A 72,089-nucleotide genomic window follows, 5' to 3' on the forward strand; every position below is an offset into this window, starting at 1 on the left:
ATAAACATAAATTTGATAATGCTATGGGTGACATGCGTAAAACATGGAATGTTTTACAAAACATACTTGGTACAAAAAAGAAAGATAGGAAGAATATAGTAGAAATTTCTCATGATAATAATTTGATTCAAAATGAAGCTGCAATTTCTAACATATTTAATGAATATTTTGTTAACATTGGTTACAACCTAAGGGGAAATGTGCAATATTCTGATGTAAATTATCAATCATTCTTAAAGAACAATGTGAAAACTGCATCTTTTCCGCCTGTCACTTGTAAAGAAATAATTGAAATAGTTTTAAGAATTCCAGTCCTGGCTTTGATAATGTACATATATATATATGTTGTTAAACGTGTCATTCATGTCATCTGTGTTCCTCTTTGTAAAATCTTCAATATGTCTATAGCTAAAAGTGTATTTCCTGATAAAATGAAAATATCTAAAGTAATTCCAGTTTTCAAAGGTGGTGCTGATAATGATGTAAGTAATTACAGACCCATATCTGTTCTCCCTGTCTTTTCTAAAATTCTTGAAAAATGTTTTTACTCCAGGTTATATGACTTTCTTGAAAAATGTAATATCATTTCAGAACATCAGTATGGCTTTAGACCGGGGCATTCCACGTCTTCTGCAATTCTTGAGTTTATCCATAAAGTTAGCAATTGTTTTGACAAGAAAAAAATTATGTTGGGTTTATTTCTTGATTTGTCAAAAGCCTTTGATACTCTTGATCATTTTATTTTGTTACACAAACTCAGTAATTATTGTATAAGGGGTGTGTTATTAGATTGGTGTCAAAGCTATTTAATTGATCGTAAACGGTTTGTATATGTTAACAATATTACTTCCGAACGCAGATGTGGAGTGCCCCAGGGTTCCATTTTAGGCCCGTTGTTATTTCTTATTAATATGAATGATATATACAATGTATCGTGTCATCTTGATGTTATTCAGTTTGCAGATGATACCAGTGTTTTCATGTCACATACAAACCCACAGTTACTAAACGATAAGTTCAATTGTGAATTGGTACTTTTAGATAAATGGTTGTCTGTAAATAAACTAGTACTGCATATCAACAAAACAAATCACATGATATTTACGAATAAGCATCTACAAACACAATTTAATGTAAATATGGGGAATAAAAAAAATTCATTAGTATCTTCATTAACCTTTTTAGGGGTGATAATAGACAACAAATTAACATGGCATGAACACATTGGTATCATTTTTAACAAAGTTTCCAAAGGAGTTGGTATTATTAAAATTCATATTGATGACTATATATAGTGCAATTATTTTACCTTATTTAAACTATTGTAATATAGCCTGGTGTAATTCAAATAGCTCTTATATAAACAGACTCTTCTTATTGCAGAAAAAGGTTGTCCGTATCATTACAAAGTCCTCTTATCTTGCCCACTCGAAGCCACTTTTTTCTCAATTACAGATTTTGAATATTTATGATTTAAATCTCTATAGTATTGGAATTGTTATGTTTCTTTGTTGCAGAAATAAAATTCCCATTCAAATTTCAAAATATTTTCAATTCAATTCTGATTTTCACAATTATAATACAAGATCATCCAGCAAATATCATTTTCCCCAAATAAGAACAAACAGCTCAAAATTTTCTATTTTTCTTTAAAGGTCCAGAAATATGGAACAATATTGAAGTAATTATAAGAGAAAAACCAACTTTGAACTCATTCAAAAGGAGATATAGGCACTTTTTGTTACAGCACGATAAAAGATAGGATTTTCCTGCATGCGTATAAAGTGTGTGTGCGAGGGTGTGTAAGGGTGTTTGTGTGAGTGTATACATGATCATGTAATTGTAAATTATTTACTTAGTGAAATTTTTTGTCGTATTACATTGAAATGTATAATGTTGTATATTTTATGTGTACTTGTTGTTTGTAAGGGGATAACCTAGATAAGTAATTTTACTTTTGTAACCCCCTCCACTGCATTATAATATGCTTACTTTGTACACTTTTATTTTGATTGTCGAAATTCAATAAATTCATTCATTCATTCATAATGGTGACACCATCGCCTCTTGAATGAGAAGGAGTTCAGACACTTCCCCTCACCAATAATGTCGAATAGAATCATAAAGTAGTACTACAGGCTGAAAATAATGTGATTCGAACAGATAAAGAAAAATCAGACAAACAAAACACTGAAAATAACAGAAATAAAAAGGTTATGACATTTTAAAGATTTTCATTGTTTCGGTGCAACAGTTCAACGCAGGTCTTTGTGAATATTAACTTTTTAAAATTGTATCAGTTAAGTTCGGCAGGAAATGTGGTTGGTTATTGAATTCATGATTTAACTCGACCACAATATGATTTTAGTACTTGAACACTTCAAAGGATATAAATAAACAATGATAGTATTTTCACGCCTCGTTTAAGTTTAAGGTCGCGTTATTTCATCTTCTTTTTTTTTTTACTTTTTCCAATTTTTTACTAAGGCTGCGTTTATCCGACCTCAAGCCAGAATCGTGATTTGAATCATGATTGGAATCATGATTCAAATCACAAACATGAATCACAATTACTACAGAATCAGGGTTTAGACGACCTTCGTTCCAACGCTGTTTCTCCTCGGATTCGGACCGATCCAGTGCGCATCACAGTGCGCAGTTTGACCCAGGAAGTATAGGTCAACGTTGGACACTTAATTGGAGGTCGGCGACGTACATGTGATGTGACAACGTGGGGCGCGCGCCTTGGCAAGAACCGGAAATAGCTCGACACAATGACGTCATATAATCATGATTCAAATCACGATATCGTTTATCCGAACATTTTCGTACGTGATTCTGCAGAAACGTCTTTCCAAACGCCCTTTTTTTCGTAGTTCATGTTTGTGATTCTAATCATGATTATATTCAATTTCGACTAAACGCAATCGTGATTCTGCAGAATCGTGATTTGAATCATGATTGGAATCATGATTATAGGGTAAAAAAGTGGCGGATAAACGCACCCTAATAACATTCAAAGGAAAAACGACATTTCAGGTTAGGGCAATGACTTCAGTCATGACCTACCCACCGAATATGGGTCAGTTTACATTTCTTTTTCTACTGTTTTTTTTTTTTTTTTCTTCTTCACTGTAAAAACGCTGTTTAAAATTTTAAGCAAGTTGTTTAAGCCAGTCACTCTAACAACTATTGTTTAAACTTTTTAAACAATAAAATCGTTTAATTTTGTTTAACTAGTTGTTTAAAAAGTTTAAATAATTACAAAAAAATTTAAACAACTTGTTGTTAGAGTGACAGGCTTAAACAATATGTTATTATTTTTTTTACTGTGTTCTTCTTTTTTCTGTTTCTCCTCCTGTCTTCTTCTTCCTCCTCTTCTTCATTTTCTTTTTCTTCTTCTTTTTCTTCTTCTTCTCCTCCTCCTTCTTTTTTTTTCTTCTTCACTGTAAAAACGCTGTTTAAAATTTTAAGCACGTTGTTTAAGGCGTCACTCTAACAACTATTGTTTAAACTTTTCAAACAATTGTTTAAAATTTTTAAACAAGTTGTTTAAAAAGTTTAAACAACTTGTTGTTAGAGTGACAGGCTCAACAATATGTTATTATTTTTTTACTGTGTTCTTCTTTTTATGTTTCTCCTCCTGTCTTCTTCTTCTTCCTCTTCTTCATCTTCTTTTTCTTCTTCTTTTTCTTCTTCTTCTTCTTATTCTTCTTCTTCTCCTTCTTTTTCTTCTCTTCTTCTTCTTCTCTTTTTTCTTATTCTTGTTCTTCTTCTTCCTCTCCTCCTCCTTCTTTTTTTTCTTCTTCACTGTAAAAACGCTGTTTAAAATTTTAAGCACGTTGTTTAAGCCCGTCACCCTAACAACTATTGTTTAAACTTAAATAAATAAACAATGGTATTATTTTCACGCCTCATTTAAGTTTAAGGTCGCGTTGTTTCATTTTTCTTAATTTACTTTTTCCACTTTTTACTAAAACTATTCAAAGGAAAAAACGACATTTCAGGTTAGGGCAATGACTTCAGTCATGACCGACCCACCGAATATAGTTCAGTTCACATTTCTTTTTCTACTGCTTTTTCTTCTTCTTCTTTTTCTTCTTCTTCTTCTTCCTCTTCTTCTTCATCTTCTTCTTCTTTATCTTCTTCTTCTTTTTCTTATTCTTCTTCTTCTTCTTCTCCTTCTTCTCTAATGTTAGAAGTATAGGAATAGTTCTAGTAACATTTCTCTTAAGTGACGTAATCAGGGGGATAATCAGTGGATCTACGTTATATATCGTTATTAATTTGCGATAGAACTGGGATATCCGGAGCCCTTGGCAGAAACAATTCCATTTCAACGCAACTTTTTAAAAAAATTCTAGCGCGTCACGAATGGGCGATTTTGATTGGTTGTAAAGCAAGTTGTGAATGATTGTTAGAGTTACGATTGATTGCATCTCTTTCTTTAACAGGTGTTACTGCTGCTGTTTAGGCAAACCTGCGACAGGTTTTCTCAACTCGGGCTATCTAAATTTGACCATATAGTGGCCTTTCAAAGTGCAGATTATTGGAGTAGTTTTGGGAAAATACCATAATAAAACATTTTTCATTACCCTTTTTTCCCCTTTTTCCATTTTCCCTTTTTTTATCCTTAGGGCTTTCTAAATTTGACCATAGTGGCCCTTCAAAGTGGAGATTATTGGAGTAGTTTTGGGAAAATACCATAATAAAACATTTTTCATTACCCTTTTTTCCCCTTTTTCCCTTTTCCCTTTTTTTATCCTCAGGGCTTTCTAAATTTGACCATAGCGGCCTTTCAAAGTGCAGATTATTGGAGTAGTTTTAGGAAAACACCATAATGATAAAACAATTTATTACCCCCCCCCCTTTCCTTTTTTTTTTGCTTTTTCCCCTTTTTTATGCTTCCCCTTTTCCTTTTTTCCCTTTTCCCCTTTTTATGCTTAGGGCTTTCTAAATTTTACCATCAGTATTCATGCAAACTGCAGGTTATTGGAGTAGTTTTAAGGAAAACACCATAATGATAAAACATTTTTCATGACCCCCCCCCTTTTCTCTCTTTTTTAAAGCTTATATAGGGCTTTCTAAATTTTACCATTATAGTGGTCATGCAAACTGCAGATTATTGGAGTAGTTTTAGGTAAACGCCATAATGATCAAACATTTTTCATTACCTCCCCCCCCCCCTTCCTCCCCTTTCCTCCTTTTTTTTTCATGCATAGGAATTTATTTGTCTCTTGACCCCAAGGGACCAGTTTCAGAGAAAATTGCAACCAAATGTAATTCTCAAAATTAAAACTTTATTTCCAACGAATCAGAGGCGTGGTGTATGTTAGACTTGCCCTATTATAACCCTGATCATTGGTGTACAGATGGTGGTGGGGGCGCTCTCCCCCCAAAAAAAAATCACCACCGTGAAAAAAAAAGACAAAAGGAAAGAAAAAGAAAGAGAGAAGGGTGAAATATGATATTGTTTTCTAAATATTGCGTCAAAAGCTATCACAAAAATTTGATTTTTTTAATGACAAGGTCGAAATCTTTGCTCGCTCGCAACTTTTTTTTTTTTTTATAAATGTCACCCGATACGCCACATCAAGCCCCCTCAAAATTGTTGGTTCATTATGGCACTGCTTTCTAGAACCAGGCAATGGGGGTCACAGGAAAGAGTTTTTGCCCGCTTCCTTGTCCGATAATAACCCTGATAGATAATTCAAGATACCATACGGTCATTACTAAGCAACAGACGAATGATTATGTTCCGAGATTACAGTTTCAAACACTGTTACATCTCAAAATCAATTATTTTCTTTATATTATCTGCACATCTTGTCTTGTATTTACCCCCTTATGCTTTAAGTGTTATAAATCACAAGTGATAATTCGCGGCTTGTCTGTTGAAGGCCTTGTGTTGAATCCCATCAATATTTTTTTAGATTTGTTTTAGCTCATGGCAACAACGATGGCGACTCTAAATTTAAAAGAATTGTTCACCTATCCCAGTTCAAATGTTATCTTTTTTTCCTCCTTTCTCTCTTTTCGTTGAGGGGGGAGAGGCACAATTACCTGTCGAGGACTTTGACACGCACTGTCGGCAAACATGACTGAACACATTGTTGGTTTTCTTTGAATGGGTAAACTTTTTCCCCTTTATGAAATTTGATTAATCATCATTGGTCATAAACCGAGATAATGCTTTTAAAATTATGCGCAAGCAGTGATTTTAAGAGCACTATCTCGGTTTACAACCAATGATTCATACTTGCGCACCTTGTAATTGCGGTTACACTTAATTCGTAATTCCGAATTCCGAAAGTTCGTTATTCCGAAGGTTCTTTATTCCGAAGGTTCGTAATTCCGAAACACGTAAATTGCCTATACCTCGATGTTCGTTAATCCGAAAACGAAAAAGGGTTCGTTAATCCGAACATTTGTGGCGTTATTCCGAAAACGAAATAAGGTTCGTTGTTCCGAAGGTTCGTTAATCCGAAAACGAAATAAGGTTCGTTGTTCCCAAGGTTCGTTAATCCGAAAACGAAATAAGGTTCGTTGTTCCAAAGGTTCGTAATCCGAAAACGAAATAAGATTCGTTATTCCGAAGGTTCGTTAATCCGAAAACAAAATAAGGTTCTTTATTCCGAAGGTTCGTTAATCCGAAAAATGAAAACTGGGAAAGCAGAAGGAGGGCAAGTGTGATGGTGGTGGGGGGGGGGGGCACCGTTGCTGTTCAATTGTTATGAGGATGGGAAGGCAAGGGCGGCCGAATGAATTTTCGTTTTTGGGGTCAATTACTGTTAAAATGTCATTATTGCGAGATGTTGCGAGCGTGAATCACAAGCTCAAATTTTAGGGCATTTCAATAAGAAATGAAAATAAAAAAATTCGAGCAGGTTTCTGCTATCATTAAACCATTTAGGTCCATGAATTAACTAAAGAGTTAACACGAGCGCAAAGCGCGAGCTTAAATATACTGACAAGAAAATGAACCTGTTAAGGACTGCATTTAGTGACCTCTTTAGGATACATAATTATTTTACCAATCGAATAATGCGAGTGCGAAGCGCGAGCTGAAAAATTGTAATATTCCAGCCTGAAAATTAATCTTAAATGTATACTTTAAAATGAGTATTTATTTTGAAAAAAGGGAATTTCCCATTTTGGAAAAATAGCAAATAGCATTTCCCTGTTATTTATTTTGGGGGTGCAAGTGTCCCCTGCCCCCCGGCGGATCCGACTTTCGCCAATAGGGGGGGGGATTTTTTAACCCATAATTTCCCCGACCGGCAGCTCAAATTTTTTTGTTGAAAATTATGATGGGCAATATGTTTGTGATCTTCAAAACAAGATGCCTATATTTACATTTGTATCCCTTATTCAAGATTGTTGTATTGAGAGTGTACACAAGGAGAAAAAGACTCAATCAAATTATTTAATGTTTATCTATTTAATAGATCACAACGTGTTTATATAAATGGGGTACTTTCTGAAACTAAAGAGATGCGGAAAGGAGTTCCGCAGGGATCCATATTGGGCCCAAAATTATTTACCATATTTATAAATGATATGCCTAATGTATTGAAACACTCTAAAATAGTTATGTACGCAGACGATATACATCTATTTATGCTTAAGGTGACAGTTTAGCTGAAATACAAATAAATTACAATTGGATTTAGAAAGTGTAGCCTGCTGGTTAGAAGAAAACCGTATGATGATGAATTATGAAAAAAATGTATGATTATTGGTACACGAGTTCGACTTTACATACTCTATTCATTCCAATGAATCTCATTTAAAGATAATTTGTAATGGTCATGAGATTAGGTATGTTTAGGTATAATTGTTGATAATGAATTATTATGGAAAGAAGATGTATCTAAAGTAGCCAATAACGTTAGCAGGAAGTTAGGTATCCTACGAAGGTTAAATGGTTGTGTCAATGAAAATACTTTACTCACTTTATAATTATAATGCTATGGTTTTGCCAATTCTAGATTATTGCGGTATTGTCTGAGGGATATATTCAAAGAAGATACCGAAGGATTGAATAAGTTACCGAAAAGAGCCGCAAGAATAATTTTAATGCCCATTTCTTGACCCCTTCGGAAAATGTATTTGCCCTCTTAGACTGGAAAAGATTTGAAGATAGAGTTCGCATTTTTAGATTTATTTTAATGTTCAAATGTATGAAATGTATTGCTCCGAAATTTTTGTCCAAGTTATTTACTTTTAGGAAAGAAATTCATTCATACTGCACAAGAAATTCCTCTAAAAAATAAGTTACACTTCCCAAAATGTCATATTGAATCATTCAAACACTCATTTCATTATCAAGCCGTCTCATTATGGAATAGTCTTCAACCTGAACCTCAAAACATAAACTCCCTCTAAATTTTTAAGAAATATTTAAAAGATAACCTTTAAGTCGAATTGCAGCTTAAGTTTCCAATATTAAATATATCCGATGTCAATTTCAATTATTATGTTATATGTATGTATATTCCCTTCTTTCTAATGATGTGCGTAGTTAATTATAGTTCTGTTTATATCTGATTTCAACTGTTATGTTCTATCATAATATGTATGTATATTTTCTCATGTTAATTTTATTATGTATAATAAGATATATTTTGATTGTTTTTTAATATGGAGGACCCCTAAGGGAGAGCAATTTTTGTGTTGATTGGGCATCCTGTTGAAATATTGTTAATAAATAAATAAATAAATGCTAACCATATAATGTTAAACAATGGTAATTCTACATGTCCAGGGAGAAATAAAACTTTGTTTCACAGGACAATGAAGAGAAACTTAGAATATTTCATATAATAAAATACAAAAGGAAAAGTGAGTGATGTCGTCTGTTCTCTCATTTGCATACCGACCGGGATGTGCATACAAAAAATATTACGTGCAATTAAGCGAAGTGCCGGGGCGAAGTGTCATTAGTTCTTATTTTACTTCCGATTTTGATGAAACTTTCAGTGTTATGCTCGTTGGATTTTCTTCTTTATTCAAATCAACTTTTTGTTGGGATGGACTTGTCCTTTAATATCGAAAACAATGATGGACACTCTAAATTTTAAATAACAATTCACCTACCCCATTTATTGATTTTGTTCATCTTTTTTTTTTAAGGGGAGAGGCTTACCTGTCGTGGACTTTGAAACACACTGTAAATGGGTAAACTTTTTCCCCTTTATGAAAAATGATTAATCATCATTGGTCGTAAACTGATATATTGCTTTTAAAATCATGCAGATGCGGTGATTTTAAAAGCACTATTTCGATTTACGATCAATGATCCATTCATGCGCACATTGTAATTACAAACATCGCTTCTTATCACGAGCACACATGCTTTCGAAAGAACTGAACAAAATACAACTGATTGTGTATTGTTAAAAATATAACCAGAAGCGGATCTAGAGGGGGGGTTGGGGGGGTTGCAACCCCCCCCAAAAAAAAAAAAAAAAATCCGGGGACCATTTTTTTAAATCTTATCTTTTTTTTTATGCAAGAAAACGCCATTTTCACACACAGATTTTCAAAAATTTTCCCTACTGTGGGAGGGGGGGACACCCCCCTCCCACACCCTCCCCCCTCGCTCGCTCCGCTCGCTTGGACTCGGTCGCTACGCTCCCTCGCATACCACCCCAACCCCCCCCCTTTATAAAAAGCTGGATCCGCCCCTGATAACGGACAATAATTGTTATATACTTGACATTAAATTGTCGGATCCATAAAGACCACGCCTTTCATTGCACAGATAATTCATCAAATTCCTCGTGCATCCATATGATCCAAATGTACACCACATAAATAAATCTCTCTATGACGTTCGTGACACGTCTCCTCTTGGCGTAATTTGATCTATATGATATTGAATTGAATTGAATTTATTGGCATCCGCAATGCAGAAATTTGTCTTTCATCGGATGAAACATTTCCAAACGTGAAAAATATATATACATAAAATGGAATTTAAGCACATAACAAAGCAGATTCAGCCATGGAATAGAAAAAACACACACACACAAATTAAAAATAAATTGTGAGATGTAATAGCTTAAAAAGCACCCCCAATCCTCTTCTTCCTTGTTGTGTAACTATTTTCTTGTACAGATGGCATGTAAAGGAATAAAGACGGAAAAAGACAATCTGAACCTTAAAAAATTCATGTTCGTCCTCTCAATACATTTTTTGTTAATCTTAAAAATCATGAGTTCAGTTTATCGTTATTGATAAAAAGAAATTAGATAGAATAACCTGGGGCCCGTAACACAAAGCTTAGCAGTCAATTGCAGAACATTTTGATTTTATTGATTATAATGTACAATTAATCGTTAAAATCAATTAACCGCTAACCTTTGTGCTAACACGGGACACACATGGCCCTGAGAAGCGGAGGTGCTGGGGGAGCTGAAGCACCCCTAAGTTTTTCCCAGGGGGTGCTGCGTGTATTATTTTCCATATGCAGCACCCCTGGAATTCTGGTAGGTATGTCAAATGAAAGAAATGCATTGATAATGACCAACATTTTGTGTTGAAACCATAGGTTTATTTTGTTATGTGTTTTTTTGCGTGCTTGCTTGTCAACTTATTTCTTGGGACCAAAACGACCTTCATTTTTGAGTGAAACCCTTTATTTTATTTATTTTATTTTTATGTTGCTTGTCAAATTTCTTGGAACCCAAACGACCTTAATTTTGTCGTGGAAACTCTTTTTTTTTTTCTTTTTTTTTTCTTTTGCTTGTCATATTCATTTCAGCACCCCCAGCAAAAAAAATTGTTTCCAGGGCCCTGGGGAATTATCATCATGAACGATATCACGATGAAGACCGGACACCTCGCTCTAATTTCCAATTTACATACACCACCCCCCCCCCCCCCACGACCAAAATTTTCACTAAATCGCTGCGCGTGTCTTATAAATTATGTCCACCACCCCAATCTCAAATTCGATAATGTAGGCCCGAATTCACAAAGGTCGACTAAAGTTATACCCGGGGTATAAAACGCGTCATTTGACGTCATTTTAATCCATGGACTAAAGTTAGCACCGGGGAATAACTCATACCCGGGTATTAGTTAACCCCGGGCTAAACTTAACCCCGGTATAACTTTAGTAGACCTTTGTGAATTCGGGCCATAATGTCTAAAAACAGAAGTAGCAGATGATGGTGATGATAATCTAGCAACTCATGAAGATCTGAAACGTTGAAAGTAAACCCTGATTAATGCTTAAAGAGGCACTCCAGGCTGAAAATCATTATCATTTGAACAGAAAAAGAAAAATCAGACAAACGAAACACGGAAAATTTGATCAAAATCGGACGAGGAATGACAAATTTATGGCATTTTAAAGATGTGCATTATTTCGGTGAAACTGTTCTAGGCATGTCTTCATGAATATTCAATGTGCAAACTGATGATTTTTTTTTCACATGAAATTTTGTTTATTCTTTTTTTTTCATCCAATAGCTTAGAAAATGGATTGGCAACTGACTCAACGCATTAGAGACTCACAGCTGCAACTTATTTTATCAAAAGGGAGACATATCATTCACACATTTACGAAAAAATTGAATAATTGTGTTTTCATGTAATTCAATAAGAAAAAGGAAAATGGGGATGTGACATAATCGACCCACTTAATGAATATATACACTTAATGAATATGTCGACGTGCATATAATTGTTTTCACAAAATATTGCTTAACTAAAAAAAAAAATCGACTTTGTTTTTTGTTATAAGATTTTGATGAATTTTTTAGCCTTTTGCTCAGCGAATTTTACTCTATTTAATTATAATATAATTATTTTCAGCCCGCAGTACCCCTTTAATTATATAGTATTAGGATCATGATAAAAACATAGAGGGCTTCAAACCCACCCTCCTTTTTCAATAAACCTGTACAAAAAAACGTAAAAAAAAGACCACCTGATTTTTATTTTATTTTTTTTGCCTGGTAGATCCCATTTTTGTCTCAGCACCCCCCCCCCCTCCCCCATTACCAATAATGCGTATAGCATTTCCATTTATTTGAATGCAGGATAAAAGAGCAGTGTCGATTAAATGCCTTGCTCACGGGCATAGGTACCGCGGTGATCGAACCCCGGACTTTCCATATATCGTCAGGCGCCTTGGACCACCCGGCCACTGCCACGGCTAATGAGGTTTATTGACGATTAAAAGATACGATGAACAGTAGGCCTAGTGTCCTACGAAACGATGACGAAAATGTCGAAATGCAATTTGGGGGGTGTATTTTTATCATGATTAATTTTGTTGAATTTGGTTAATAGAGTATAATTCCCGTACAGTCCATTTCGCAGGGAATATTGTAGTAGAAGTCATTTGCGAAATAATGCGTTGACCTAAAAATATCGACCACTGTCTTTATGGCCTGGGGGCATCCACGCGTAGTGCCCTAATAATTATTTTCATTTCTGGCTGACGAACTTCGTAGCATGTGTCCTGGGTCCCGTCTGACAAAGAGTTGAGTTTGATCCGATCAACCACAAGTCCACAACTATGGAAAACCAGCAACGTCATCACCTGAAATACACGTCTGTTAAGAATATTTTCTATTTAGATATACGATGTATATTCGATTCATACCATTCGAATAGTGCAATGGGTCCTTAACGTGCAAAGGTGGTGACTCTCCTCTACACAGGGCCTCCATTTAACATCATATCCGAGGGACGGAGTGTTTTCCACTGTAACATAGCCTGCATCTATGAAACAGGGGAGAGACGTTTACACCCGGGGTTTACTCACAACGAACTGGCTTCAGTCATCCGCCCGGGTTGGACTCGAACCCACGATCTTTGGTTCGACAGGCAGACACTTTACCGACTGAGCCAACTTCGCTCTCACAAGGTTAAATCATGCCCAACATCCCATACCAGGTCAGTCTTTCAACAAACAAAGACTGATAGGGTTTTCATAATAATAGAAATTATACTTATTTTGGCACTTAACGGGCAATTAGCTTAGCCTATATACGGAGTTATAACAAAATAGTGTTTTTGTGTGTGTTTTGGTGTGGTTGTTGTATTTTCTATTGTTTAACGGAAACTGGTAACGTTTAATGAGTTTCCTGTCGGCGTGTGTTTGTGTTTATCATTCTTTTCCAAAGCAAATTTTAGACTTCGTTAGAGAGCCATGTTTTCATTGGAATCAAAGTTACCTTAAAGTGTGAATTTTTTTACCTAGGGTGCAATCACAACTAACAACATAATATCGATCATTTTACCTTCGTAGAACTATTATGTTTGTCATTGTTTTTTTTATCACTATAGTATCATTATAGTCATAAAACCAATGTAGTTCAGTCATATTTTACGCGGAACAACACATGTTGACAATGCGAATGTTCCCTTTTATGATGATTTTTCTTATATTTTATAAGTCATTTTTAATATCGACGTCCCTGCAATCACCAGTGTCATTATCCGGTTCATCACCATCGTCATCACTGTCAAAATCATCTAGAAACGTGCAGGCATGTTCATCATCACTACTGTTATCATCAGCGCCGCCCTCATCATCGTCATCATTGTCATCATCATCATCATTACCACCGTCACCACCACCATCATCAGGAACGTCATCATCATCATCATCATCATCATCATCATAGTCGTCATCCTCATAATCATCTACCTCATCCTTATCTTCATCATCACCACTATCATCATGAACATCATCATCATCATCATCACCACCACTACCACCATCATAATCGTCATCATCATCTTCCCTATCGTTATCTTCATCATCAACCATCATCATCATCATCATCATCATCTTCATCATCTTCACCATCATCAACACCATCATCATCATCATCATCATCACCATCATCACCATCATCAGCAGCATCAGCATCGCCACCAATGACAGCCACAATCGACGCTTATCACTAACAAACTTACTTTTGGGGCAGGTGTTGTTTGTATTTGACATTTAATATAAGTCATGCACGTGTATCCCCCCCCCCCCCCAAAAAAAAAAAAAATCACCAAAAGATGTATAAATTCTGCTGCATGTATTCTCTGTGTATTTTAATTCGTCAGAGCATCATTGATCAAAATAATATTATTCATGTATTACTTTAAATTGTATCGGTAATTATTTTTTAATAATCTCTTTCTATAATTTATGAATCTATATATTGAAAATTTATTTCTTAAAAGTACAAATTAATTGTTGATTTGAAATATTTACTTGGTTATATTTTGTATTCGTTATTAGACTAGTATTTATTTTTATTTATGTAATTTGATCCAGTCATTTCGCTTCATTATATGTCCGGGTTCGTAGTTGTTATGGTTCTTGTAAACATTTATATTTCATCTCCTGCCTGCGAATTGGCTGGATTTTCAATCAGTTAGCTTTAACTCTGCTGTTCAATACTATTCCCTGTGCAATATGAATTTGAGATAAATGTCTAAAAAGTTCTGAATTCAGAATCTGATGACGCCATGTGGGAATCAGTTTTATCAATGAATGTTGGTGATGCCGCTGTGGCACGAATAGTGATGCCCACCTTTTCGCTGCTTCCTTTGTCCTGCAGAAGATTACTCAAAGCCATGATATAACTTTGAGCCAGGAGCAGCGTTTCCATCTTGCTCAGACGTTGTTTCGACGGATAATGCGGGACGACGTTCCGTAGTCTGTCCATAGCGTCGTTCAGACTCCGCATTCGTTTTCGTTCGCGGTGATTCGTTCGCAGACGGCGTGTATCGGCGTCGTACGCAGCTGCTTTCGAGACGATGGGAAGTATTTTGGCGGGAAAATGTGATCCCGGCTTTCCCAATCGGGAGATGCCAACCTCGTCTCCACTTGAAGGGGGTGAATCGGGTCTAGAAGACACCGCCGTCACTGATTCATAATCGCTCTGAGAACACCGGAACGAAGAAAAAGTCAGTCTTTGTGGTGAAAAGCACGATTTATCAAACGGTAATCCCAGCTCTGAAAGTCTAACAGTCTGGCTAACATCTTCAGTTATGGAATTCTTGTCTTGGTGCATGCAAGAATCATAGACGATATCATCGCTATTGCATTTGGCGAGACGTCTGGAAAGTGGTTGACGTCGGTTGTACATTGTTCAAGGTGGCTCTAGCAACGACGAATTCACAATTTATAATGGATTTAAACCTTCTTCGGTTATCAATATTCCTTGTCGCTCATCCAAAAAGTTATTTGGAATGTGTCCCGGAGTCTGTCTGCACGATGCCGTGTATTTCAACTGCATGCATGGAAAAAAATGAATGAAGCAGTTTGAAAATAAATTAATAATAAAAATATATCCTGCAACTGCAGTTTTGGAAAGACGCAAAACTCGATTTGTTTCTGTTTTTTAATAAGCTAAGGACGATTCCATAAATTATGTACGTCCAACCGATATTTTGTCGAGTCTTTATGAAATGATTTGTTTAGGATCTCAGGTTTATAAATTAAAAAAAATGTGCTCCAACCATGGCCCTGGGTCCTGGGAAGCGGGGGTGCTGGGGTGCTGAACAGGGGCGTCGCTAGGCATTTTCCAGTAGGGGGGGGGGGTGTGGAGGTCCTGATTACCGACAAATATCGGTAGCGTTTACCGACGTCCGGCAACCATGAATCTTGGAAATGTTCTACATTTTCCTTAGTCGCATTTTTTTCGTCATACCCAGGATTAGTTTCAGCTTTAATCGATGGGGGAGGGAGGGGGGTATTTTCATCAACATTTTCCCGTCGCGGCAGCCGAAATCTGATTTTCTTTTTTTCTTTTTAAGGGGTCTGCAGTCCTAACTAAATTTCCGTTTCTGGGAGCACAATAAGGCACTTCATGTGGCCTGAATATAAATTACCACGCGAGCGCGAAGCGCGAGCTCAAATTTGTGGATGTTTAATATATTTAGCCCTGAAAATTAAACATTGTGAACAGCTTTTCTAATCATCATGGGGGTATCTAACTAAACGAGCCATGCGAGCGCGAGCTGAAATTTTTCAATATACTGGCCAGCAAAAAGACCTGTTAAAGGCTGGTCGCAGTGATCCACGAAAGAATACGTTTCTCTCCAATCCCGAAGCGCGAGATGAAAAGTTCTGGATATTTTGACTTGAAAACTAAATATTTTTATATGTTTTTACATTAAAACAAACTCAGTTTCTGCATCTGTAATTGAACAAGCTGTGTATCTCAATAAACATAATGCCAGCGCGATGCGCGAGCTGAAAATTTTTAGATACTTTGGCTTGAAATCTTAACTTTTTTAAATGCTTTACATTTACTGATCCGAAAGTGAACATTTTAAGCACTGTCCAACATGAAGGAAAATGGTTCACTGTCGGTAGAGAAGTACGAGCTGACAACTCTTGATAGTTTGACTTGAAAGCTGAACATTTTCACACGTTTTTGTATTGAGAACAAACTTAGATTCCGCACACTCTAAAAAATATTGGTTAAAATGCTCCATGAGGGTAATTATGTGTCCAACCAACATTGCGCATTTCTTTTGGGCATTTTTATTTATCCAGTGTGATGAAAATTTTGCCCATTCGAAAGTAATTGCTGCTTATTTTTTAACCTTACTGGACAATATGCTTATAATTAACATAATTACTCTTGTGCTGGTTAAATTTTTACCCAATATTCTTTACAGCGCATATGCAATTGAACAAGCTGGGTATCTCATAAACATGCAAGTGCAAAGCGCGAGCTGAAATTTTTAGTATAGTACTGACCTAAAAGGAAATTTTTAAGCACTGTCCAACATCAACATGAAAGAAAATTTTGGAGAGAATATTGATCTCACTAAATATATGATGCGAGCGCGAAGCGCGAGCTGAAATTTTTGTTGAGATTTAGACTATAAACGGAGACATTTTTATCACTGTCGGTTAGGAAGCGCGAGCTGAGAACGTTTGATGTCTGGACGTAAAAACTTAAAATTTTCACATGTTTTTTTTTTATAAAGAACAAACTCAAAAATGCATATGCAATTAAACAATCTGTTTATCTCAATGCGAGCGCGAAGCGCCAGAGGAAATGTTCGATATTCTGAGGGAATTTTAGGCAACACTTTAATTAAATATATGATGCGAGCGCGAAGCGCGAGCTGATTGATTTTTTTTAATAGATAGATTTAGACTTTAAACCGTAACATTCTTATCACTGTCGGTACAGAAGCGCGAGCTGACAATTTTTGACGTTTTCACTTGAAAACTTAACATTTTCACACGTTTTTTATATAAAGAAAAAACTCAGATATGCATACTCAATTTAACAATTTGTGTAGCTTTATGCGAGGTGCAAAGCGCGAGCGGAATTTTTTTTGTTTCTGACGGAAATTTAAGCAACATTATCAGCAAAATTTTTACTTTTCTAGTGTCTTGAGAAGTTCTGAGTCGATACAAAGGTGTTTCCCCAACAGTAAAAATCAATGTTAAGAAACTGTAGACCCATGAAATATCAAAAAAATTGTTTTCATTTTATTTACATTCACGTTTAGCAGTTAGTGAATCCCTGGTACGCATTCTCGATGAAATTATCGTCTCTATTCAACTTCCATTTATTACACCTATAGGCCACATTCTAGGCCTCAAAATAGTTAGTCTTTAGACATTTCTTAAAAATGAGGGTGAATTAATAAATAAGTTTATGGAGATTCTACTTACCAAGTAAACTGATGATGCAAACTTTGATTGATGAAACCAAACTGTTTTTCCAATATATATATATCTTATTCAGAAGTAATTTGAAAGAACTCGCTCAAATCCACTCTTCCAAGATCAGTCGGTGATATCCCTTCCTGTTCCGGCTCTGATTTGGTCTAATTTTATCACTGACGTCCCCCAGATATATGGACGGGTGCTGCCACGCGACCATAATGGCCCCAAGGTCATTGTAAATGAAGACAAAAGCCCAAAACAAATCACATTTTGCGGTTGTTAAATCTAACGACCAGTTACTACACAGAAATAATTAAAAGAATCAAAATCGGTGGGGGGAAGGGAACAGTCGGGTGGCCGGTCGTGATACGAAAATTTGCTTGGAATCATGTTTAGTGATGCCCCGCCCAGTATCTAACTACTCAGCCCTGATTGGTCAATAGTAACGAGTCGTCTGAGGAGGCGGCATTATCATGATTATTTTACCCACCTCTATGGGATGAGGATGATTCGATGATTCTCGAATTGCAATGATCAATACGATAATGAATCAAGATTCGCGTGTGAAAAGGCCCCTGTGTTCTTTCCAGTCGGGAGGGAAGTCTTTGATTTTAATCTGAACAAGATGATAATATATAGGGATAGACAGAAGCTGGAAAATAATTTCATAGACGTGAAAATGTTTTGTACTAGAGCGGATGAATGGTGCGGGGGTGCAAAAAAATCCCCCATTCTATTTCGAAGTACCATTTTTACATGAAAAAAATATATTTGTTGACAAGAAAATACCCCTATTACAGGTCATGAACGTTTGATAAGCAAGCACCCCCCTCCCCCCCCCCCCCCCAAAAAAAAAAAAAAAACAAGGAAGAAACTTTAAAGAAAAAGATGAGATAAAATCATCACAAAACAACGCATGGATCCATCCCCCCCCCAAAAAAAATACAACAAAAACATGCAGCATTACTATGTCGACCCCCCCCCATTCGATTTCGATTGAATTTTTACTGATGGGCTAACTATATGCCCTCCATACTTTCCTATTCCCCCCCCCCCAAAAAAAAAAAAAAAAAAAAAAAAAAAAACGAGTTGCAGCATACTCTTTCTGAACTCTTTAATTTCAGGGCCAACGTCAATACAAGACCATTTAGCTTTAGAGTTGTGTGTTGTTTTTTATCATCAATGCCCGGATTGGCTTGCATCCGGGCTTCTCTTCATTTAGCCAAATAAATTATGGGGTCAGTGCAAGGGAATCAACTCCACCCCCTCACCCCACCTCTCTCTCTAATCTCTCTCCCTCTGTTTTTTCCCCCGTATGTCTCCATGTCTCTCCCTAAACTCTTTCTTTCTCTCTCCCTCTCTTCCTCTGTTTCTCTTCTGTCTCTCCGTCTTCCCCACTCCCTCTCTGTCTCTCTCTCTCAGTCTCCTTTTTTAATCCCGCTTTGCTCACACACATTGTTCACGCCCCGTCCCTCCCCAATCTCTCACCACCCCACCCTCACCCTAGCAAGTCATAACCTTGATCTTAACATGTAGGCACATGATGATCTTAAAAACATATTTGCTCAGTCTTTAGAAACAGACATGCTTCATAAATGCGCCAGCTACCGTTGTGTACAGACCAAGTTTCGAATTCGTAATATAGGCCTATACTTTCACATCTCCATTTCACTATTCGAGGAATAAATTGATTCAAATTTTTTGTCACAGGTGTAGGTTTATCCATAAGCTGATATTATATTTTCCAAGATTAATGCCAATAAATAATGTCTAAATGTTTTATGAATCTAAACTGCCATTTAGTTTTTCCAAGAGTATCAAAAAAAATAATATTTCCAAACGAAATTTAAGAATCACTCTAAAAACAAAAATCACTTATCGAAGAGTGCACTTTGTTTTTAGAGGGAGTAAAAGGTCAGGCCCTTCAAACAATAACAGCAACAAACAGCAAATTTATGAGGACTCTTATGATGAGCCTCGAAGAAGCGGGTACGAAATTTCAGACTAGCAATCATAGTTCGAAATGATCGTAGACTGGCTATATTATTACGTTAACTATTTATTAGACCAGTGAACAATATTTTATGGCGAGACGCAAGTGTTCACCTCTGCCTTCTTCATTTCGATCCTGGTCAGCGGACATATCCTGGTTTTATATTCCAGCTCGAAACCCTTTGTTACGTATTTATTAGAGTAAAAATTCAATGTCGAGGAACTGGAAGATTTGTGGGGCTTTGCTATAACACGTTCAATACCTATAATAAAATTCAATTACATTGTTTTGCGGGATGATGTTAAAGAGATAAAGAGAACTTAACGAAATTAGGTTTGAGGAACAAAGATAAAAGTTCACGCAAACTTGTACTACGGGCTATGAGATATATTGCGAAGATAATGGCAAGCGTAGAAAATAAAAGAAGATTGAGGACGAGGTTTTGATCTTAAAATGTTATCTGATAATAATGATGGGACTTACTATAAAAGTCATAATGGGAATAATAATAATAATAACAATGATAATTATTAATTCGCTCTTATGTAGCGCTTAATACGTCGGAACGACGTCTCTATAAAGAGCTTTACAGATATTACCCCAGTCAACGGATCCTGGCATGCCTGCATACAATGTATGCACCTTCTCCACTCCCTGGGAAGCATTCCAACAAGAGCTCTAACACTCAATTGCTATTCATATTACATAGGCTTTCGCATCCTACCAAGTACCCATTTAGCACCTGGGTCGAGAGTGGCAAAGTGTGGATTAACGCCAAAGGACGCTAGACCATGGTGGGATTCGAACACACGACCCTCTGTTTTCAAGGCGAGGGTCAGAACCACTACACCACGGCTCTTCCATTATCGCTTATACATATATAAAAAAAAGTAATGATGACAGGGAAAAGGAACCAGACTGTGAGTTTAGAATACTTTTACAATACTATACATGTATTCGCTCTATAAATGCCAGGTATTAAAAATGAAATGTTTTGTTGTTTGGGAAAGAATTTAAATCAGACACCTTTGTAAATATTATATTCAAATCAGTTACAATTTGGCAGTGTTATGTAAAAAGGGTGAGTTTTATACGATTTTATAGTATGAGCTACTCGCCATAATTGGCATACGATTGGTTAAATCTGAACATGTATGTTTTATGCTTTTTACATGGAAATAAATAAATACAAGCAAACAAACTTTGCTATTTTGGCTGAGCATTTTCTCCCAAAGGTTTCGCTAACAAAAACATTAGTTGAAACAATATTTTTGTTCTCTTAATTCGATTTTCAGTTCAATTATTCAAACCCTTCTTCATCCGGGTTGATTTCATAATGATTGTAGAACGAACCACATGCGTTGTGTCTGTAAGTCCCGACCTTTCGTTGGAGAACGCGAACGCTTATTTGCGACGGTAGTTGATTTTGGAAGAGACTTTTGGGCCCGTCGTCATGGTCGTAAAACTCTGTCCTGCAATGCAAATTGTGTGACATGAGATTTTTTTTCGTTTCGCATCTGGAACGGAAACATTCAACATGCGTTTCGTGAGCAAAATTCTGGTTGCTGCTATGGTAACAGCGATATATCCGATCTAGGACGACTTTCCAAAGCCACATTTGGTTCCTCCCAGAGCTCGAGAGGCCGCCCGGGGGGCCCACTTCCATTGAAGAGTGGATACCAGGCGCGACCACGCGTAAAAAGGGAAAGAGTGGGCAAGTACGTTACGTATAGGCCTATGTAACGTTATAAGGGTGTCAAAAACGATGTTTGAAATACTGAAAAGGAGGATATGTTTTCAATACTTGTAGGGTTTCACAAGCTAAATACTTGTTAAGAGATGCATTTTCATAATCTGGAAAAGCCTTGCTTCCCTTGTTTAGGGTGCTTTTTGAAATCGCATGGTCGTGCCTGGTATCCACTCATCAATGGAAGTGGTTGCCCCCGGGAATTCGAATCTAATCCCCATTTCTGGGGAAAGTAAAGCATAATGCCCATTACATTGTGTGCTAGAGGCATATCGTTTGTGTAGGAGTAAACAAAAGATAAAACACCGCACGTATACATGCTATGTACATAATCAACGCATGCGAAATGGTTTCGGCTGGAGAGGAGATTTGACCCATGGAATCAATTGCCAGAGATCCACCAATAATCCACATTAAATGCAATTATGCAATATCGATTCGATGGACTGTAATGATCTATATCTAAGCCTTAATTCAGTAACTTTTTCCTCACTCAATATATACTTGATTTGTTTGAAAAACCACTTTCTTATCCATGTCATGATCTATTTTAGGTCCTGCATTTCAAATGTCTCCATCCATCAGTCGTAATGTACATGCATGTATGGTGCGGGAGTCGCGGGAAAGAATTTTGCACACGAAAAGCAGATCTGTAGGGCCTGTAACCCCCCTGTAACACAAAGCTTAGCATTGATTGTAGAGCAGTTTTCTACGTTTGATTCTTTTGACTATAATGTACAATCAATCTTAAAAATCAAGTGTATGATTAAGCGTTAACTTTTGTGTTAGGGGACCCTAATATTAGCGTCCGTGAGGATTGCGAAAGGTGGCAAATGACGACATCTGAGCAAGTCTTATGCTGCCCTCTTCGTCAGTGGTGAGTTGCAAAAAAAAAGAACACTGTGTTGGAGAAAACACTTCAAATAATACATCGATCCATATTGCTGAATATCATGCCGTTTCATGTAGTAGCATACCAAACAGAGGCAGCGTCGTATACAGGGGACACTAACCCCTACCGTATTTCAAGTAGTGAGTACATTAAAGAGGAGTGGGATGGTGGGGGGGGGGGGAAGAGAGAAGAAAAAAGAGTGTAAAAAAGATAACATATTCCATCTTACCCTAATACTTTACCCCTCCAACAATCTTATCAGTATAATATATGACCCACATGGGCGACGGTCCGGGAGGTAGTGAGGGGGAGGAACTTCCCCCTTTGAAGTTTGATAATTGAACTTCACCTTGTATGGGGTGCTGGGTCGTCTTGCCACCCTTCCCGCCTGTACGTAAAAAAATTATGAAATCGCCGCCCGTAGTATATATTGGTTGACACTTCTATATTGGTCCCGCCTGCCCCCCCCTATGGCACGCCCATAGGGAAACAATTATATATATATTTCACTTGAAAAAAATATGTTTCTCTTCTACTAAACCATTTCACTCAAAGAAATTTATATTTCACTTTTCAAAAAAATATATTTCACTTTTATAAAAAAAATATATTTCACTTTTCAAAAAAATATATTTCACTTTTCAAAAAAATATATTTCACTTTTCAAAAAAATATATTTCACTTTTCAAAAAAAATATATTTCACTTTTCAAAAAAATATATTTCACTTTTCAAAAAAATATATTTCACTTTTCAAAAAAATATATATTTCACTTTTCAAAAAAATATATTTCACTTAAAAAAAAAAATATATTTCACTTTTCAAAAAAATATATTTCACTTTTCAAAAAAATATATTTCACTTTTCAAAAAAATATATTTCACTTTTCAAAAAATAATATATTTCACTTTTCCAAAAAAAATATGTTTCACTTTTGAAAAGAATAATTTCACTTGTTACATTTTGATTTTGAAAGAAAACAAATCCTTTCACTTTTGTTGGATATCACATGCGGCTGCCGTATTAGACCGTACGTAAAATTCATCTATCTATCTATCTACCTACATGATATATCTATCTATCTCTCTGCCTAATATATATCTATCTGTTTAAATCTATCTATCTATCCATCTATCTGTCTGTCTATTTATCTATCTATTTCTCGAACTATTTATTTTTCTATCTATCTAACAATTATCTGTTTAAATATGTCTGTCTATCTATCTATCTGTCTGTCTCTTTATCTATCTATCTATCTATCTAATATCTATTTATTTATTTTAATATGTCTATATCTGTTTATTTATCATTCAATCTATCTATCTATCTAATGATTTATCCGGCTGTTTAAATGTCTGTATATCTGTCTTAATTTCTATCTATCTGCCTATTTATCTTTATCTATCTATCTATCTATCTATCTATCTATCTATCTATCTATCTATCTATCTATCTTAAGTCTATCTGTTCAAAATATGTAGGTCTATCTGTATGTCTACCTTTTATCTTTCAATCTAATATCTATTGATCTGTGCAAATAATCATGTCTGTTTATTTGTCTCTTTATCTATCTATCTATCTATCTATCTATCTATCTAATATCTATTTATTTATTTTAATTTGTCTATATCTGTTTATTTATCATTCAATCTATCTATCTATCTAATGATTTATCCGGCTGTTTAAATGTCTGTATATCTGTCTTAATTTCTATCTATCTGCCTATTTATCTTTATCTATCTATCTATCTATCTATCTATCTATCTATCTATCTATCTATCTATCTTAAGTCTATCTGTTCAAAATATGTATGTCTATCTGTATGTCTACCTTTTATCTTTCAATCTAATATCTATTGATCTGTGCAAATAATCATGTCTGTTTATTTGTCTGTTTATCTCCCAGGTAACAAGCCAACGTTGGCTCCACGTTGGAAACTCGAAAGTCGTTGGACGTTGGAAAAACTTGATGGATTAACGTTGAATCGACGTTGGAAACTAGTTTGATGGAAAGATGATGGACAATCAACAATGACACGACGTTGGCAACGTTGGAAACTTGTTAGTTGGAGAGTTGTTGGACAGTCGACAATGTCACAACGTTGGAAACACGTTTGATTGGATAGTTGTTGAACAGCCAGCAAAGGCACAACGTTGGCAACGTTGGAAACTAGTTCGCTGGAAAGTTGTTGAACAACCGACAATGGCACAACGTTGACAAAGTTGGAAACTAGTTTGTTGGACGGTCGGCAATGGCACAACGTTGGAGACTAGTAAGTTGGAGAGTTGTTGGACAGTCGACAATGTCACAACGTTGGAGACACGTTTGATTGGATAGTTGTTGACAGCCAGCAAAGGCACAACGTTGGCAACGTTGGAAACTAGTTCGCTGGAAAGTTGTTGAACAATCAACAATGACACGACGTTGGCAACGTTGGAAACTTGTTAGTTGGAGAGTTGTTGGACAGTCGACAATGGCACAACGATGGAAACTAGTAGGTTGGAGATTAGTCGGATAGTCGACGATGACACAAGGTTGGCAACGTTGGAAACTAGTTCGATGGAAAGTTGTTGAACAACCAACTATGGCACAACGTTGTCAAAGCTAGAAACTAGTTCGATGGAGATTTGTTGGATAGTCGACGATGGCACAACGTTGGAAACTGGTAGATTGGAGATCAGTTAGATAGTATACAATGACACAACGTTGATAAAGCTGGAAACTAGTTAGATGGGAGGTTGTTGAACAACTGACACTGGCACAACGTTGGAAACTGGTAGATTGGAGATCAGTAGGATAGTCGACGATGACACAACGTTGGAAAGTTGTTGAACAACAGACAATGGCACAACATTGGAAACTAGTGTGTTGGAGATTTGTTGGACAGCCAACAACGTCACAACGTTGGAAACGCGTGTTTGATTGGATAGGTGTTGAACAGCCAACAAAGGCACAGCGTTGACTACGTCGGAAACTAGTTCGATGGAGAGTTGCTGAACAACCGACAAAGGAACAACGTTGGAAACTATTTTCTTGGAGATTTGTTGGACAGTCGACAATGGCACAACGTTGACAAAGTTGGAAACTAGTTTGATGGAGAGTTGTTGAACAACGGACAATGGCACAACGTGGACAGCGTAATTGGAATAGTTTATTGGAGAGTTGTTGACAGTTAACATTGACACAATGTTGGAAACTATAGTTTGTTGGATATTTGTTTGACAGTCAACATAATATCCCGGCATAATATACACAGTGTTGAGAACGTTAGAAACTGGTTCATTGGAGAATTGATAATTGATAAAGTTGGCGGAGTACAGCAAGTCTGCATATGCCGACTTAACCCAAGACAAGACAAGACTACTCGCATAATTTCCAATGGGGCCAAGGGGGGGGGGGGGTCGATCAAGTAAGTTTGCTTGTCTATCCATGTCACCCTTGGTATCCCCCAGCAATAAGGGGAAAAGAAATCGAGAGAGAAGGAAAATAATGGGAAGGGAAAGAGGAACTAAAACTAAGTCTAATGGGAAAACAAAAATAAAGATGGGGTAAAATAGAGAGGCTGCATGCACCGGGGGATGCAAATGTGTCGATTAATATAGAAAATAAAGGAGAAAAACAAGAAAAAAATGTAGTTCAAGACCAGAATTTCCAGAAACGCCCTCGTCCTTTGCAGCTGGCTAGGCCTTTCACAGTAAGTACGAGATATGTCATAGGCCTACCGTCACATAACTAGAAGAAATTGAAGAAGGAAATACAAGCATCAAGTGTGCCTATTTGAAAATACCATACTATTCTGATGCGCAGAATTAGTCGCGACGTCGGACTCCTTCTTTCATGTCTGTGTAGTCTGCTTCCTTCAATTTTGAACTTGAAGAATCTGGCAGAATTTGGACTGGATAGTGGATATAGACAATTAAATTCCAGAATATCTAGTGATCTGGAACAGTACTTATAAGCTGCATATTTAGGACCTACAATCTACAGTGGAATTTTCTTTGCGCTTGCAGATAATCGGTAACTGCAACCATTGATCCCCTCCGAAAGATCCCGGAGTCAGCTTCTGTGCGCGTACAGTCCGACGCTAGTATATTCGTGTACTGTAAGTAGTAGTAAAGTAGTACTTAACACCATGCAGTCACTGCACAGTATAACATACTAACTAACCTCGTAATTAGCTTGTGTGAGTGACTAATACTAACCTCGCAATACGTGTGAGTGGGAACGAGTATGCGATACCAATGGCAAGGCAACAGTCGATCATTGGATGATTTTCAAGTACAGTGTTAAAATCTGGTGTTGGTGTAACCCAGGGAGCTCCGGCCCGCGCAGCGGGCCGGAGCCCAGGGGCTTACCGTGTAATTCACCATACCCATGGTAGTAGCGTGAAGTATGGTCTAAATAATTATCCGAATAAATAGTTAAAACAGAAATTAAGCACTTACCACGATTATATGGATGAAGGTCTAACGAGTGGCAGCTTCCTGACATCGAGGCACAGACTGGAACCTCAAAAAACGAAAAGTTCTGTTGCGGTAGCTCTCCTCTTTCAGAATTCAAAACAAAATGGCCGATTGAGACAAACAAAATGGCCGATTGAGACCGAGGCTAATAGCACTAGCGCATATAGACTTTGTCAAATTCGCGCATGCGACCTACACCCTCGGTACCGGTCTCGAACGGCCATTTTGCTATGAATTCTGAAAGAAGGAGAGCTACCGCGACAGAACTTTTCGTTTTTTGAGGTTCCAGTCTGTGCCTCGATGTCAGGAAGCTGCCACTCGTTAGACCTTCATCCATATAATCGTGGTAAGTGCTTAATTTCTGTTTTAACTATTTATTCGGATAATTATTTAGACCATACTTCACGCTACTACCGTGGGTATGGTGAATTACACGGTAAGCCCATGGGCTCCGGCCCGCTGAGCGGGCCGGAGCTCCCTGGGTTAGTGTTGGTGTTGTGACAACACCGTACTTGAATCAGGCTGGTGTTGAGATTGACCTCGGAAAATATGGTGTATTTCCGGCAGTTTGTGTTGAAGGCTGGTGTTGATTGTCATCTGCTGAACCCAACACTGCACTGTGGCTGCATGGTGTTGATGATCTACAAGCAATTTCCCTATTCAGCAACACCGACCCCCAGGGATTGGGAGAATCGTGATTTAAAGTTCAGTGTTGGTGTTGATGAACTGTAGCTTACGAACAGGGGGCGAACACGACGAACCATCTCCGTAAAATTATCTTTTACATTTAAGATGAGAGCAAATCATTAGAGTTTTAATACATTTCAATGAAAAATAATATTACGCTTGGTGTTGGAGCTCAGTTCAGCAGCCCTTTCACGCTCTCAACACCGTACACCGTACTTGAAATCAACCAATGACTTGCTACCTGGCATTCCTGCCTTATTTATTATACGCTGCCTTGAATTGACTTGGTCGGTCCTGCCTGGCCTAGCCTGGACCGAGTGTTTTCCAACTGCAGTCAAACCTGTAGTTGCTATGTGAGGCATTCTACACTTGACGCTGAAATATCATTTAATAGTTATGGCACGAGCGAGACTAGGCCATGGCCATGCATATTGAGATATCAGTTTACTTCTATCTTAATCAAAAAGAGGCACTCTTTAGTTACAGTAGGCAGTAGCTACGTTACTCTGAGTGAGGCCAAGTTACGCGACCTCCTTTTTAGATTTTGTAAATACTGAGAGACTGCAATTACACATGTGAGTTTTTGTGATGATTACTGACGTTGCAATTGGCATTGCATACCGAGTCATTAAACAATTGTAGACAGAAACAGAGATTGCAACTCGCAAGAAAATGTAATACATCTTAATTCTTATTACATATGCATATGTTTTTTGGTATTAGTCTTGTTTGAGAAAAAGAGGATGTCAAAAAAGTTTGAATGCTACAAAGGCCTCAATAAATATCACACGTAATTCTCTTGATTCCTCTTAATTATGTGAAGAGACTTGTAACAGAAGGAATGAAAAGAAATGAATAGCTGTAATAATAGTTGTAATGTTTTTTGATAGAATCATGAACAGGTTACAGATGATGATGGCACAGTGTTGAAAACTGTTTGATGGAGATGGCGCATCGTTGGATTTGTTTAAAATTAGACCAACAAAGAATCAACGTTACAACAACATTTAACCGATATTAGACAAACATTGAATCAACGTTTACGCCAACGTTGGACTAACATTGGACTAAAGTTGAATCAACTTTCCATCAACATTGGACCAACATTATACCAACGTTGGATCAACGTCACCCAACGTTGGACCAACGCTGCCATACCTGCCTCATCTGGACAATGATTATGCACTCATGAATATTCATTACATCAGTAAATGACCAAAATTTTAGGTAATATTGCTATAATAATTAGAGTATTTATGTTTATTCAATATTTCCACCATGAAAAGTTTCAGAAAAGTATGTGGCTCCATTACCATATCATTTATAATCAAAACATATTATTCTAAGTGAAATATTCAAGGTAGAGTGTGGAAAATGATATTAACTGTATTCTGCCAAGTATAGCAAAGTTGCTCTATATATAGGAGTCAATGACAGGATACAGTGGATAGGTGTAGGATGATAGGAATAGGATATAGGATTAGGATGTAGGATTTTAGGATAGGATAAGACATGATGATAAAGATTAGAGTGTAGAGTTGTAATGGTGGACTTCACCTTGAAACCAATTAATGTTTTGTTAATTACTGCCATACGTTGGAATAACGTTGGAGCAATGTTGGAGCAACGTTGTGACAACGTTGTAACAATGTTGGAGCAATGTTGCCAGACAACGTTGGAGCATTGTTGCTGGACAGCGTTGAACCAACGTTGTAAACATAGTTGGACTGACGATGTATGCAAGTGCACGTCCATCGCTGCTTCAACGTTGCCCATCAACGTTGCAGCAACGCTGTTATTGATGACTCAGCCGACATTATACCAACGTTGGAGCATTGATGGTGGACAACGTTGAACTGACGTTGGAAATGTTGTTGGTCTGACGATGTATGGACGTGCACTTCTATCGATGATGCAACGTTGCTTACCAACGTTGTAGCAATGTTGTATTTGACTATTTAGCCAACATTGGATCAACGTTGCCAGACAACGTTGAAACATTGTTGCTGGACAACGTTGAACTGACGTTGGAAATGTTGTTGGTCTGACGATGTATGCGCGTGCACTTCTATCGCTGATGCAACGTTGGCAGGCCAACGTTGAGACAACGTTGGGAAAAAATTACCCAACGTTGATCCAACTTTGGTCCAACGCTGTATTGTTACCTGGGCTATTTAATATCTATCTATTAAATCTGTTAAATATGTTATTCTATCTGTCTATCTATCAATAAATATATCAATCTATTTTCTCTCTATCTATATATCTATCCATCTGTTTATCTATCTGCGTATGTATCTATGTATCTATCTGTCTCTGAATCTATGTGTATATCAAATATAATATCATAATCACCGTTATCATCATCATCATATTTGCCATCAATCATCAGCATCATCCTCCTCATCGTATTTTTTATCATCAATCAATATCTATCTAATGTCTATCTGTCTATCTATCTAATACCTATTTATTTGTTTATATCTATCTATATATTAATCCCTTTTATTAATATATATCTATCTTCTATTGATCAATCCACCTATCATTTATCTCTCCATCCATCGATCTATCTATCTATTTATCTATCTTTCTTATACGTATCTGTTTAAATATGTATGTCTATCTGTCTGTCTATTTATCTTTCATACTTATATCCACTCATTTGTATAAATAATTATGTCTGTTTATCTACGACCGACCACCTAATTCGTCCGCACGACGAATTAAAATCTAGTTTCTTTTTCACTTGTTACATTTTAAATCTGAGAGAAAACAAATCCTTTCACTTTTGTTGGATAACACATACGACGGCGGCTGCCGTATTAGACTGTACGTAAAATTCATTCCTCACGTAAAAATCCATTCCTCTCGCGGCTACGTAAAACATTTCACTCTTGTTGCAAAATTCATTTCACTCAATTGCAAAAAAATACGTTCCTCTTTTTTTTCGGCCTGTAGGCGGCGCACATCATTGTTGGCAGGACGAGGTAACAGAGATGGTTGCAAAATTTTCGCTGTGCTGAGGGGAGAAATCATGAATCCGGTTGCAACACACAAAATGACAAGGATATGGGGATACCAGCAAACCCAATTACGACACTTTCCCCACGCGTGCCCGAGAATACACCACGAGGTGGGCCCATGAACACAAAACATAAAGTTTGATTTTATTGCTGATTATGCACAATAGCCAGTGCAATCAGCTGTTGCATTCTGCCCTACGATCAATCACTAACGTTTTGTAGGCATGATAGGAAGCATGAATAGCTCCACGCATGGCACTACACTATCTCCGGAGCTAAATGGACAAGATGTTGAAATTTTCCTTTTCTCCATTCCGTCTGTCTTTTACTTCATTGACATACGATAATCGCGATGATTGATGAAATGAAGCTTACAAAAGGCTACATTTCACTGGTCAACTCGCTTGTACTTCCGTTGCAAAACCAAATTCTCACCATTTTGTCACGGGCAGTGCTTCTTAAAACCAGACATAGGCGGTAAAGCATACATGACTGAATGGGTGAAGACGTCATCGCTTTCGGTGGACATTCTCGGCTAACACCAAATTTTTAGGGTTGAGCGATGACGTCATCACTTAAGTTCAGTCCCGTATACTCACTTTTCATGTCTGTTCAAAAGACGGTGAAGTACTGCCCGTTCTGAGAGTAGCATTTGAAAACCCCCCATTCATGTCTCGGACAAACTGGAGAGAATTTGGTTTTGCAGTGCAGGTACAAGCGAGTTGACCAGTGAATTGTAGCTCTTTGTAAGCTTCATTTAATCAATCATTACGATCATCGTATGTCAATGAAGTAAAAGACAGACGGAATGGAGAAAAGGGAAATTTCAACACTTACCTTGACCATTCAGCTCTGTAGATAGTGTATGTATAAAGTATTCATGCCCCATGCCTACAAAACGTATAGCCAGACCGTGCTAAGGTTAGTGATTGATCGTAGGGCAGAATGCAACGGCTGATTGCACTGGCTATTGTGCATAATCAGCGATAAAATCAAACTTTATGTTTTGTGTTCATGGGCCCACCTCGTGGTGCATTCTCGTGCACGTGGGAAAGTGACGTAATTGCGTTCGCTGATATCCCCATATCCTTGTCATTTTGTGAGTTGCAACCGCTTTCATGATTTCTCCCCTCAGCACAGCGAAAATTTTGCAACCATCTCTATTTCCCGCCAACAATGAAGCGCGCCGCCTACAGGCCGAGAAAAAAGAGGAACGTATTTTTTGCAATTGAGTGAAATGAATTTTGCAACAAGAGTGAAATGTTTTACGTAGCGAGAGGAATTGATTTTACGTGAGGAATTAACTTTACGTACGGTCTAATACGGCAGCCGTCGTATGTGTTATCCAACAAAAGTGAAAGGATTTGTTTTCTCTCAGATTTAAAATGTAACAAGTGAAACTAAATTTTAATTCGTCGAGCGGACGAATTAGGTGGCCTGTCTTAGATAAATAGATAAACAGACATAATTATTTAAACAAATGAGTGGATATAAGTATGAAAGATAAATAGACAGACAGATAGACATACATATTTAAACAGATACATATAAGAAAGATAGATAAATAGATGGATGGATGGAGGGATAAATGATAGGTGGATAGATTAATAGAAGATAGATATATATTAATAGATAGATATATATATATATATAACAGATAAATAGGTATTAGATAGATAGACAGACATTAGATAGATATTGATTGACGAAAAAATATACGATGATGAGGAGGATGATGCTGATAATGATGGTTCTAGGACAACTACCCCCTGGACAATCACCCCCGGACAACTACCCCCCGGACAATTACCCCCCGAGGACAACTACCCCCCGAGGACAATTACCCCCCGGACAATTACCCCCCGGACAACTCCCCCCCGGACAACTACCCCCCGGACAACTACCCCCCTGGACAATTACCCCCCAGACAATTACCTTCAGAAAATCCCCCCTTCTCTCCAGCATCAATGTTAGAATTAAGCCGGACCCATTGTAAGTTTTGGTCGGTGGCACAGGTTTCCGAAATATTTTCTACTTCATCTTACGTGTATAACTTTTTCATTCTCTTTTATATTGCTCTTTCTCCTGTTCTCTCTCTTTCTTCTTTTTTCCTTTTTTGTTTAGCGGCGCCTTCTGCATCATGAAAAATGGGGGGGGGGGGGGGGCTTGCACCCGAAACCTCCCGTTTGGCTATGCATATATACATCAGAAAATTTGTAAACTGGCCCTCATTCTAAGTTTTCATAGAACAATTGAACACGATGAGTCATAATAAACACGAATGCTGAATATCTTTGATTCCAACTGATCTGATCTTTTTGAATATTTATTTTGGGTTTAATTTCAGGTAAGAAATCAGGCAAATAGATAAATCGTTAACAAAACACCTTTATAGGTAGAAATATTGAAAGTCGATAACGCAACTATGAACACTAACACTGTCAAGTAGACCTATTAATCTGTTTTTTTTAACAGTTCAACTAACAAGAAGCTAAGAATTATGAAACAATTGGTGCACATTCCAGATTAAGATGTGGCTTTATAACTTAATACAGTAAGCTAAAAAACTTAAAGCAAAGATAATACACACAAGAACACCTTGTAAATTACAAGGTGTTTTTGTGTGTAGTATTCTTGGGTGAAAGCAATTAAACATTAAAGAAGGAAATTAAGTACCAAATTTACTAAATTGTAAACAATATGACATATTCAAATACAGTGTTTTTTCTATACAAATTGACAATCATGATGGTAAACAATTCGTTTAAGGTGCATTTTAAGGACGGTTTGTAAGAATTTATAAAGAAGTAGGCCTATGCATATCAAATAATGCGACCGCGCACCGTGAGCTGAAAATATTAATATTTAGACCATAAAACGGACATTTTACAGAGCACTTGAAAAATCAATTTGCAAATTTTCAAATAATGAAAGCTCGATATCCGAGATGAAATATGTTTTGTATAATTGGCTTCGAAACTTGATATTTTAAAGGAGAATGAAACTCTTGGAGCAAGTTAGCTTTTGTGAAAGCAGAAAAATCAAAGAATAAGATCAACAAAACTTTGAGTAAAATAGGACTAGTAATAAAAGAGTTATGAGCATTTGAATGTCGAGATCACTAATGCTATGGAGATCCTCCCATTGGCAATGCGACCAAGATCTGTGATGTCACACACGTACAACTCTCCCATTTGGACACTGAAAATATACCCCAAAACATCTCTTTTTGCTCATTCTAATCATATGACAAACGATTCATCAATGATATAATGTTGTGAAATCTCTGTACTTGTCATCTCATAAAGAGAACACCTCACCTTGTGATAGACTCTATAAAAGTGAGAATATAAGTGAAATAAGTACTAAAGTAATGAGGGAGTTGTACGTGTGTGATATCACAGATCTTGGTCGCATTGCCGTTGGGAGGATCTACATGGCACTAGTGATCTCAATATTCGAATGCTCATAACTTTCTTATTATTCATTCAATCTTCCTCAAACTTTCAACAATATGTTTCTTTGATTTTTTTTTTATATGGATTCAGCTGGTTTCAAGGGTTTCATTCTCCTTTAAGCTCCATATCAGCCTATATTGAGCAAGATATTAATCTCATCGAAAAAGCAATGCGAGCGCGAAGCGTGAGCGGAAAATACTTGATATTCCGGTATGAAAATGGTGAATTTGAGCACTATCTAAAGCATTGTGTAGGGAAATTGTGAAGTAGATTTGGAAAGCACTTAAAAAATGATGCGAGTGTGAAGCGCGAGCTGATATCTTCATTATTATTTTGACCTAGGACCTGGACATTCTATAGGTCTAAGGACATTTTGTCATCATATGAAAATGATGACAACTTTCTTATTCCTCTTCCTGAGTTCGATATGAAACATATGAAACTGTGATATTGTCGATATTCTTTTCTGAAAAGAGACAATTTAGTCATTAAGAATTCATGAAAATTTTGTTATATTTATCAATGTAATAAGCCTAAATGAGTGAGTAAAATGTGTTGACACTGAGGCCTGAAACTGGATATTTTAAGTACTTTTGTAATCATGAATAGGATTTGTGAGTTGATATATTTTTAACAAAAATGCGAGCGCAAATCGTGAGACGAAATTTTTGGTAAACTGTCATAAAAGGGGGGTTTTAAGTAGTTTGTTATATAATTTGGCAAATCAAATAATGCGAGCGCACAGCGCAAGCTGCAAGTTATATTCACACCATAAAACGGACATTAAACAGAGCACTTAAAAATCAGTTTGTAAATCAAACTAAATTATGAATAATGTCCGAGCTGAAATATGCTTTGTAATATCAACTTCAAAACTTGACATTTTAAGCTACATATCAGCCTATTTAGCAAAATGTGTATCTCATCGAACAGGCTATGCGAGACCGAAGCGCGAGCGAAAAAAATAATAAAGTGACATGAAATATATTTTTTAATCATTTTCCAAGTCATCCCCTGACCTTTTTTTCACTCGTCTCCCTCTTATTTTAACTCTTATTTTTCCTCCTTTCTTTCCCCTTCTTTTTCTTTTTTTCTTTCCCCCTTTTTTTCATTTTTTTTGCTCTGCCGATAGGGGGGGGGGCGGGCCCCTCAACCCCTGGATCTGCCTATGGATGGAGCTCAATTTTACAGCTTTCTAACGGCGTACGTTTGATTCCAAGATACTCGAGAATGCCTTAAGTACTTCTTACATCAAACGTACGGCCGACGTATGACTCTGTGCACTCCCTTTGTCTAGGGGGTAATTGTCCGGGGGGTAGTTGTCCGGGGGGTAATTGTCCGGGGGTAGTTGTCCGGGGGGTAGTTGTCCGGGGGGTAATTGTCCTCGGGGGGTAGTTGTCCGGGGGGTAATTGTCCGGGGGGTAGTTGTCCGGGGGGTAGTTGTCCGGGGGGTAATTGTCCGGGGGGTAGTTCTCCGGGGGGTAGTTGTCCGGGGGTAATTGTCCGGGGGGTAATTGTCCGGGGGGTAATTGTCCGGGGGGTAATTGTCCGGGGGTAATTGTCCGGGGGGTAATTGTCCGGGGGGTAGTTGTCCGGGGGGTAGTTGTCCGTGGGGTAATTGTCCTCGGGGGGTAGTTGTCCTCAGGGGGTAATTGTCCGGGGGGTAATTGTCCGGGGGGTAATTGTCCTCAGGGGGTAATTGTCCGGGGGGTAGTTGTCCGGGGGGTGATTGTCCAGGGGGTAGTTGTCCTGATACCGATAATGATTGATGGCAAATATGATGATGATGATAACGGTGATTATGATATATTTGATCTAAACATAGATTCAGAGCATGGGCGGAAATCCCAGGGGGGACAGGGGGGACGTGTCCCCCCTACTCAAACTAGTAGGGGGGACACAATATCAAATGTCCCCCCTACTATTTTTGGTCTTTTATGATGGTAAGAAATACATCATTCTAAATCGAAATAAAACATGTATTTGGGGACGAGTTGGGACAAGATGACCTTACTTTTGGGATAACCTTTTTTTTTGCTTGTCAAATGTTCCCGCCCCTTGTCCCCGTAGGCGGACCAGGGGGCCGAGGGGCCCGCCCCCTCCCCCCTCCCCCCTCCCCCTCTTGGCGGAGCAAAAAAAAAGAAAAAAAACGGAAAGAAAGAAGGAATAAAAGAGGGAAAAGAGAGGAGAAAATGAAGAGGACGACGAGTGCATAAAACAAGATGAGGGGAAGACTTGGAAAATAAAAAGAATCTTTCGTGCCACTATATATAACATTTTAGCTCTCGCTTCGCGCTCGCATTGCATGTTAGGTGATTTACATATCTTGTTCAATATGGAGCTCGAATGTCAAGTTTGGAAGTCAATATACAAAACATATTTCACCTTGGAAATCGAACTTTCATTATTTTGTGTGATTTACAAATTGATTTTTAAAAAGTGCTCTGTAAAAATGTCAGTTTTATGGTCTGAATATTAACATTTGCTGCTTGCCTTACAATTTTTCTACAAAGTGCTTGAAATATAAAGCTGAAATTGACTCTTTTTTCAGATCGGAGTATCAAAGTTTCATGATTTACATGATTAAAGATGTACATGTATATAGAATGCTTAGATTCTAGGTCTAAATAATTTATGAAACACGCGCGCGCATGTTTATTCAGATACTCAACTTGTTCTCTATTTAAATCATTATCCAGTTTCAGATCACAATATCAAAATATTTCTGCTCGCGCTTTGTGCTCGCATTATTAATGTGGGAAGACCCAATATTACTCATCCTTTTGTACATCATGAACAGAGTGGCCCATTTTTAGGTCTAAATCTGGTTTTTTTTTCTGCTTGCGCTTCGAGCTCGCTTCAATTATTAAATTATATAGCTATCCTGTTCACGATTACAAAAACTGATTAAAATTTTCCATTCTTTCTTTAGAAAGTTCAAAAATTTTCAGCTTGCGCTTCGTGCTCGCATTTTTTGATTGTTGAAATATGTAACGCCTTCATGGCTAAGTGCAAGCAGTCCTTAACAGTTACCTTTTCAACAGGTACCAGTTCAAAACGTATATAAAAATTTTCTGCTCGCAATTTGCGCTCGCATTATTAATACTCATCCTTTTCATGATTTACAAAACATGAGTAGAGTGTCTCGTTCAGTAAATATTAAAGGACTAAATCTCGAAATTTTACGCTCGCGCTTCGCGCTCGCATCAATTGTTTACTTATATACCTATTCTGCTTGAGTTTCAATTCTTTAGGTGAAAATGTCAAAAAAAAATTAGCTCGCGCTTCGCTCGCATTATTTGATTGTTAAATGCTACTTTAACAGGTATCTTTTCCATCAGTTTATTTCTGCTTGCGCTTTGCCCTTGTAGTAATTATTAAGTTGCATACACATCTTTTTCAGGATAACAAACATTGCCCAGAATGTTCAAATTTAAGGAAAAAATACATAAAATTTCCAAAAAATTAGCTCGCGCTTCGCGCTCGCATCATATAAATAAGGATTATGATACTATATATTAATTTATAAGAATAAAGCTAAGAAGTGACTAAGGAGGACTGCCCCTTCAAAGAAACAAACAAAAATCTTCTTCGAGCTGCCGATCGGGGAAATATGGCTGAAACAAATTTCCGCCCCCCCCCCCTATTGGCGAAGGCTGGATCCGCCCCTGTGTCCCCCCTACCTTTTGGGAGAGATTTCCGCCCCGGATTCAGAGACAGATAGATACATAGGTACATACACAGATAGATAAATAGATGGATAGATGTATAGATAGAGAGAAAATAGATCGATATATTTATTGATAGATAGACAGATAGAATAACATATTAAACATATTTAATAGATATATATCAAATAGATAAACAGTCAAATAAACAGACATGATTATTTGAACAGATCAATAGATATTAGATTGAAAGATGAAAGGTAGACATACAGATAGACATACATATTTTGAACAGATAGACATAAGATAGATAGATAAAGATAAATAGGCAGATAGATAAAAAGACAGATAAATCATAAGATAGATAGATAGATAGATTGATTGATTGATAAATAAACAGATATACAGACATATTAACAAATATTAGATAGATATATAGATAAAGAGACAGACAGACAGATAGATAGATTCGTAGATAGATAGACAGACATATTTAATCAGATAATTATTAGACAGATAGATAGAAAAATAAATAGTTTGAGAGATAGATAGATAAACAGACAGACAGATAGATGGATAGATAGACATATTTAAACAGATAGATATATATTAGGCAGAGTGATAGATAGATAGATAGATAGATAGATATATCATGTAGGTAGATAGATGAATTCTACGTACGGTCGAATACGGCAGCCGCATGTGTTATCCAACAAAAGTGAAAGGATTTGTTTTCTCTCAAAATTAAAAAAAAAATTGTTGAAAAGTGAAATATATTTTTTTCAAAAGTGAAATATATTTTTTTGGAAAAGTGAAATATATTTTTTGAAAAGTGAAATATATTTTTTTGGAAAAGTGAAATATATTTTTTTGAAAAGTGAAATATATATTTTTTGAAAAAGTGAAATATATTTTTTTGAAAAGTTAAATATATTATTTTTTGAAAAGTGAAATATATATTTTTTTTTAAGTGAAATATATTTTTTTTGAAAAGTGAAATATATTTTTTTGAAAAGTGAAATATATTTTTTTGAAAAGTGAAATATATTTTTTTGGAAAAGTGAAATATATTTTTTTGAAAAGTGAAATATATATTTTTTGAAAAGTGAAATATATTTTTTTGAAAAGTTAAATATATTATTTTTTGAAAAGTGAAATATATATTTTTTTTTAAGTGAAATATATTTTTTTTGAAAAGTGAAATATATTTTTTTGAAAAGTGAAATATATTTTTTTGAAAAGTGAAATATATTTTTTTTGAAAAGTGAAATATATTTTTTTGAAAAGTGAAATATATTTTTTTGAAAAGTGAAATATATTTTTTTTGAAAAGTGAAATATATTTTTTTGATAAGTGAAATATAAATTTCTTTGAGTGAAATGGTTTAGTGGAAGAGAAACATATTTTTTTCAAGTGAAACATATATTTAATTGTTTCCCTATGAGCGTGCCATACCCCCCCCCCCCATCAAACAATCATTGCGCTCGACCACATTTCTTACATCGTATCCTTCTACAAACGAACAGGGGGAGGGGAACTTTTTTTTTTATTTAAAAAAAAAAATAGATTATTGGGGAGGGCTGGTCGTGCACCAACAACAATAACAAAACACACAATCAGATGGCCAATCTTGCATCATTTCTTAATCAGTTTTACAGTACGTCAAAAGTGGGAGAGCGTGTGACTGTATTACGTCCCAAGCCCCGTGGCCCCGACGGTAATCGGATCTTGTCCCTCCTGCTATTGCCCATTTTCATTATATTTGTGTTTATTTATTTATTGATTCATTAATTAATTAATTAATTTATTTATTTATTTTTACTTCGACTTAGCCACCATTTCTATGACCACAGTTCAAGTTTTCCCTCACTTCTGGGTATTTAATTTGTAAAACTAAAAGGGTGATTCCATTCATGTCGTACGGGACATTTCAACTATACAATTTGTAATCTGTATATAGCTTAGCCGAATATGCTTGAGCAATAAAATTGTCTTTTTGCCAGTGATAAAGTTATAGGGGTTATAGTCATGTGGAAATCGATAACAAAAAATATTCGATGATGAGTGAATTAACGGTGAAAATGGTGTATGTCCCGTATGCCAGCAATCAACGAATATCTAAGCCCGGTCTCACTGGCAATACCCCTTCCATCTGAATTCAAATCCATTCACCAACTTGTACCTCGATCTTAATACATTCACCTTATTCCACCCAATGATTTTATTCACTTTTGTTTTATTTTATTTCATTTTATTTCCAGGAACATAATTACAATTATAGTAAATTTCAGTACATTGAAATAATACAATACAATATCCGAAGGAAAGAAAAATCAAATTTCTGTTAGAAGACTCTCCTCATTAGCTACATGCTGATATAAAGAACATGAATATCAAAATACAGTTTAGTTGAACATTGTGAACAAATGACAGATAACAAAGACATTTGAAGACATACTTCGCGAATACAGGTTTATAAATAAGATGAAAGAAAAAGAAAGGAAGAAAGGTAGAAAGAAAAAAAATGAAAGAAAGAAAGCGAGAATATAAAGAAAGAATAAAAGAAAGAAAGAAAGGAATTAGAAAGGAAGAAAGGAAGAAAGAAAGAAAGAAAGAAAGAAAGAAAGAAAGAAAGAAAGAAAGAAAGAAAGAAAGAAAGAAAGAAAGAAAGAAAGAAAGAAAGAAAGAAAGAAAGAAAGAAAGAAAGGAGAAAGGAAGAAAGAAAAAAAAGAAAAAAATAAATATAGGAAAAATAAAGACAGTAAAAGGAAAGGATTTATCAAAATTGATTCAACCAAAATTATTTGGGTTACATGCATGCACCCACTATTTATGTAATTCAATCTTTGCCATCATTTTGCCCCGAACCCCCAATCCCACAAAACTTCAAACAATCTGTATCTTGTCGCCCCCCCCCCCCCCCCCCCTCCTTTCAATTCGGAGCTGGTTTCGTTGATGACGAGTCGATCAACAAAGCAAAATGAAAGAAAACGGTGAGTCAGACAAAAGAATGTTGCCAGTTCTCACCAGACATACCATATACTTTGCAGTGCAAAAAGGCAACACAATTATTAAAAAGCATTACCCTGCTCTCTATGACGTCATGCTGATTTATTACGCCATTCCGCCGACCAAAAAGGTAACGACGTATTTGCCGATTTTCATGATTTTGGTGAGTTTCTCTCAATTTTACGAAATAAAAGTTGATAAATGAGGCGTAATAATATCACATGTGAACTTTGACTAATATTTCACAATGTAAATGTACTATTCTTACAGTTTTTCTGCCATCAAAATGTGACCTGTTTGAAATTACAAGAAACAGTTAAAGCCAGTGTGTAGTCCCACGTTAAGGATTTGACGTTTGTCCAAATCACAATCCGGATTGACCAGATTTAATTTCCAGAGCCCATCATAAAGTAAGGGGTTCTAGATACCAAATTCTCTTTTATGCTCAGCCACCATAAAATCTGCTTGACTAATGTATGATTATTATAATCAAAGGGGGAAAGTGAATAAAAGAGACACTATTTCTTAGGATTTCCCCCTGGGCCGGGCCTGGAAATGCAAAATGGGATTTTTTCAAACTGGTGATCATGGACATGGTGATAACTGATATTGATAAGAATAGAAATCAGTTTATAGGAATTAGGATCTAATGATTTTTGCCTTTAATTTGGGCACTAACTTAGATCCAGTGCACTTTCGCACCTGGCAATGTTAGCTAACCGATATTAGCTCAATTTTTGTCTGAATTCATTGCAAAATTATATCTAACTGATCCTTTTTATGTTAAAGGAAAATGAAACTGGCTTTAGAACAAGATACAGTAGCTTTGAGAAAAATTGAATAAATAAATAAGAAAGTTATGAGCATTTGAAGTTAAGATAATTATTAAAATGTAATGTTAGAGGCCGTTCTCATTACGCTTTCTAAAACACTCTGGGGCTACACCGCTATTCCAACGCGTGTTGGAAAAGTCGACGCCAGACGGGTACGTTTTGGCCTTGAATTTCCAGCAAATTCATATAAATTACGGCCTAAATTTAGGTCTAACTTATTCATTATATACTAATTTCTTAATTATAATGTAAAATGGGTACTCACGGGTTCTTTTCTTTCCAAATTTTGTGTTTTCATCGCCTCTTCTGGCCAACTCTTGCGATGGCTGTTGTCGCCATAGGATCCTGTACATGCAAATCCAGGGCGAGTTGTCACATGACGCTCGCGAGTCTCTAGGGGTAATGGCCTTTAATCAAGGCGTTCTTTTTGCTATAATTTTATAATGACGCTTAAATATCGAAATCAATGTAGACGAGTCTGTGCAGGGGCATAACAGGGGTATATAAGAGGGGGCATAGCACATGTCGCGTGTGGAAGATAATAGTTACGTAATGTAAGTCCCGAGCACTAGCGTACCTAGGGGGGCAGTCTGCCCCCCCCCCCCCCGATGAGTCACAAACCCATGCAAATTACGTATCTCTGCCCCCCCCCCCCCCCCTGACGAGCTTGAAGACTTTTTTTTTTTTTTTTTTTTTTTTTTTTGCTTGTCAAATTTTTTGGCGGCCGATTTTGCCCCCCTGTGGAAAATCCTAGGTACGCCACTGCCCGCGCTACATGTATGTTGGTAGCCCTGGGACCTCTGGATATTAACTAATCCAATTTAATTACAGATGGCAGATTTTTTTATTATCTGAGTAGCCCCCCCCCCCCCCCGGGATTATTTGTTCTCACATGACTTTCCTTCCATTTTACATTTCCTTTCGTTCTTTCTTTCTTTCATTTTTTCTTTCTTTCTTTCTTTCTTCCTTCCTTTGCTCTTATCATGTTTTTTTCAGGTGAAATCCACTCGGGGGATGGCCAGCCATGCCCCCATCTGTTTACGCCTCTGAGATGTAGGCTATACTCATGATCTTAATCTTCGATTTTCCAAAGTAGGGGGGGGTGCATTTTCTCAAGTAAAATTTGACAACCCCCCAAAAAAAGGTTATCACAGAAAAATTGTCATTTTGTCTTGCGTAAGATTTGACAAGTAAAACAAAAAAGATGGTTACTAAAAATAAAAGACTGTCATTTTGTCCGTGTTATATTTGGCAAGCCCCCCCCCCCCCCCCAAGGTTAACATATCGGAGGCGCGATAGCTCAGTCGGTAGAGCGGGGGTTTCGGATTCCGGTGACCCGGGTTCGATTCCCAAGTGGTGTGCTAGTGCCCTTTGGTAAGGCATTTATTCTCATTACCAGGTCCCTCGGAGAGGACCTTAAGCCGTCGGTCCCCTGGTTGTTTGCTCACAGGCATTCGTGCTTGTTTAGCAGTCAGGTATAAAATCTCGATATAACATAACATTAAAAAAAAGTGAAGGTCATTTTGTCCTGCGTGAAATTTTAAAAGTAATAAAAAGATGGTCACTAAAATTGAATTTCATTTTGTTTGTGAAATATTTGGCAAGCCCCCCCCCCAAAAAAAAAAAGGTTTTAACTAAAAATGATTGAAGGCCATTTTGTTCCTCTTAAAATTTGTCAAGTATAAAAAAAAATCACTAAAAAATGAAGGTCATTTGTCCCACGTAAAATTTGACAAGCCCCCCCCTAAAAAAAAAAAATGAAAGGTAACTGATAATGATTGAAGATCATTTTTTCTTGCGTAAAATTTTACAAAAAAAGTGTGTCACTATTTGGCGAGCCCCCTACCCCCCCAAAAAAAAAAAGGTTTAACTAATAATGATCGAAGGTCTTTTTTTATCTCGTAAAATTTGACAAATAAAAAAAAAGTTGTCACTAAAAAAAGAAGGTCATCTTGTCGCGCGTTATATTTGGCAAGCCCCCACCCCCCCTAAAAAAGTTTGTCATTAAATATAGAAAGTCATGTTGTTCAAAGTAAAATAAATTTGAGAAGCAAAAAAGAAAAGGACAAAAAAGAGCAAAGAATATGAACAAAATATCCCCATTACAAATATTGCTGTGATTCTCATAAGGAGGTGGGGGGGGGGGGGGGGACATAACTTTGTACGAACGACATATTTTTTTTTACATCCACAATATTGACTATGAATCTCAAAAGGTGAAACGGGCCAGAAATGCTCAACCACCCCCCCCCCCCCGATCTGCCACTGATTCCAATCGATAATGACTTTTCCCTGCAATACTGATGCTTGAAATCAAGATACTGAAGATTGATATATTGTAATATAAATTATGAACGTCTGACAAAAAGATAACCAACCGATCACCTGACCAGTACGTGAATCACATCGGAGTTGATCAGTCCCCACAGCGTTTAGAACGCTCACCAAGAATTCAAGAAAAAAGACTGAAAATGTAAGTTTAACCTCAATCCATTAACTTTTAACCATTGTAATAGATTATTTAAGATGTTAAGAACTAATTTATACCAAAATTTTTACCATCCAATTTGTATTAAGGCGTACATTTGCCAAAGTCCTTGTGTGCAAATAGAAACGGCAATGTCTAACCGGTTTTATCACTTATGTCGCCTATGAGGTCCATACATGTAATGTTTGGACCTCATTGGTACTAGGAGTGTTCTAAAACTAGTTTACTGGAAAACGGTTCAGGAAGCCAGTTTGGAAGATTGCTTTGCTAGCGTTCCCACTTGATCACCCGAAAGTGGTTTTCTAAATCACTTCACGTAAAGCGCTCTTGTTGCTATGGAAATGCTCTCAGTGGGGTGACACGTTTCGCGCGAAATTCGAAACCGCAGCATAGGCATTCTACACCTATTGTGTGGAGTAGCGCGCTCAAAATGTGCGAAGATCGCTTCCCAAAAAACAGTTGTGTCCTCACGCTAAACCAGTTTAACGAGGCAAAGCGATCTTGAAAACTACATCGCGAGGTGGTTTTCCAAACTGGTTTGGAAGATCGCATCCAAGACCGCTTCGACCGTTCTCACTACGCGTTAAACTAGTTTCCACTAAACTACTTTCCAGTAAACTAGTTTTAGGAACGTAGTGAGAACAGCCTCATAGATCCTCCTATTGACAATGCAACAAAAATTACATGTGTGATATCCCATGTGACAAATTTTCCCAATACTTTGGTATACATATGACTATTATGTCTATGAGTATGTTTATGATCGTGGAGAGATTTTCCAACTGAGTTTTGAACATGATATTTCATACATTTTAAGGTCAAATGTGTTGATTTTTTTAAGGGATCTTAATCTCAAGATGTAGATATAGTGCAGAAAAAATTAGGCCCAAAGACAAAGTCATTTTCATTTTACAACAAGGCTTTGTGTGGGGGAAAATAGTCAATTTGAGCTGATTTAGAGGACACCAAAATGTGACATGCTCAAACAGGGTCAGGGTGGGGGGGGGGGGGGAAGGGGGGTCATTACAAATGAAGAAAAAAAAGCCAGTGTGTTTGAGATGTTGTATACCAGTGTGTAAGGGTGGTGGGATGTCAAAATACACTTAGATGTAAAACACTTAAAATCTGATTTACCCTAAACATAACATATCGTGATGGTGCATTATAATTTTTGGCAAAAAGAAGCTGCTGAAAACTGCTTATCTAATAAAAGAGAGCCAATGGAGTAAATTAGAAAGTCAAAAGGGGCGTAAGCTTTCGATCCTAGCAGAATCTTCTTTTTTTTTTTTTTGCCTCCGACAAAGATTCTGCTAGGATCGAAAGCTTAGGCCCCTTTTGACTTTCTAATTATAATTTTTGAATAGTTAATGACAAGTTAATATTATGCAATAAAAAACGTGATAAACTTGGGCTCCTTAAGACCCTTGTGGGCTCCCTAAAAAAGTGCTTGAGGAGCCCGGCTGGCTCCCTAAGAAAATGGTAAAGGTCAGGCCCAAACCTTGTGGTTGGTGGATAAAGATATGACTAAACTTGTCCCGGTGTTGAGAAACTGGTCCCAGGTGTAAGGTACTGTAAAATACAGTCTCCACTCTCCAGAGTAGGGGTGTTGGTATACTAACCTCGCAATACGTGTGAGTGGGGTGTTAACATGATACAGTAGGAGAATAGTGCCAGACACTACATTATGTTGGATTTTCATTAAATTTTCAGCAATATACATGTATGCCTACTTGTATGGTTTTTCTCAGTTTATTCTCCTTAACTTTTTGTTTAGGTGGACTTGACATAAATAAAAGTGGAATAAACATGTTGAAATCCGATGAAAAAGTTTACATTCAAAGACCAATTATGACAATTTTGCACTTTATACCAAAAGGGAAAAAGTATTAAAAATATCTGAATTTCAGAAGTTCTGTGGGCCTGAGATTTCAGATATTGGAGGTTTCAAATTTGGAGTTTGCCTGAATCTATTATTTATTTTTTGTTAATAATTATGCTTGTAAGATACATCGCCTTCTCATGAACCATTTTTTCTTTCAGGTAAAGAACACATACATGTACATGTACACTGTAGCCATGAGAGAATGCATTGAACTTTTGGTTGAAAGAAAAACCTTTGTACATGTAAATATTTAAGATATGTTTGTTTATTTGTACATGTTTCTCCCTTCATTGTAAGGTTGTTCGCAACAATAGCTACACATACATGTATGTTCATGTAATCGGAGTTTTGGACATATGCTTTGACCCTCACAATCATGGTTACATGAACATCTTGACCGATTGCATTCTTACGCAAATATGACGTCCAAACTCTTATCAAGATAACATTCGATAGGGGACTTATCAAGGTTATCATGAAGGCAAAATAGTTTGTACATGTATGCTCTGTGATAACTCTGAAATTACATTTAAAGCAAGCAACATTTGAGTAATAGACATCACTATTCTATTAAACTTGCATCACACGTAGAATTACATTTGGTTTTATACACTCATGTTTCCCTTCATTATTTTCTGTCATCCAAAGGGACATACAGTGATTCTTATTATTCTGCTGTTGATCTACATGTTCTTAGTCCAAAACTGATAATTCTTTCAATTTTTGTTACTGCATGTTCGTACATGTAGATTCTTGAACAGAAGCTGGATTACTGTTGAATATTGTTGGATATACCACTGCGCTCCCTGCTATCATTGGACGTAACACCAAGAAACCTGTTGAATATCACTGGATATAACACGGAACATCTCTCTAGTATCACTGGACACTGCATCTGGGAGAAAGATAGGCAGTATCAACATGAAGTACTCTTCAATATCATACATCCTGCTGCTTGCAGGTAAGAATCTGATATTCCCATAAAAATATTCCCTTTACTCTACAGGTATATATTCATAAATCTACATGTAGTATACATGTATGACTTACTATCTTACATTTTAAGTTATCTTAAATATTTGTCCTCCCTTTTCTTCATAACTTGAAGAATTCAGAATTGAACTTCGTTAATGACTATTTCCATATTCAAAACAACTTGATACATAGTACTTAATTTTTTCAATATCAAGGCAGTCTTCCACCTTTTCTGTTCTATTTATTTCCTGTCTTTCCTATTATTTTTTTTATTTTTTACTCTCATTGTATTTTTATTTATTTGTTTCAAGTGATACGAATAAAATTTAAAGGTGTTTCAACCAATCAAGCTCTGTAAAGCTAGCCTTAATATACGTTGTTGCACCTTTGTATGTTCATCACAGTATGTACTTTGCTTTTACATATTATCATTATGAACATGCATGAATAATTAAATGAAGAAAGACGCGGCTCTGATTCAATTAGGACGATGCATTAGACTGATTTCGCCATCATTTCCAACCCAGTATGCAATACAGTACTTTAGAAATGATTAATTTAATATTTTGTTTCATGCTTTATACAATGAAGTACATGCACAGAGGTACATGTACTACATTATTGTATACATTGTACAATGTAGGTCTCTGCTAAACTTCTTTCAGGCGAGACAAAAAGGACAGGGTATTTGTCTCGCCTGAAAGAAGTTTAGCTTATACCCTGTCCTTTTTGTCTCACCTGAAAGAAGTTTAGCAGAGACCTACATTGTACAATGTAGTAATCACTTTTCCTGTTGGTCTGTAAAGTCTGTTTATAGTCTGTTTATCTGTTGGTTTGTATTTATATGTTTAAAGAAACCAAAACCCAAGATGAGAAGCAATCTTATTGGAAAAAGTAAAATAAGAGGAACAATTTAAAACAAGATTCATCAAAATCGGTTGTGAAATAAGCAAGTTATGGAAGTTTATTAAGGTCTTGTTGTACATGTACATGTACTTTCTATTGGGATCCTCAAATTGGCAAACATGCTTCAAAATGGCTGATTTTGTGGACAACTCTCCATTTGTTTTGTACACATTTTTTTAGATTTTCTCTATTATCTTTAAAATTGCATATTGCTTCATTCTGAGCATAACATATTTCATGGGGAAAATATAATTCACACCACATATTTCAAGGTCAGGAGGAGATGATGTAAAATAAAGGGGAAAATCTGAAAAATATGTGTACAAAACAAATGGAGGGTTGTCCACAAAATCAGCCATTTTGAAGCATATTTGCCAATTTGAGGATCCCCATAGAAAGTACAACAAGAATTTTCAAACTTCTATAACTACATGTAGCTTATTCTATAACCTATTTTGATAAAACTTGTTTTAAATTGTTCCTCTCATAAAATACTCTGTCCAATAAGATTGCTTCTCTTCTTGGGTTTTGGTTTCCTTTAAGTGTTTGTTCAACTTGCTCTCACTTCTTTATTTGTGCATCAGTAGGCCTACTGTACATGTACTGTACATGTATGTTCATACTTGGTGCATACATGTATATAATATGATCGTTGGGTAGTACCACATGTGTTTCCATGAGGATGATGAGGTCAGAGGTCATGTAGGGGTCAAAACAAAAAGTCAAATGATATGAAGTCATATCCATCTTTTTTATTTGAAGTTTTTGTTTAACTTTGTCTCATTTCTTCAATTTTGATCACATTTGGTTCCGATGATCTTTGGATAATATCAAATGTGTGTTGTTGAGGATGATGGGGTCAAAGGTTGTTGGGTTAAGAGGTCAATTTTTTTCAACTTGTTCTCATTTATTTATTTATTTCTGCATCAATTGTGTTTACACCTGGCACAAATGATCCTTGGGCAATACTGTGTGTTCATGAGGATGATAAGGTCAAAGGTCATCTAGGGGTCAAAAGATCATACATGTATCGCATATATTTTATTGATTCCAAAATCAGGCGAGACTCATGGTTCGTGAACCACCTTGTTTTAGATACAGTATTTGCATGTTTTTTTTTAAATTTTATTTTTGCTTGCTTCTACAGCATTCTTACTTTCCACAAGCAATGTGGATGGAACCACTGCTTCGATGGCCACAAATGTGCCTGGAACAGAAACAGTTGTAACAACACAGGCATCGAAAACTGAAACGGATGGAACCACACAGGCATCTGGCTCCGATAAGACCACCGCAGCCTTAGAGGTGACAACTTTGAGAAACACCGGGACACCTGAATTTGAGACCAGTGCACCGCCTTGTGATAACGGTACAGAGAACTGCACCACAACTGCACCCACACCATTAACCAGTGGTCCAGTGTCACCACCTTGTGACAACACAACTGAAAACTGCACCACGACGGCATCCGCACCATTAATAACAAGTACAGTGTCACCGCCTTGTGACAACACAACAAAAAACTGCACCACGACAGCATCTACACCATTAGCCACTGGTACCATGTCACCGCCTTGTGACAATGCGACAGAAAACTGCACCACAATGGTATCCACACCATCAGCCAAAAGTACAGTGGCACCACCTGTGACAGATGCGAATACGGACACCACCACCATGATGCCAGAGGATATGACCACCGTAATAATGGACATGAGCACCAGTCTCCCAGACGGGACTTCGTCCACCGTTGCACCGGATACCACCTCAAATGCCACACCTACCCAAGCCCCAGGTACGTCAGAAAGGACACAGCAGCCCATGAAAACATCCACTGCAAAGCCAACAGAATCACCAAAGCCAGCGGATAAGACCACAGAGCCGGCTAAGCTCCCAACCGCCGGTGCTTCAACAACCAAGTCAGGGGAACCGGAGAAGATGCCCCATCATGGCAATTCTTCTGTCGTAGTTGGTCTTGTTGTCACCGCACTTCTTCTCATTTTGATTGGCGGTGTAGTCATCTTTATTAGGCAGTAAGTGAAACTATCAGTATGAGTGGTAACCTACATGTACATACATGTATAGTGATTAACTCACTACTTTCTGGATTCAGATGGTCCACGATAGGCACAGGGGTGGATCCAGGATTTCAGACTATAGGGTTAGGGTTAGGTGAAGAAGGGTAGGGGGCTAGCCAAAAATGAAAAAAGGGTCATTACTCCAAATTCAGTCCATTTTTCATCAATTTTGATAAGGAAAAAAAAGAAAGGTGATCACCTTTTTTTTCCTCTTTGGAAATTTGGAAAATATTAACAAGCAAAAAGGATTTTTAAAAGTTCACTTTTTAATATAGGTTCTTATTTCATTCCATATTATTAAAGGTAAGTTTATTGTATTGTATTGTATTCTATTTCTGTTATATTATTTTTTATAGGAGGAAATTGAGAAACAGCTATGGAAGACTGAATGAGGAAACAGAAGACAGTGGATGGTCAGCATTCTCAAAGAACCCAATCTACAGAGGAGATAGGGTAAGTGGTTGACAATGGCACATAGGTGTGCGTTCAGACGTTATCCCAACTAGGGAAAGGTAGCGCTATCTTTAACTGGTGGTTATCAGTAGCGTGCGGTGATCAGTAACATTTCATTCGCAGATAGTGGATGGTTACCGCTCTCTAAGAATTCTGTTCACAGAGGAGACAGGGTGAGTGTTTGATTACGATATTAGGATCATATTCAGGCGCATTCAGACGTTATTGCAACTAACGAAAGGTAGCGCTATCAGTGGGTGGTGATTAGGAACACGTCATTATCGTTCCTTATTATTATATCAAATGTACTGGAAGTGATCCTGTGTATAAAATGATATCATAAACAGCTTTCAGACCTATCATTTAAATTTGTTAGTTATTTAAGAGTTTTAACCAATTTAGGGCCATTCTTGGCCATGTGTGTGACTTAAATTATGACACATCTTGATTTAGTTATAAATCTAAATCTTTTACAGATTAATAACTAATAATGATGATTTTGATTTTTTTTTTCTTTTTTGAAATTCACAAGAATTTCAAAATGAAATTAAACTTTCAAAATCATGCTTCTGTGTGAAGTCAAACATGTGACCCACTTCTTTTGACCTCTGACCTCTGACTTTGAACGTGCATATTGGAGAAAGCAAAAAATAACATTTCCAAATGATATTAAACTGGTAAAACATGTTAATGTTTTTATCCTTTGAATCGCTAAATATCTAAAATTTCTAGATTTATAACTACATGTACTTAAAATCAAGATTTTTCAAAATTTCAATCACACACATGACCAAGAATGGCCCATTGAAAAAGCTAATTTTGCAAATAAAAGCATTGAAATGAAGCTCCCTACGTGTACCTCAAATTTCATACCCTTATAATGCTTTTTTTTTGGACCACCATGCATGAAAAACTGACAAAAGCATTGTGATAATCATTTTCATTCCAAATACAAAAACTTTTTTTGACCCTTCTTAAAAATCTACTAACATTTCCTTTGGATTTTTAAGAAACAGTTTTAGTGGTATACATGTATGTACAGTGTAAATGTTAAAAGTAACCTTAATAATTAGTATGACTACTACTTGTTACAAATGTGAAATTCTCTTTTGACTTTTAATTTTAACCTTGATTTCTGTCTCTTTAAAAAAAAAATGATATACTTATTATGTACATTGTTCATGTACATGCAAATCTGAGAGTTGAAGCTTTGTAATGCAATAACAGTTTAATAATTCTCACTAAAAAAAGTAGGATTGAATCCTTGTATTGAAACTTTATTTACCACAAACATGTAATATATTTTTAATGTTTATTTTATTTGTAATTGTTGTTTGTTCTGCTGTGTTTTATTTATTTGATTTCTATTGAATTTCCCTTTCCCAGAATGAACCGTATTTGTGAGCAGTCTGTGCGCACACACACACATGCAAGCACACCCAGGCCATACATGTATGTGAATGCATGCTTGTTTTGATAACCGTTTAGAATAGAAAATATCCTCATCTACTATCTTTCCTCGTAGACCAATGTAGTTTGGTGTCATTTTTTTATGGCCATTTCTACTGGTGGCTTCAAGTATGCCTAACAGTGATAATTTATGCACTATTATATCATTTACATGTAGCAACAGCACGCATATAGCTTTTAATATTGCATGTCCATTGGAAGTGCATCTATTTTTCTTGGGAAGCCCCCCCCCCCCCAGCCTGGCTCACACCTTTGCATTTTAGGCTTGCCCGACGCGAAGGAAGACAAACACCCTCTATTGCAACACAACAAAATGAAACAAGCTATTAAGTACAAGGTAAATACATGTACGCTGTCTAACTACATGTTGGCTTTGAGTTCTACATGTAGGTTGCTCATTTGAAAGTTCTTCAAACATCCGCAACCAAAGACTACCAAAATACACTACAGGCAAAGACAAGTGGCAACAAGCCTATGCGAGCAGCTTATTCAGACCAATACCGTGATACTGCTTGATCTTCCTAAATTTGCCTCACTTTTGTAGTTTGTACTACTTCACATAAACTGTGTTCAATTCTACATGAATTCGTCGTCCACAGCTGCGTGATTGCCACTAAACATTTTGCTGCATGCATGTACATGTAGTATGGAGCGTCAGGCAGCTGCTTTTGGCTTATGAAGTAAATACACATTTAAAAACTCAAAGGTGTGAACGTGGCTTTATGGTCACATAACATTACATTTATTTTGGAGTTGGATCCATCTTTAACAGTGTGCTAACACCCTTCTTTTATAAGGCTGTGTTCAATCAATGTTCTTTTCACTCTAGAAGCACGTTTTTTTAAAGATGTTCTTTCCTCACCACATCACGTTCATGTCAAGTGATTTTCCATTCATAGTTGAAAGGTCTTTTAAGATGCAAACACGAAAGGCAAAAAAGTGTGTAGATATGGACAATTGTCCATTTCACCATTTTGATTTTTTGCAAAAATTGATTGGAAGTTCTTATAAAGTACAAGCCTTCTTCTAGTGTGGACATGCATACATGGACATTTGCACCCTCCACGTGTTATTCTTCTTGAGCCAAACTCGCCAACACACAGACATTTCATGAAACAAACTGTCATTGATTTTGCCATCTGATTGGCTAAGAGCAGATTTGTCACTGATAAAAAAAAACATTTCATGAAATGCACCCCTGGGGCCCGTTGCATAAAACTTTTTAGCTGAGAAAACTCAGGTTGTTTTTACCAGAGTTTTTTGCCCTGTGTTAAAGTCAATGGCAGAAATCAGACTAACCTTAGTTTTCAGTTTTTACCAGAGTTTTCTCAGGTAAAAAGTTTTATGCAACAGGCCCCTGGTATTTGTGACACATACATGTAGTGGGTGGGCTTGAAATAGGGACAATCAGACAATATTCATGGAAAGTCACTTGAACGCTATCCTGACTCAACCAGATTTTGTGAAATTTATGTTTGCGTATTGATCTGTGATACGTGCTTGTGATTCTAGCTCAAGAAATTTGATTGAACTCGCCCTATAAAACAACATCCTAACTGATCATTTCATTCATATCTTTGTACATTGTATGTAGAAATATTTTTACTCATAGTTTACTTTGGGGTTTCATTCATTGTGGTATGCCCATTTATGCATTAGTTTAAACAATTCATGACTAATTGAGGATAAAGTTGATTGGTTTTATGTGGGGACAGATTTGGTTGAGGGAACAGGCTCATTTTGCATTACAATTTGACAATAGTTTTTGGAATTGCATACTGCATTTTTTTTTTTTTTTTTTTTTTTTGGGGGGGGGGGTTCTTTGAGTCATATATAATACCACTGTAATTCCATTTCAAACATTGACCTTTTTTTTTTGGGGGGGGGGGTCTGTTTCTTGAATGTCCAATATGTGTCTGAATTGTCTCTTTGTCTGCCTGTCTGTCTTTCTGTCTGTATGGGTTTTATATCATTTTATAGATGTTTTACTATCATTCATACATGTATATGGATGTAAAATGAAAGCATGAGTGCGATGGTGCAAAATTGTACATAAAGTAAATTTATATGAAACAAATTTATTGTGTAAGTCAAATTGAATCTAGCTCCCTTTCTTTAGCACAAAGAGTTTTGATCATTGTACACATGAACCATTACCAGAGTAAGAATAAGAAAATCTGGCATTTTGCGAAATGAGCACATAAAAGCAAACATGAACTATTCATTTTATAACAAAATTACGGTTTGAAAAATGAGAAACTGTAGGCTATTCTGTATACTGGTAATGCATGATTGAGTAAAGAGATGACCCCTAAAATCCTCAAAGTCCTACAGTTCTAAATTCCCTATGATTTTAACAAAGCAGCCGTATAAAGTGCATGCTTATTTCTCCTGGTGTGAATGACCCTTCAATAATTACTTGCATGTCATCATGTGGAATGTTGCGGGCTTGTGGATACCAGCTTTCCTCGTTTTCATGCATGTTGCATTCAACCAATCTTCCATTCATATTTAGTGTGTGTTTATGTCCTATTAAATGTGCATGTAACACCATTTCACATTTGTATATATATTTTTTTAATGTTTACATGTAGAATTTCTGTAAAGGAATTGTTTGGTTATTGGTATACAAGAAATAATGATGCTTGGTAAAATGAGGAGATATTTAAATGAAATTATGATTTTGTTTTTATGAATTGTGCAGTTTTTCCTAAAAATTTTAGAAGAAAAGATATAATGTACACAAACCATTATTACTTAAAGACTGTTTGTGAATGATCTTGCAACTTTCTTGATGACGTTGTAAACATCATGAAACCCTTAATATGTTACTGTACATGTACTTTGCAAATATTTCCTACATATGCAAAATGATGACAGCTCACATTCAATGAAGAGTTGTTTTTCATTGCAGCAACGCTTTAAAGGACAAGTCCAACCCAACAAAAACTTGATTTGAATAAAAAGAGAAAAATCCAACAAGCATAACGCTGAAAATTTCATCAAAATCGTATGTAAAATAAGAAAGTTATGACATTTTAAAGTTTCGCTTCATTTCACAAAACAGTTATATGCACATCTCGGTTAGTATGCAAATGAGGGAACTCATGACATCACTCACTCACTATTTCTTTTGTATTGTATTATATGAAATATGAAATATTTAGATTTTCTCGTCATTGTCATGTGAAATGAAGTTTCATTCCTCCTTGAACACATGGAATTCCATTATTTTAACATTTTGTGGTTCAAGCAAGGAGGTCCTAATTGTCAAATTCATAAAAATTGAAATATTGTATAATTCAAACAATAAAAAACAAAAGAAATAGTGAGTGAGTGACATCATCGACTCTCTCATTTGGATGTAACTGACTCGTTCATATAACTATTTTGTTAAAAATAAGCGAAACTTTGAAATGTCATAACTTTCTTATTTTACATCTGATTGTGATGAAATTTTCAACATTGTGCGTGTCTGATTTTTCTCTATTGCTTCAAATCAACATTTTTCTGAGGTGGACTTGACCTTTAAGTTCATAAGACTTAAAGAGTTTTAAAAATTTCACAGGGTGAAAATATGAAAAATACAAGGGCCAACTATTTTTCCAATCGGCCCCAAGAGCTCACCTATAAATATGAACAGATATAATCGTCAGTGAGAATTTTAAGAAAAAAGTTTTTGACTTTCTTCCAACGTTACTGGTGTATACATGGAGTGTATTCAAGGGTGTGAGAGTTCAGATTTTTATCTGATTTCAGATTTTATTTTTTTGATTTTCAGCTTAATTTCAGCTTATTTTTGGCCTTCCTCTGTACAAAAAGTATGGGAGCTCTTTCTATTCCAGACTTTTTCAACACTCTTCAGCTTTTTTCAGATCTTTTTATTTGTGACCACTCACACCCCTGTGTATTGAATTTCAAATCTTCCTCAATTTATTCAATTATTATTTCTTTTCTTGCTTTGTGTTTTTATTTCATTACAGGACTACCAACTGTTATGAAAAGATATCTAAAAAAGCTACTCCAAAGAATTATCTCCTCGTTGTCTTGAAGTTGTGCTCGGAAGATCTTTCATCTTCTAGTCTCGCTCCCAGGTACTGTTACAACAGACGTATTTTCATCTTTCCTCTTTACGACAGCAAAGTTATTGGTCAGTAAACATGCTTTGATAGCAAAGTTTGTAGTCACCAAACACACTTTAGAAGGGAGACTTGCACTGCCCAATGGAATTCAGGTGAAATATTTTGAAGGTGTAAAACAGTACAGTAGATACCCTGTTGCAATCAGGTGATATTGATGATATTTTTTCTCGCTTCAAAGCTTTAGTTTTATCTTCCAAATATTAGAGTACTCTTTTTGTTTCTTTACATCCATCCATTATCGTATCAAAGTTTTAATTCTTTTATGGTAGAGATTAAATAATTCTTTGCATGTCGGAGAAATTGCAGTCCAATTTGATGTGTGTATTTAATATTTTGTTCAATGACCTTGGGATGTTTAGAGTAGATAAATTTGTTTAAAGTACTGTGTTGATGTTGGCGTTTGTGCTGGATTTGGAAGTATAATTCAAAAATTTAGTTTGCTTTCTCTAGTGCCAACATCCACTTTTTACGAAAATTAGTCAAATCACATTTAGTGCCGTTTCCACAAACTTTTTGTGAAGATTTTTAAAGGATGCGAATGTCAAAAAAATGGCAAAGTCCAGCATTTGTAATTTATGTGACAAAAGTGTGCAAAACATGCTTTAATGTGCAGAAGCTTTTCCCAATGTTTGCTGGGGCACTTGGTGTCGCTTTTCGTTCGGAAAGGTTTTGAAAAATTTTGAAATTACTCACAAATGTAAAGCAACTACAAGCGGTCCCTGCAAATAGTTGACGAAGTTTCGAAGCTTCCAAATATTTAAAGCGCATATTTTGCACATTTTTGTTTTATAAATGTGAATGTTGGACTTTGCAATCTTTGCAAAACCTTCACAAAATGTTCACGAGCCCCATGAAAAAATGGCACTTTATGGTTAGCTCAACTCCTAGCGAGATTTGTCTGAAGACCAGCTTTATTTGTAGTGTGGTGCTTTGCTGATGTAATAATTTACCCAACACTACTTATTATAACCCATGGTTTAAACTTGTGATTTCAATTTTACATTCAGTTTTCAGAGATTATCCGGAGAGTTTATGTATCATATTTATTGCCTTGGAAGATAGCTGTTATATATTAATGTAATATCAGTAGGAGTTGACTTTATCATACAGTTTCCCATCATACATGTCTGCCTTTTTCTACGATAGCATAGTCCATATTTCCATCCATCTTTTCATAGTTACATATTTTTTAGTTTAGTTTGCTTAAATTTTTTTTCAGTTCAACAAACTCTGCATGTACCTTTATTATAAATGCAATATTATTCAGAAGTTGGAGAGTTTAATAGCACTTTCGATAAATAACTTCTTTGTCGCTTGGAATGAAAATGACAAATTGATGTTGAATTGAAAAAGTAACTTTCAAATACAGGTGGTGTTCGTTTGACAAAATTTGTGTGTTTTTGATCATGACCATGCAAATTACCATAGTATTGCATAGACCCTGACAGTTAATAACATAATCATTAGACATCACACCAGAAAATGTGATGGATATATGTTCAGACAATGTATCATGGATATTTTCAGAAAATAGGACACTGTTTTTGAAGGACCCGAGTGTTGCATAGCCACTGAAGGTTGAGCATTTTGATTAATGGCGAGTGAAATATGATCGGATGATATCTAGCATGGATATTTTCATAGAAGTAAAAAAAAATATGAGGCTATAACAATAAATTTCATTCAGCTTTATATACAGTAACCTTTATTAATACTGAACATGCATGTGAAAAGAACTGAAAACTACATGTATGTATGTGTGTAAAAATTTTATTAGTACTATCTGTACTGAAGATTGTACTTTTTGTATTCTACATGTGTTTGTTATACTGTATTACCTACCAGGATATTTTGTCTCCATTGTATATTTTTCAGCTTTATAGATTGAGACAAAATGAAAATTAGTCAACTTTTATTAATTTTCTTGTATTTCTGCTTTGCACAGTATAGTTGGTCCAAAATTTCATTTTCTCATAATGATTGATACACATACCCGTGTATCAGGCCTATTCATTCAATGTATTCCCTGTTTAATAGAAAAAAGCTTAAATGTAGGAATTCTCTTGTTCATTCGATAGACAAAAAGTGCGTTGAGCCAATTACCTGTATTGGTTATTCAACATTTATTTTATTATCTAGTCAGTCATTTAATTTATTTATCTAATATCTTTTATTGGTTTGTTCACTTCTAACTATTTTTTTCATTAAGTACAGTACATGTATGTAATCAAGTAAATTGTCTTTAATATTCATTGACGTGTCTTTGTACCTTTTTATTGTAAAGCAAAAACACGATTTGTGCAATCATTTACCTGTAGTTATAACAACTGTATTCGTACACTTTAACACGTCTTCACATATTATTATTATACTCTATATTAGTTTAATGGTCTCTGTGTAAAGCACTAATAAAACAGTACTGTAAATATTGTGGCGGAAAGAGGGCTTAGAACGTGGCTTGTGGATTATAAGTCAATATTTAATGTGTGTGGCTACAATAACGAGATGCAATTCTGATCGGGAGGTGTCAAATTGGAATGCATGCATACAGTTGAAGTAATCACATCATAATGTCATCACATGAGGGATAGAGGGTGCCAACTCCATGGATTTGTGACCTTCTGGTTGTAATGGTTTTAAGTGCATTGTGATTGCAATGTTGTGAGCCTGATGGTTGGCTGTCTAACCTGTGCAGGGTTTTACTGTAATCCATCGGTCGATTGAAATTGAAATTTGATTCTGAATGATGACATGCACGCCGCCGTATTACAAGAGGTAGTGGATGTGAGTTAAAGGTCAAGTTCACTCCAACAACCAGAGGATTTTAATGAATAGAGATAAATCAAACAAGAATAGCACTTTACTTTTCATGAAAATCAGATGTTAAATAAGAGGTACTGGATGCGAGTTCAAGTTCAAGTTCACTCCAACAAGTTGATTTTTTAATGAATAGAGATAAATCAAACAAGAAGAATAGCACTGAACTTTTCATGAAAATCAGATGATATAAGAATTTTGGGACATCCGTAAAGATTTAATGATTTTCGCAAAATGGTTATATACACAACATAAAGTGAAATTATGCAATTGAGAGCGGATGATTTCACACGCTCACTATTGCAATTCGTTCAATTCGAGCTGCAATAATTGAATATAAAATGCATCTTGAATCTTCAATCTTTATTCTCGTTAAGCATTTTTAGAAACGAGGAAGGATCCCGAATCTGTGTTACAATAAACCAGTGCTTGTGTACAGGGTCTATAGGAGTGATTACACATCCGCGGTTTATAGGTGGCGGTGCGAGGTTGGATGCGATCAAAGCCCTTTATTACAGAGTTTGACCAATTCGATGACAATGGATTACAACAAGGTGATATGACTTTATTAGGCAAGTACAATTTAAAACAAATTGCAAACGTTGCAACCCACGAAAGTAAATTTGCCAAATTATTTGTAAACGGCTCTGGCCGCATCCAACTTCAGAAGAAAACTGCCATCTACATGTAACCCGGTGATATGATTGCCCCTTAAGCTGTATGCTACAAATTATTCCAATTTCTTATTTACATAAAGCTAGAGTGTAAATTTGTTATTAGACGGTCTTGTTTGCTCTTTCATTTCGAGGCTCTAAACCACATCCGGTATGAAATATAATCAATGGTAATACACCATAATTTACATGTATCTCATTTAGAGGATTAATTGGACACTTAAACCGGCTTGTCGTTTTATAATGTGCAATTAACCATATAGCTATAAAACAGTACAGAGTACACCCATACATGTTATATGTATTTGTATAGTAAGGAAAAGTTTTAATTTAATAGAATTTACTGCACAATGTGAAATGAGTAAGGTTGATCTGTGTGTGTTTCATGAAGTAAAACAGATTGTTTGTTAAGAACCAGAATGTCACTTGCGTCTTTTTGACACTGAACAAACACTTTGTAACATGATATAGTTTATTTGAAAGAGAGAATGAAGAGAAGGTTTATCTACGTTATGTAAAACTTGATTTTAAGATTACTGTATGTGAAGTAGAAAGAAGATTTGTATAAAATGGTAAGCTTGTAGCGAAAGATTATATAAAAACTGATTTTTGGTGTTTATCATAAGGGCATTTTCACCACAGATGGACACAGAGGCAAAAAAATCAAGTTTATATTCATGTCAAATGCTTTATGGTTTTTAATAAAACAAGACCTGAAGTTTCTGAGACAAACATTTTTCCGACTCTGGCAGCCATTTTTTATTTCAAAATGGCTGCCAAAGTATGGATACAAATTAGTGTTGAAAATAGTGTATTGATACATATTTTGTTTTGACAGATTTTTAAAGAACAGGTTTGATCATGATGTTTTCGCCTGAGATTTAGCTTGCTATTATAACACTTTTTAAAATCCCACAGAAAGAAACACCAGTAATTCATTCATCTGATGAAAAAACATTGATGAAGTATGTGATATGGTATGTAATGTCAGTTACCGAAAACATGAACTTTTTTTTCTCATTTCCTGGAAAAGAGGATATATTATATGAAACTTGGTAGATTTCCTCTCTAGGTAACACCCCTCCCTTCTGCACCAAAATTAAAGATTAACAATTAACAATGAAGCCATAGGGTACCATTAAATATATGTAATGTCAGTTACCAAGTGGAAAATGTAATGTCAGTTACCGAGATGTAATGTCAGTTACCATTATAAAACGTTGGTTACCAATATTGAAATGCAAATATGTGGTCAATTTTAGGGTAAAGAAATATTGTATACTTGTTATTAAGTCTTTCACTTTAAAAGTCTCACCAGAAGGAGCTTGCTATTGACTTTTAAAAGGTATATTTCACAAGGAATACTATATGAAATTATGAAGGAAGTTGCATTTCCATCGTGCAAAAAAAAATTACTATGAAATTGTTTTGTACATGCACTTACCAAGTACCTAATTGTTTGTATCAGACAATTTTTTGTTTGGTTTTCGGGGGGGGGGGGGTAGGGGGTACTTTTCCCAACCTATTGCCTAAATATGCAAAAAAAACATTGTGATGAAGGGGATTTCCAGGGTCCCTTTTTTAGTTTCCAGGATTCTTTTGAGCATTGCCTCGTTAAAAGTAAATTCCTGGTTTTTATACAGGTGTGGATGTGTGATACAATTTTGTTTTTGGTTTACAAGTATAGATGAAAAGTGAAATTTGACAGTTCAGATCTATGTTGCATGGATCTACTAAAACTGTTTTTTTTTTAAATTTACAAATAGTTCAGTATCAGCTTAGAAGCTGGAGTTTATTTTATGTTGACAGGTTAAAAAAGAAATTAGCAAAGAAAATGATTAAACAAATTATGAAGAGAATTGAAATCCGACAGATATGAACAAGCATTGCTTGCACTGACCAGAATAGAAATCAATAAAACTACATGGCTGCATGAGATTCGGGGGAGGGGTACGTGTAGCCTAGGGGAGGAGACCCTTATTCATTTTGCCTTTTTTGAGGGGAGGGGGAGGTTGGAGAAGGAAAAGGTTTAAAAAGTCAATATAAACTGATGAATATATATTATGGGTGTACAGTCAATGCAATATTAAATTACTATAGGAAAACATGTAGCTGCTATGACCCCCCCCCCCCCCCGAGTATTAAGTAAAACATACATTTCTTATCTTTTGATAATTAAAAATGTGAAATATTATGAAACTTTTATTATTTAAAATAGCCTTACATATATTAAGTACCAAGAAAATTATGCCCCTGAAAATCATATAGCACTGGTAAATGTTAATATGTATTGTCAGTTACCGACAAGTAATGATAAAAATGTTCAAGAAAGGAATTAAGAAAAAGAATTTTTTTTTTCATTGAAATGTTCCTAGAAACTCGGGTATACTTCCACATCAAGCTCACTTTCATGTGAAGCCCTGCACAGAAGATACAATGCAATGATTCCACACATTTGACTTCCATGTGTTATCTCTATGGCAAATTAAGTGTAATGTCAGTTACCAGCATGGTTGTGGAAAAATTATCATAGCCCCCAAAAGACAAAAACGAATGGTTTAATATTTTGACACATCTTAACCTAGTAACGGAGGTATATTTACATATTCAAATTATTACTCTATCTACTTCGGGACATGAGATATTTCAATTTTAATGAACACCCTGAAATTGCATGTCTTTTTGCGTAATGTCAGTTACCGACACATTTTTGCTTGCTGATGCGTAAAAAAATGTGGTTACTTAGGAAAACTTAGTATCAGAGTATACAGCAAGGTTCCCTTTATTAACTCTATCAAAAGCAAACTCCCATCATTTGTTGTTTTAGAGGTACACACAATGAAAGGTGTGAAAACATTGTGCCGTGTAATGTCAGTTACCGTGAAAATGCCCATAATCATGTCAATGTTATTGTACATGTATGTACATCATGCGTTTGAGATGGATTTTATGGTTTTTGGACTGTACATGTACATGTAGTACAAATAATTTGAATTTGTTTGAATATGAGAGGGCAGAATTGAAAAATACTGTACTACATGTACATGTAGGTTAGGTTTTAGTTCCCTAATAGAATTTCAATGGAATGATATACATTCATCTGTAGTTCCTAACTTCAAGCATGTCTGTTCTAAACTAAAAAAAGGACACCCCCCTCTGAAGCCATTTCAATATGGGGGCTTTCTTTTCTCCATGCACATCAATTGTGGAACGAGAAATACTACAATTAATATCAACATAAAAATTCAATTTCACATATCAAAAGATATTTCTGGTTTGAATCCAGTATTGAATAAGAGCACTTGCTCAGTATGAAACAAGTTTAGAAAAAAATGATAAAAGACAAAAATATGTCATTTCATAGAAGGAAGTCATAGAATTCAATGTAATTGTCATTTTGGGTTTTTTTTTTGTAGGGAAGCCTATGAAGATTAGTATTTCTGATTATATAATTATTTCGATGAGCAAGATGTACATGTATGCACTTTTATTGTTATGAATGTATGTATGTATGTAAATCTATTTCATTCCACCTTGTACTTTGATCTTATTGTCTTATCATGTCACTTGTTATTTGTACATGTCCAATGTATGTTAATTTTAGGATAAGAAATGATACTTGTGTATTTGTCTATTTTCATTTGAAAAAAAAACATTTTGTGATTTTGTAGAAGTTATGGGTCTACAGTCAAAATAATGCCTTGTGTAGCTAGATCAAATATTAGTATTTTTTAGTAGTTCTAAAGATATAGAAACTTTGTAAGGGGTGAACTCTGGGATGGTATATCAATAGGCCTTTTCAATCAAGGATGACCCTGTTCACATTCAAAGTCACTTTCCTAGTCGTTCCCCCACTGGGTTGGACCAGATCGCTTCCATGATCACTATGTGCATTCAGTCGCGCTGGTCGGTTCCCCGCTGGTTTGGTCCAGATCACTTCCATGATCTTTTTGTGCATTCACGGTTGCGCTGGTCGGTTCCCGCTGGTTCGGTCCAGATCACATCCATGATAACTTTGTGTATTCACAGTTGCGCTGGTCCATTCCCTGCCTGGTCGGTCCAGGAAAGTGACTTTGATATGTGGGCTTTAATCAAATGGGATGTGCTTTCAAATATATTTTGTGTGGGATTTTTGGACTGTCGGTGAATGATAATTACTGCATGTTTTTGTAAATTATTGTTACTCTACTGTATCGTTATTGTAATTCATGCTGTTTTTTAATCTTTGTATTTGTAAACCCATTTCATAATTGAAAATTATCCTCAAGTTCTGCAGTTTACAATATTTTTTCAGATTAAAACAACAATAACCCTGCATTTTTACCTTAAAAAGTTGCATTATTAGCAAAATCACTAATACGAACTCCATTCTGCAAAAAACTCTGTACTTCACACATGGATGGATGTATGGGACTAAGCACAAGAAGTTCTCGGGTCTGGCCACTTTTGTCAACTCAATATAAGGGCATTTGCAGTATTTATACATAGAAAAAAAAACGAGAGCTCAGAAATTTATGTTCACCTTCCCCACATATCAACTATTAAGGCTTGAATTATCATTATTATTTTCATAATTTTGGGGGCTACTTTTCAATTTCATAGCCTACTGCCTTATAATGAAAACAATATTGGAGAAGCTTTAACATAGCAGTAAACAGGAATTTTCTTTTTCAGGGCAATTTTGACAATTTGTTTGGGCTAAATCGCCCCAAGCCCCCCCCCCCCCCCTTTGTAATTTTCCCCAGCTACTTTCACGATTAATGCTTGATTATACAGTATGTATGTGTAATTTCAGATCTTTTGAGGGGTTCGTATCGATATATACATATATTCACATTGTTGTGCCTAGACAGTTTGTATATAATGTATTCACTTTGTAGACTTTTACGATGCTGAAATCATTCATCTATTTAAAAAAAATGTCACTGTATAGATCAGAAGTAGAGGGGATTCTTTTGACATTTTAATTTCCTTTTTTGTAGACTGAACTGCAACAGTGCCAGAATGTTTTAGACTTATATAAGGATAAGAAGAAAAAAAGAAGAATATGGATAACTTATGGCAGCTTTTTTGGTACTATTTATTTATGTATACATTATTACATCTTGTGGTTGCAATGGGATTGTTGAACTCCATATTGATTTTTAAATTCAGAGAAAAATATACTCAACCTTTATGCTGATGTGAACGGCTCAAGTCCAGGTGGAATTCCGGGATATAAATTATGGCGTAATTTCCTTCGGCAAGAAATTTATCCACATTGTGCTGCACTCGACCCAGGTGAGGTAAATGGGTACCCGGCAGGATTAATTCCTTGAATGCTTGAGCGCCTAGGCAGCCCAGCTAAAGCCGGGGTAATAATAGCAGGGCCCGCTGGGAGAACAGTTTTCGGAACTGAAGCAGCTACCCTGGGTAAATATACCGCTATTATTATTATTATGCACAATATGGACTATATAAGCAACAGTATTGTAGGTTAAACTCAACTTGGCCAAGAGTTGGATCTGTTTTGTTCTTATATATATTCATATACCGGTACTCAGTTCTTCAAATCAAGAAATGGGAATATTTGAATGCTCAATTAGATATTTTGTAGGGGCTATTTTTTTTCCTCATTGGGGCGATTGCAGAACTTTGGGGGCTATTTCATTCATTCTATTATCTAATTTTCAGGGGTAACAAGCAATTATGAAGTAAAAACAAACATCATTATTCTGCCATAGTCAGAATACTGATTTTCTAAGTAATCTTGAATATTGTTTGTGGAAAATTTCAACTCTAAAAAGAATAGTCACCACAAAGCAAGCATATTGGGAGAATTTGGGGGTTGATTTGGGCTGTGAAGAGGGTGAAATTGCATGTCGTACTAGTTTATGCTGATTAAAGTGTCTTGCAATACATACATGTACGCTTGCTAAATCGTCCAGATGTGACGGTCTTCTTTAACACACTTTAAAAAGAGTAGAAGTAAGAAGTGTGTTGTAAGTTAATAAGTGCCTGGTTAGTAAGTCTAAGTAATAATGGCTTCTCTTTTACTTCAAAATTGTCATCGATGTGCTCATTCTGGTTTGCTAACTTCGCCAATATTTTCCCACAAACTTTTTTCCTCAAGTCATCTTCCTTTGATTGTCTGCTGAAAGATTTGAAGCAAGCTTTCAAATTTATTGCAAGAGAGCAAAACTAATTTGTTTGAAAATGATATTATAACTGTAATACTAATTTCTTGTATAGTGCATATCATGTACCATCTAATGTCTCGCCAAAGGGACGTGGATATTATTATTTAACTTAATGGGACAAGTAGTTCCTACGTAACATGTACCATTATAATCCAATTCTACTTGTAATAAGTATTTATCTAACAGATCATGATTAATTAATTTTCAATATAAAAGCAAACTACTATACAAAGAGAATAACCAGAGGACAACTGAATAATTAAATACTTTGGGTGATAAAATGTGATGCCCTTGAAAATGTAATGCTGAGGATTTTAGAGAAAAAAAGGGAGAAAGAAAAGAAAAGGGAAATGGAAGGATACTGTACTTGTACATCTACTTTATAGGGATGCTAGGTAGAATTTAACAGAGAGCCATATTCACTGGGGGTTTTTCCGAGCCTGAAATATGATCTTATATCACATACAAATGAGAGCATAAATCTCTAGGTGCTTTCATACCCATCCAATTCTAACAAAATCATAAAAGATTAAGGATCCTCTGCCAGTGTGAAAGAAAGTACCCATGGTATCCTTAAAAGAAAATATCCAAAAGTCGGTCAGTTCTTAAATTATAAGAAATAGATGCAGGGCGAAAAGAATGCACAATATTTATCTAGGTGTGGAAGAGCCTTGTTAACTGGCTCATAACAATAGGAACTTTATTTGGATCAGGGGGCCGTTTCATAAAGCTGTTCGTAAGTTAAGAGCGACTTTAAGCATGACTGGTGATCCTTTCTTATGCGCAAAACCATCGCTAATGAATATACCATCTATCAAAAGAAAGGATCACCAGTCGTTCTTAAAGTCGCTCTTAACTTACGAACAGCTTTATAAAACACCCACCTGGTAGGGGTAAAAATGCAAAATAAATCATTGGATATTTAGAGGCCTATACCTACTGTAGGTGTATAACATAAAGCTTAGCGATGATCAGGGGGTTGATTTCTATGCGATTGAATGAATTGATTATTGTGTATGATCAATCGAAAAAATCAGACCAATGGTCGATGCCACTAAAGCTTTATACATGTTGTTTATGGGTTTGAGAAAAAGCTCTTGTAATGAACCGTTTGTTAGTTATGATTGGACAGGTCTGAAATTGCCTTCTCCGCAATATGCATCATCTCTGTAGGTACACATACCAGTATATTCAATAGAACATATTTTATTACCAAAATTCACATGATTGTTGATATATTTGCAGCTTGGAGGTGTAGTAAACTGTTTGTTTTCATGACTTTATTTTCATATCATATTTGGTTTAATACCCATTGTTGCTTGATAGTGCGATGATGGCATTGCCACATTTTGCAATTTTTGTAAAGTTTTGATCATTTGATTTTGCATCATTTTCAGTCAAGATATGGTATTGTTCTTGGTTTTTAATCGAGGTAATTAATAGTTATTGAATAAAAAAGAAATTTCATGTGTAATTGATTTTGTGTTTGAATGTAGATTATTTATTGTATGTGGCACATTATTTAAATTTAGAAAGAATTTCGCCCCAAAATTTCATGAATGACTTGTTGATGTTTTATCTGACAGACTGTTCATCTGACAATCACCTTGGTAACAGTCAGACACATCAGCAAATCAAGGAAAGTTGTTGGATGACAAATGCTGATGAAACATTCTTCTGATATCCAGTTGATTTTGACAATGGTAAAAATAAATGAAAGAAAAATACTAATAGGGTTTGGAGAAATGCCTTCAAATAATAACTGAGTACTGAATGTTTGATTTTCAATATTTTGATGTTGCCCCCTCTTATGAAAAATTATTCTCCAAATTACCATTATTTTTTTTGTTGAATATTTATTTCTAATCCTCTAATTTTGCAAAAGAAGGTCTAACTTGTGCTTAAAATTTTCAAGACATACTTGATAAAGGTGCCAATTAGAGTCTGTGTGAGTAGACTAGTCTTGGTCTGTTTGCCATCTGCCTTCTTTCTTCCATTCTCTCTATTTCTCTTCCCTCAGTCACAAAAAAAATCAATCCTTCAACCTCTTCAACCACTCTCTGTCTAGTCTACAGTCACAGACCTTGATTGAAACTTTGATCAACAAGTGTCTCCACGCAAAGACTAGCACATACAAAACTTGCTGTTTCAATTCCTTAGCGAGAGGGCCTTCAGTATACATAAGTATCACATTCATACCCTTAAACTCGAGCGAAGGGTTTGCACAGCAGACTACTCTCTGCCCATCATCCACCTTCTCTTGTAATCTTCCAGGCTTTTTCTTCAATTTTCCTCCAAAAACTTATTTTCTTTATCCATCACCAATTTTAAATTCTAGACACACCCCATCTGAATTATGAAGGCAGCCATTCCTGCTTTAATACTGGCATTCAACAAATTACTAGATTGAGATTTATGAGAAGAGGAAAAGGAAGAAAAGTGAAAGAAAACAAAGAGGGAAAGTAGACGGAAAGGAGGGAGGAGAAGGAAAGGGGAAGAAATTGAGAAAAAAAAGGAATATTCAATATGAAGAAAAAAGATCAGAGATTGAGGAGGGAGAAGAGAAGGGGTAGGAGATGGAAGAAGAGGAGGAAGGAGAAGAGGGAGTAAAAAGTGAAGTAGGAGGAAGAGGAGGAAGAAGAGGTGATAGAGAAGGAGTAGAAGAAAGGGGTAATAGAATAGTGAAGAGCATATCCCCTTCCCCCTACACACCAGCCACCAACAAGGGCGAGGCTAAGTCAAGAAGTGGTTCAGGTCCAACCTTTGGGTCTAACCCTACTCTGGTAAGGGTAAAACGCCTTCGACCAGCCCACACCCAGTTCATGGATCTGACTCAGTAGACAGTGCCGCACCAGCCTGAGTTTGCTCAATCTCGAAATTTTATCCCGATCGGCCCTCTTCACGATTAATATCGAGATTCAAGAAAGCCCGTCTCCATCATCGCAAGAAGAGATTCAAGAAAGCCCGTCTCCATCATCGCAAGAAGAGCGATTCCTGCTCGAGCCGTGAATAAAATAATCCCAAGTGCGTCTGCACCTGCGAATTAGCGGGATAATTCGTAAAATAGCGCGCTATTTTGCAAATAATCCCAAGTTGACTCGGGATTGCAATCTCGAGATTAATCCTGCGAACTAGCGCGATAATTGCATCTCCATTACAAATAATCTTGAGATTGTTCAGATCGGGATAATTTTGCCGGATCAGAAATAGCGTGCTAATTTGAAAACTCGGGTTGGTGCAGACAGCCCTAGTGGTGTTTTGGTCATCACAAATTTCATGGCTGTGAAAAGCTCTTGAAGGTCCAAAATGATCTTTGGGGGTCAGCCATAATATTGAGCCACTCAGATGGGGGAAGAAAGGGGTATCAAAGTTGTAACCACAGCTCGAGAAACAAACCAATCAAACTAACTCTTTGTCACATTCCCTGTGTAGCAATATTTTATTTCAAATTACTACAAAAGTGCTCAGTGATTAGCAATAAAATATACTATCTTTCTCAAAATTTGAGATTTTTTTTTCAAACACAAAGTGCAATAACAAATTTACTCTGATACAGCACCTATCAATTGGCATAAAAAATGAAGAGCATGCTTTAAAGTATTGCTACATAATTCAATTTCAATTTACATGTATAAATGAATGACTTTTATAAAGCCTTACAATTATCAGTTACAGTGTGAAAAATAATCTATACCTCAATTTCAGTGAATAAACATGAATATGACATACACTGTATATAAATTGTAAAGGCTACTTTTAGGTGGCAGCCAATTTGATTCACCAAATGCATATACATGTACATTTATTTATTGTTGCTTTAAACTTAGTTAACATATATAAGTGATGCATTACTGCAAAAGGCACATTAAAAAAAAATAGATTCCCATCATATATTTACTTATCATTCTGGTGGGGGTGGGGGGAGGGTTATATCTTTAAATGTTCGGATATGTTGCTTTGACAACCACCTCTCCTTTTCCACTCTTTTCAAGAAAGTTACCCCAGTCATTTTTTACCAATTTTGTGGCAAACTTTCTTCAACAAAAAATGTTGAGAACACCAGCTCTTTGAAGCTCTATTATGAAAAACATATGTTAGCTGTTTAGTGGAACAAACACAGAGAGGAGTCAGAAAAATAATTATCGATTCTGTATTTATAATTTAAAAATTACTACTGGTTTAATGACAAGGTAGAAAGAGAGACTAGATCTATATAATTATTTTTTTATCAAAGAACTTGGCTCAGTTTTCTCTGTTTTTTAAATTGCTAAATTACCATCTTTAAACAGCTCATTAATATGCAAAGGTGATGTGTTATGATAAAAGGCACTTAAAAAGAAGATGACAATTTTGGGGCATTTTTTTATTATTTTTTAACTGACCATGTTTCTGTGTGTATTTCCCCTTTGCTGATGTCATATTCTATTCAGCATGAAATAGTTCAAACATTATGAGTATACATGTAGCTTGGGTGGTACTTAACACTGATATTAAGACTAAAATCAATCAAACCTGCAAATACCAATAATAACATAATAACTTTCATGGCATAATATGTAAAGATATTGCCACTATTCAACTGAGGATATTTTATATCTTTTTTGAGACCCTTACTATTGGGCTGAAAATATGAGTACGAAAGTGAAAATAAAGTACACAAACACATAGTCTTTTTACATGTAAAATAGAAAGTGCTCCTAAAAACCTTTATGACCTAAAATATACAATCCACTTGACCTTTTGAATCATGTAAAGATCGGCATGGCAACCAGAATGATGTATGCTATAGAGAGCATACAGGACTAAAAAATCGACCACCAATATTGTTTATTAATAGATAACTCAGGCCATGTTTATCTTTGTAAAATAAATAAAGATTAAATGAATACTGGGGTCATAATCTGAGAAAAGAAGCTACGTTACAGGTTCTTGACAATTCGATGGATTCACAATATGGTGCACCATCTATCGGTTGCAGCAGACAGGCCAATTGTCTAACTTCGGGGTCGACATGCGCGCAGCAGGTGCAGGCCGCAAACAGTGCTAGTGTACTGTAAGTGCTTCAAAATGAAAACGATATGGCAAAAGCGGAGGAAGAATTCATCGAAAAAGGTCTAAATTTCGCAAGAAATATGCGGCGAATTTCCTGGACCCTGGTAAACAGCATAATTTTAAGCAAGCAAGCCGAACCGTGTCGGCCAGCACAGCATAATTGCATCCATGCAGCGCAGACGTCAACTTTTTCCCATAAATCATTGCAAATTTTCAGCCTGTCTGCTGCAACCGATAGATGGCGCACCGTATTATGAATCCACCGAATTGTGGGAGAATCGGGGAAAAAATTACACGAGGACTCAGTGATTTCCTCCTGTAAATGCTCAAGACAGCCCTGGAAAATTCTCCTTTACTCACTGCAATGTTAAAGCTTATCCAAAGTTGCAACTTAAGGCAGTACATGAAGGCAGTGAAACCCAAATAAAATATTTTAAATTATAATAATTATAATAATAATAATATATAATTATGCACATGAAAGATGCAGATACACTGCATATTGATTCAGACGCCTTTATTTTCTCAATAGACTTTCATAAGTTTACCCTTATTCATTCAGGAAATGTACATGAGTGATAATTCATGCAGATTCTGAAATGACCAGAAAGTTATAGAAATTGCAAGTATATGACATTAACAATTCTTAAAATGAAAAAAAATTGACATATATGATATTTCAAACCTCCTCAGCCAAGATGAAACCATATCAAATTTACAAGATCTATCAAAATAAAGATCATGCTTTGACACAAATATAAAAAAAAGAAAATCAAAATTTACGAGACCTAGGATCATACCAAAAATACAAGATCTATCAAAGTGCATGCTCAAAGATGGCAATCGTTTTATAGTCATCATCAAAACAAATATACATTCAAAATAATAACATGTTCCTGGTCCAAATATATTACAAAAAAATCACAAGAAATCATTCAGCACCTGACAGTCAAAACTGAGCAAAATATGAGAACATAAAGTTGATCATGAGTACTGCATAAATAAACAATTGTAGCTATTGCGTGTACAAAAATAGAATCCTGAGGACCGTTGTAAAGACCTCCCTTTCACCTTTCAAAGTTTCATTATGATCCGTTCTTAAAAAGAAATTGCATAAAATTCCATTCCAATACAATTTGCGATCATTTCCAAGAACTGAGAAAAAAAAAACAGAAAAAAATCAAAGAAATATATATAGTATATCTTTTGTTTGAACTCGAATGATAAATGTCCATAATCTCACAAGTCTAAATAAGGAGGCCAAGGTCCCAGTGTTTAAGTCTTTGGTATGACCTGGCCAGGGGATTGAACCAATGGCCTCCTGTTTCATGAGCCGGGCGCTCTACCACTGAACCAACATGTAAGTGGTCGAAACAAATAAATATTTTTCTGTAAGATGAATGAAAAGAGAACCATTTGCTACAAAGAACCTGACATAAACTATTGATTGGAACTCCTGCACTTCTGAAATATGAGATGTAAGTGAAACCGGTTATCACTTCATTTTGCATATGAGGTAGCACTTTTAACGC

At 36.0% G+C, this 72,089-nt stretch overlaps 1 protein-coding gene across 5 annotated transcripts; it reads left to right on the forward strand.

Annotated features, from left to right (window-relative positions):
* The first annotated feature begins 40,594 nt into the window (after positions 1-40,594).
* On the forward strand, positions 40,595-60,210 carry LOC129281318 (mucin-2-like). Of its 5 annotated transcripts, XR_010296519.1 has the most exons (7): positions 40,595-40,771; positions 46,561-46,772; positions 48,840-49,725; positions 50,127-50,223; positions 51,610-51,675; positions 55,677-58,630; positions 58,750-59,740. XR_010296519.1 is itself a non-coding variant. In XM_064113376.1 (6 exons), the coding sequence occupies exons 2-5, from the start codon at positions 46,733-46,735 to the stop codon at positions 51,625-51,627; spliced, it is 1,041 nt and encodes a 346-aa protein (XP_063969446.1). In that variant the 5' UTR covers positions 40,595-40,771; positions 46,561-46,732; the 3' UTR covers positions 51,628-51,675; positions 55,677-60,210. The 5 variants fall into 5 exon arrangements, 3 of the variants coding, with proteins under 3 accessions (XP_063969446.1, XP_063969448.1, XP_063969447.1); XR_010296520.1 differs by lacking the exon at positions 51,610-51,675; XM_064113376.1 differs by having other exon boundaries at positions 55,677-60,210.
* The last annotated feature ends 11,879 nt before the right edge of the window (positions 60,211-72,089 follow it).

This window comes from Lytechinus pictus, chromosome 18 (assembly GCF_037042905.1).
Source record: "Lytechinus pictus isolate F3 Inbred chromosome 18, Lp3.0, whole genome shotgun sequence".
NCBI lineage: Eukaryota > Metazoa > Echinodermata > Echinoidea > Temnopleuroida > Toxopneustidae > Lytechinus > Lytechinus pictus.

Excerpts from the sequence above, each read along its gene's own strand:
- LOC129281318 (XM_064113376.1), top strand. The coding sequence starts at position 46,733 with ATGAAGTACTCTTCAATATCATACATCCTGCTGCTTGCAG. Across the intron at positions 46,773-48,839 it reads ATACATCCTGCTGCTTGCAG|CATTCTTACTTTCCACAAGC; the intron begins GTAAGAATCTGA and ends TTGCTTCTACAG. Across the intron at positions 49,726-50,126 it reads GTAGTCATCTTTATTAGGCA|GAGGAAATTGAGAAACAGCT; the intron begins GTAAGTGAAACT and ends TATTTTTTATAG.